The sequence below is a fragment of the Schistocerca piceifrons genome, chromosome 2 (assembly GCF_021461385.2).
Source record: "Schistocerca piceifrons isolate TAMUIC-IGC-003096 chromosome 2, iqSchPice1.1, whole genome shotgun sequence".
NCBI lineage: Eukaryota > Metazoa > Arthropoda > Insecta > Orthoptera > Acrididae > Schistocerca > Schistocerca piceifrons.
Genome location: NC_060139.1, coordinates 1,055,804,053 through 1,055,876,141, shown reverse-complemented (window position 1 = coordinate 1,055,876,141; position 72,089 = coordinate 1,055,804,053).

Sequence of the window (72,089 nt, the reverse complement as noted above, 5' to 3'; positions counted from 1 at the left end):
ACAGATGCTACCAATCTCCGTTGATCTGTAGACGGCACTTGGTGATGGTGGATGCCGTGGCTTCCCAACTCTTTTCGTGGGTATTTTGTGGAGTCCGTCACTCGACCTGGACCAGAAAGAGTGTGCTTAAATGCTAATTGGTTGGTGTATCTAATTCAAGTGATCATGGACGTGGATTTTGTTTTCAGTTCAATTGTTGTCCAATTTTGAATGGATCTGTCTTCTATTCTTTTAACAACAGCGCTTCGTAGAAGCTATGCCGTCAGAGTTGCCACTTAATTCACCTAAGTATAATTAAAAACTAAAAACAAATTCTTAGTATTTAACAGTTTTACTGTGAGCACATAATAGACGATAAACCTAGGCAAAGTGCAATTTTCTTTGAGTTTTGCTACTCAGAGAAGTCTGGATCCTTTTCAATCATCTGTAGCTGCCTGACATGGGCAAGACTGACTGTAACTTCGTTATCGAACATGTTTCTCATATACGGCATTTCTTACTTCTATTTTAGTTTTGTTTATTTACTTATCCATTTCGAAGGGAGATGGTGGGCTGACGGAAGATATAGCCATTTTCAGCCAGTAGTTGAAATTTGTTCTGTGATGGCACATTGTATTTAGGAGAATTTGGGTGCATATTTAATTTCTATGGGTTTTTTTGCAGTTTCATTCTGAATCCCGTCTTTCATCTTGCGGCTGAGGGACAAACCTCCCAGTCGACAAAACGTCAGCAGCCATTGGCTGCCTGATGTTCTGGATTTTGTTTCATCTTGCTATTATTGTAATAGTGGAAATTTAGTCCATGTACAATTTTCGACCCATTCTGTAGACATTGTCTGAAATACGATTGTTTAATCAGTTATTTCACTATATAACACTGCTAAATTAGCCCAAACCCTTGTGTGTAGCTTTAGCCTATGACCGATCTCACTGACTTTTTCAGTATCTAGAGGAATTTGATGGAGTGAGTCTGAGATACCTTATAGAATGATGTGTTGGGGGAACATCAACTTGAATTTTGGAACGTTGAACGTTGTAGGATCATGTTGTAGAAGAAATTTTTTGAGTCTGTCGTGAAATAACCTGTTAAATTCGAATATGGGTATCGTTGTTTCATTCTTCCCAGTATGTTCTTGTTATTGAGAGTTCTGTGTAGAGAATTTGTAGGGAAATCATGATGAAGCTTTCCAGCATGTGCAGCATTCCTCCGTCAGTAGATAGAATTCTTTTTGCTCGGTTTGTTTACATGATCCATGCTTGAGATCCAGCTTCGAGATTGGTGGGGGGGAAGACATAGATTTTATATGTAAGAAGAGCCACTAGTTGATCAACTCCACATGTTCCGTATTTCATGAGCCGTGTTTTTCTGTCAGTTTAAAAGTTCGTCTTGGTAGATCTCAAGATATTTTACATTAGACAACAAACTGTTTGAAAGAGCTGCTCACGTTGTCTCCTTAAGCGTTGATACGTATTAAGCATAAAAGGGGGCCTGTTGGGGATTGTCAGATTTTACTTGTGTTTCATTCGATGACTTCCCGTCAGTTACCGCAATCTGGGGTATTTTTGATAGAAACCACGAACTCAGTTGCACAACTACGAGGATCACCATAAGCACGCATTTCACTCGATATTTTTCTCAGCTGTAATCTTCTTTGATAATACAGCTAAGGTCAAAAACGTATATATTCTACAAAAATACATACTAAGAATTGTATAAAGTTATTAATCGAACATCTCGCAGGGACCTCGGAATTATTATACTAATGTGCCAATACATATCATCCATAAAGGAATTAGTGGTTAACAACAAGAGCGAAATTAGGATCAACTCCGAAATTCACAATGTCAGCAAAAGTAAAAGTAACTTCAACGTAGATTATGCATCTCTTTGCAGATTTTATAAGGAGTATTTATATTCTTGCGTAAATATTTACAACAATCTGTTGGCAAACATAAGATAGGAAATTTAAAATCCTCAAATGTTCAAAATCAAAGTAAAAGAATACATCACAAGCCTGTCCTACAGAACATTTTGTTGAGGTTGGGATGATTTGGGCGAAGAGGACAAACAGCGAGGTCATCGGTCTCATCGGATTAGTAAAGGATGGAGAAGGAAGTCGACCGTGCCCTGTAAAAGGCACCATCTCGGCATTTGCCTGAAGCGATTTAGGGAGATCTTGGAAACCCTAGATCTGGATGGCCGGACGCGGGATTAAACCGTCGTCCTCCCGAATGCGAGTCCAGTATGATAACCACTGGGCCACCTCACTCGGCGAACATTTTGTCTGACATACTCCAATTCCGTTTCACCGTTTGTATGAAACAGACTTTGTTTCTATCAGTACATTGGTAACTGATAGTGCTCTGTATAAAGTCACGTAATTACTTTGTTTGAAGTGTCAGATAAGAGCACCTTCTGAGTGACAGAAGTGGACCACTGGCTTCTTCCAAAGTGGCTGTTTTTCCCCATGACCCACATAACGCTCTTTCGAGAAAACCAGAAGAAATTCCCACAATTATCAGTGTGAGCACATGAGTACTAATAACTGTTCGTAGCATACGTTATACAAGTAATCTGCAGTAGCTGCTTCTGCCTGTTAATCTATAACTTCATTTGCTCTACGTCCGTGAAGACTTTACTTCTTGATGGAATTTGGGCAACACGATGAGTAAATGAATGACTTACTGAATGAACGAAGGAATGGATGTGTTCCACAGAACGTCCGATAGTTTTATTTTCCGCCGACACAGAGATCATTTTTTCTACTGCATCGAAACCTGCCACTCACTCTTCCTCCTTCGGAACTTGTCGGTGTTCATCATAGAAGCAGTGGTCAACAAATGAGATGCACAGTCTTTATGACAATTTGAACTGTTGAACAGAAAAGAAAAAGCTTAATTTTTCAGTTGGTATAATCTGGAAAAGGATGAATTAATACGCCATAAAATTTGGGAACGTGCTCGACAAGAGAGTACCAGAAAGCATAAGTTGGTCGACAAAATAAGTTGCTGAAATCCTGTATCAAAGACAGTATATTTTGATTGAGTTATGTTTGGTATAACAATGTACATGCCTATAGAAAAATAGTGAAGACGTTAGATGCAGTAAGTCGTTCGAACTTCTCGAGTATCTAATGTCGAGGAATCCCGATCATTACCGGAACTTAATTTCGTGAGAAACGGATGTATAACCTGTGTAAACGGCCGAAATGACGTAACGCTACGCTTGTGACTACTGTTTAAATTTTATTATGTGCTGTTGCAATTTCGGTACTTATGACATTTCCCACCATAGTCAAATTGTGACGTTGAACGTTATAAAATCAAACTCTAAGCGACGGAAATGGAAATGAGTGTATGGGATCTTTGGCCGGGAGGCCCTTATCCGGGTAAGTTCGGCCGGCAGGTGCAAGCCTTATTTCATTCGACGCCACTTTGAGCGACTTGCGCGCCGGCAATGGAGATGAAATGACGATGAGGACAACACAACACCCAGTTCCAGTCATACCGAAAACGCTAACATAATCTTGGTCGTTCGTATGCATAGTAAAGTCCATCAGATTCGCTTGCATTTCCTTCAGTGCATCATTTAGTTATAATGGTGTACTGTTTTTAGCAAAACATCCTTTAATCTGGCGCCAAATATGCTCTGTACGCTTCGTTTTTCAATAATCAAGCGGTAACCTGGTGGCAGTGGGATGAGTAGCCTTTGCCGTTTAAAACGTAAACATGGAACTGTTCAAGTAATACGAGGGCATTTCAGTATGACCAGCACTAGTTTTTATCAGCTGTTTGATAATGTCTAATGTTTTCTCCGAGTTTTCATGACCAATGTTCAGCCTTAACGTCACGATACGAAGGATTATCAATAATTATAACAGTTAAGGGCTCTAATGGTCGTAGAACGTTACTTATTCAAATGAATAAGAGACTGTTCGGACTAACTAGCGTCTGATTGAAATTGAAACACTAACCCAAAAAATTTTGCCGGCTTCTTTTCGGATGTTGGCAACATATTTGTTGGATACAGCAACTCGTATCGGGATTCACGTTGTTCACTGTGTATCGCGTCCAAACCAAACTCAGTGTTGGATATAAAATGGAAGAGACCGTAGCTGCTTTTATCGCTAACAGCTGCCCATGCCCAAAAACGAAAAAGAAGGTAGTGGCAGAGAGAAATTAAAAAAATATTTTGGCGGCCTGTGGCGATAACATAATGTGTAATTTGCTACCGAACGTTCCAAAATTTTGTGACATTAACAAAATCTGATTCCCAAAAACTTCTCTATTTGGTAGCCCCTAAAATCTCAAAAAAGAATACAAACTACAGTGCTGCTCTTCCAACATTAGCGGATAATCTGCGATATTTAGCAACAGGAGAATCGTTTGGTAGTCCAATGTACTCATGTTTGTTGAAATTATCGAAGCAATGAGATTTCTGAATTGTAACTGAAATGTGCGAAGCCGTCAGTGGAGTTCTTAAAGAGTACTGTCTAGTAATTGTATGATAAAGACTCAGATTATTTGTTACCAAACATTGTACAAAGATTTGTTGAATTTAAGAGGTTGGATTATTCCTAGGCTGTTTTTGAAATTGAGAATTCTCTTGAGGAACGTTGTATTCGTAAATGTCTGTCTGCTATACACTGTGGTACAAAAGTTATGGGATAGCGATATGCACATATACAGATGGTGGCAGTATGGCATATACAAGCTGTAAGAGGTCAGTGTATTGGTGGAGCTGTCGTTTAGACTCGTGATACGTTTCAGAAGGTTTCCGACGTGATTATGGCCCCAAGACAAAAATTAAAAGACTTTGAACGCAGAATGGTAGCTGGAGCAAGACGCATGGGACTTTCCATTTCGGAAATTGTTACTGAATTAAATATTCAGAGATCCACAGTGTGAAGAGCGTACCAGGAATACCAAATTTCAGGCATTATCTACAGTATCAAGTGAAGTGTGTGGCAAGAGTACCAAAGTTGAGGCATTACCTCTCACTACTGATAACGCAGTTACAGAGAGCAGCCACGGTTGTGTAGAGTCGTTACTGGTAACAGGCAAGCAATACCAGAAGATATAAACGAAGAATTCAATGTGGGACGTACTACGAACGTACCCATTAGATTGAATTAGATTAATTATTCATTCCATAGACCCATAATAGAGGGAATCCTCCTGGGTATGGAACATGTCAGATAAGCACATTACAAAAATGTAATTAGAAAAACTTGAGTTTCACTAATTTTAATGATCCTCAGTCAATAAACAGTAAAATTATGTACATGAATTAAATTTAAATTTCTAATATTTACAGGTTTAATACTTACATCTGCTTTCATTAAATCCATCGTTCAGACATTTGCTAGTTTCTTGGCTATTACAACGAAGTATTGTCAAAAATTAAAGTACATTATTCATTTCAGTGATCCTCAGTTAAGAACAGTCAGATTATGCACAAGATTTAAGATTAAACTTCCACTATTTACAGACTTAAGACTTACATCAGCTTTCCATACATCCATCACTCACACAGTAGGTAGTTACTTGGCTGTTACAACCAAGTATTGTCAAAAATTAAAGTATAATAAATTTTCGTTAAAATGGTCTACTGCACTTGTTGAGAAATTCGTGGATGGAATAGGAGTTGGCCACCAAAAATTCTTTTTAATTATGTTTAAATTGGGCCTTGTCTGAAACTAAACTCTTAATGGTTGCTGGTAACTTATTGAAAATATGCGTTCCTGAATATTGGACTCCTTTCTGGGCAAGAGTAAGTTGATTTTAAATCTTTATGTGTATTGTTCCTATTCCTAGTATTGATACTGTGCAGTAAGCAGTTAGTTGGAAAAAAAGATGTGTTATTTACAACAAATTTCATTAAGGATTAAATATACTGAGAAGCTGTGGTTGATATGCCCAATTCTTTGAATAGGTTTCGACATGATGCTCTTGGATTTACACTACTCATTACTCTTATTATACGCTTCTGTACTCTAAAAATTTTTTCTCTGTTTGTGGAGTTACCCCAAAATATGATACCATATGACATAACTGCGAATTTTGCCGTTAATGCGCTATGGCATCAGACGACGGACGCTAGTCCCTTTGCTAACATCACAACGTCGCGTGCAGCGCGTCTCCTGGGCTCGTCACCATGTTGGCTGGATCCCAGACGACTGGAAAACCGTGGCCTGTTCACATGAGTCGCATCTTTAGTTGGTAAGTGCTGTTGGGAGGGCTCGAGTGTGGCGCAGACCCCACGAATCCATGGACCCAAATTGTCAACAGGACACTGTGCAACCTGGTGGTGGCTCCATAAAGGTGTGGGCTGTGTTTACAAGGAATGGACTGGCTTGTCTGATTCAACCCAACCGATCATTGACTGGAAATCGTTACTTCCGGCTGCTTGGAGACCGTTCGCATTCTTGAACTTCCATGTTCCCAAATGATGTCACCAGGCAAAAATTGTTCGTGTTTGGTTTGAAGATCATTCTGCACAGTTCGAGCGAATGATTTGACCGCCCAGATCGCCCGACATGAATCGCATCGAACATTTATGTGACGTCATCGAGAGGTCAGTTCGTGCACAAAATCCTACACCGGCACCACTTTCGCAGCTAGGGACGGCTATAGAGGCAGCATGGCTCAATATTTCTGCAGGGGATTTCCAACGACTTGTTGATATCTCACCACGTCGAGTTGCTGCACTACCCCCGGCAAAAGGAGGACCGATACGATATTAGGAGGTACCCCATGACTTTTGTCAGCTCACTGTAGTTAAGCGAGACCCTGGTGTATGTCGTTGTTCCAGAGATATATTCTGTGGCTGAGGCAACTGAGTTTCAAGAGTGTTTACATTTTCTTGTGGCATAAACGTTTGCGATTGAGACTGTTGAGTTTATGGTGTGTTATAATATGAATGTGGTTGCCAAGGCATTTCTGCCTGAGATTCTGTATTAGATGAGTGTGGAATTGACGGGTATTGTGACTGAAAAATTTGAAAAGAACGCTTTGACTGAATTGGCGTCGACGACAGTGACGGGTAGGGTGTTGAAGTTGTTGTTATAGACACTGGTAGTGAAGCTGAAGGCGTTGTAGATGACGCTGCAGGATAGTACTAACCTACTGCATTGTCTATTTGATCAGTTGGAAATCGATAGATGGATGGTCTTTGTGGATCTGGCGTTACCGCTTCTTGCGATGAAAATTCACTCACTTCCAACTGGAAGAGAATATTATTTATGCATTTTTTGATATTGCCCGACGTTCTGGCTTGCGCCGCACGTTCTGCTGGCTACATGTTCCCGATAAACGAACAAAGCATCTTTCGAAATCACATTTCATTGAACAATTCGCATAACGTTTTAGGCTACATCCATCCTGGGATTGTAATTTATTCTTACTTAGGGTATTTTGCCTGTAGAAGCTTCCGACAAAGCTAACCTTGTACGTTGACACGTTGTAGGTTGAGATGTTACAGACATGGACTGTTTATTTTCAATGAAACCATAACTGTCATGCTGTACGCACCTTCGCCGTCGACATCGTGGTTTGCATCTTCTGCTGAGTCTTCTTAAAAGTATTATTATTATTATTTATTAATTTAATACGCAATGTTCAGAGATTACGTTCAAAAAAGTTTTGTCAGCAAAGAAGAGGGCATACCTAAATCGTACCTATTTATGTTGTACTGCTTGCAGATATCACGTTCAGAGGAGGAATGACGAGAAGTTGCAAATGCATGTAACTTAAAATGGAATATTCCCGACTATACTGGCGCAATTGATAGGAAACGTGTACTGACTGAATCAACAGAAAACAGTGAAAATGTATAACACAACTGTCATAGAACATACAGTGCCGTGTTGATAGCTATTGCGTATGCACAGTGCGGAATTCGGTACGCCGATGTAGGACGCCGCACGAGAATCTCAGACGGTGGTGTCTTTGCAAATATAATATTTTATAAGAAGGATATTGAAAATGAACAGAAATTTCCACAACCGATATTTGACTCAGAGAAAAGCACACCGGTTACTCCGCGTTGGTAGCAGATGCATTTGCACAAAACCCAAACCTCGTGAAGCCCTTCCCAGGTACATACCCGAAGGGCTCCCAACAAATACTGTTTAGTTATCGACTGAGCAGATCTCAGCGTATTACTGAGTATGTATCTGGTTTGCTGGCTTTTGTTTTAGTGAGTTGACTTGTGAACTGTTTCACTATATCCAAAAATTTGAAAGTGTAGTACTTGATTGCGTTTCTCTGTAGAACTTTCTTAGATGAAATGCAAAGTTAATACTAACTTAGACAAGGTCTGATAAATTTGACAGTGAAGATTTAGACACTGGTACAATGAGTTAGGGCTCGTGGACGTCAGGAGATGAGAGAGATTTATTGGAATTACAGCGCATGCCGAGAAAAGCACAGGAAGAAGTCGTACTGGCTACTTACGGAGCTAGTTAAAACGAAACTTCAGTTTCCCTCAGATCTGTTGATAATCTTGGAAGTAGTGGAAAAGGACATTTGTTCGTCGAATTCCTGTTAAAAGTAGTCATTAAATTATTGTGTGTTTTTCGATCGTTGATTCCTTTTGTTTGTTTAGAAATTAGTTTGATAAGCAAAGAGACCGAGGTTTCTTGGCTACTCTGCTTACTGAAGAGTTTTCTTTAACGTCACTGAAATTAATGTTTTAAATTACACATCCATCTGTGAAAAACATAGATTGATGCTTTCAATGGAAAGGCAGTCGTGCAAGTTTTAACTGACTTTTATGGTGTACTAAGGGGCCTGCAAATAAATTACTAAAACTTTATTGAAACATTCTAATATTTATGTCCTCATGATATCAGGGATATTTTTCTTCTTGCGGTTCTAAAATCAATTCGGCACTTTCCACATAATCTGAATTGCCAACTTCCCTTTTCACCCACTGGATTTTATGTCTGCATCCGACCTGATGCATGAACTTGTCTCTTGTTGGCAGGTTCTGTATCACATGCCCTGCGTTGACTTAACTCTCAACAAGTTAATGAAGTACGATAAGGACGCCGTTTCTCACGTCTATAAGCTACACCTTCACAAGGTACCCATTCTTCATAATTCTGAGACCGTACGGAATCTCTACGCCCATCATTCATTTTCCAGAAATGACTTAAACGCGTAGCTATGAATTTTTTTCATTGTTCTTTATTGCCATTTCATCTAATTTAATGTAATCGTTCAGATACAATGGCAATGCCGAGTCACAGAGTGCACTATCTACCTATATGTCTGAATCGACTGATTAACCACCTTAACTTTTGACACATGTTTGTATCAGATAATTGGCACCATTCTTCCAGTGGATGCAATTCACATCTTTCAGTATTTTGTGATATAATCACGTGAGCCACACAAATCTATGTGTTCTGCTCCGAGCTGTCTGTTATTGTGCATCAGTCACTGTTTTCATTGAATTTGCCTATTCGTGTCGAAAGCACACTGCTAATATGAAGCGTCTACAGATTACAGTTATCGGTCTCTGTGCGACAGTGAAGGGTACTAATATGTTCCACATAGCCGCGCCCGAAAATGTTACTTTTCGTGCAGTCGTATATCGTGGTCTGTTGATCACAAAGACAAGAAGTGTTTTGCATAGCACTTGGCCTAGCGACCATTTGCATATCTATAGAAAAAAAGTGCATACTGTGGTTATCCTACAGTACACGATGAAAATTTAACCATTTTACATCTCCTCCAGCCCCGGCGAATAGTGCAAATCAGTTGATTCTCTTGCATTAGGTGTATTCTAGGCCGGCCCTAGGGCGTGTTATGAAAGCACCAGTTACTCACAGGTAGTTCCTGAGAAAACCCCGAAAAACCATGGTTTATTGGGGACCAAAAGTACCAACTGTGGGGATCGCCACTTCTATAATTTCTGTTCACGGCAAATTGCAGAAATTTTCACCATATGTTCTTAATATGATGAAACTTCCTGGCAGATTAAAACTGTGTGCCCGACCGAGACTCGAACTCGGGACCTTTGCCTTTCGCGGGCAAGTGCTCGCAGGAGAGCTTCTCTAAAGTTTGGAAGGTAGGAGACGAGGTACTGGCAGAAGTAAAGCTGTGAGGACCGGGCGTGAGTGGTGCTTCGGTAGCTCAGATGGTAGAGCACTTGCCCGCGAAAGGCAAAGGCCCCGTGTTCGAGTCTCGGTCGGGCACACAGCACACAGTTTTAATCTGCCAGGAAGTTTCATATCAGCGCACACTCGCTGCGGGGTGAAAATCTCATTCTTAATATGATGTTCTCAACCTTACTACTTTTTTTGGTGTCAGTATCCGTTATTGAGATCTAGAGGCTCATAATTACTGTACCTATGCAAGTAAAATAGACTCGTAATATCGAATCTACGGCGTAAATGTGGTTTTAACTGACGTAGTGTCCGCCCCGGTAGCTGAGTGGTCAGTGCGACAGAATGTCAATCCTAAGGGCCTGGGTTCGATTCCCGGCTGGGTCGGAGATTTTCTCCACTCAGGGACTGGGTGTTGTGTTGTCATCATCATCATTTCATCCCCATCGACGGGCAAGTCGCCGAACTGGCGTCAAATCGAAGGACTTGCACCCGGCGAACGGTCTACCCGACTGGAGGCCCAAGTCACACGACATTTACATTTACTGACGTAGTGAAAACATGGAAAGCGTTCTGGTGTCATTGCAAAGGTACTGATGTCACCAAAATATGTTTTAGCTGCCATTTTTTCAACAATAAAACTTCTTGAACCACCGTCACACTTTCAGAGGCTCTCTTGATCTGGGAATTATTCGACGGTGTCATCCGGCGGCGTAAGCATCTTACAAAAAATTATTTTGTAACACCAAATTCTTTGTACTTGCAAAACAAACACCGCATGTTTTAGTACACGGCAGGTGGACATTAAAAGTAATGCTTTTTGTATAAAATAATGTAAAATAAACTTGCTTTGGACGGGACAAGGTTTTGTTTCAACCTTATATTATGCGTACTTACAGTATTTGTTGTATATGTGTTGCAAATACGTAATGTGTCGAAGTATACAGGGTGGCCACAATTAAACTTCCAGTTCCGAAAGGCTGTAGAAGGAGAGCCACTGCTCATGTTTGAACAGCATTTTATTGACACAGGGGGAAACGTCATGGAACAATACAAAATTTAACGAAAATTTGACCAATAGATGTCGCTGTAAGCATCAGAATGTGCACATCAACAGACGCGCAGCACATGGCTGTTAGCCGGCCGGTGTGGCCGTGCGGTTCTAGGCGCTTCAGTCTGGAGCCTTGTGACCGCTACGGTTGCAGGTTCGAATCCTGCCTCGGGCATGGATTTGTGTGATGTCCTTAGGTTAGTTAGGTTTAAGTAGTTCTAAGTTCTAGGGGACTGATGACCACAGATATTAAGTCCCATAGTGCTCAGAGCCATTTGCACCATTTTTGAACACGGCTGTTCCTCAATTTGCGTCCGAGACTCCCAACATGACTGTCTCCATGAAGGATCGCGTGCTGCTGGTAAAGCTCTGTTACAAGAACGGTGACTGTCAGCCAGTAGCGCTGAAGGCTATGAAAAAAGGCATGTCTCTTAATGGTCTGGAGAAAATGATTACAAAATCCGAAAAGAAAGATTATCTTGCAGTGCAGTGTTGGAGAGAGGGAGGAAAGCTGTTGATCCGACGTCTGCCGAAGATGTGGCCACAACATTGCAAGAGGGATCGAGCGGTGACGTGCAAACATGTAGGGCACGGGAAATTGCCCGAACGTTGGACATGTCAGCGAGCACAGTGCATGAAATCCTACGAAACATGCTATATTACCATCACAATATTATCCATGTTTAAAAGTTGCTTCTTGCTGACCTGCCAGCGAGACAAACGTTCACTCTAGAATTTATTGCTCGCATGGAAGTGGACAATGAATGAAAATGGAACATTCTGTGGACAGACGAACCAAGGACATCTCAATAGGCAGTACTGCGGAATATGAGCAACTGAAAATTCGCACGCACATCAACCGGTACCACTTCGTTCCGCAAAAGTGACTGTGTGGTGGCGGCTGGTGGCATCGTTTATCGTAAGGCCGCATTTTTTAGAAGAGATGACTGCTGCGGGTCCTGTTACCTGTACCGCTACCGGTAAACGCTATGAATTTTGTGGATGTGTGGTCAGGATCATTTTTATGCAAGATGGCGCTTCTCCGCATATTACAGAGACAAGTGAAGCGGTTGCTGCAGAGGCATTTAGGAAATGTTAGAATTATCAGTTCCCTACAGCCTGGCCATCCTGACTACCAGATCCGTCCGTGTGATTTCGGCTGTTGGATTATCTTAAAGATGTGTTCAGTGCTCCACTGACGAACATAGCTGCTCTGCACGCGTTCTGAACATGACCCGCAAATCATTCCGATCTGTCGTGGAGATTTCTGTTTCTCGATTTCAACTTGTGGTACAAAACGGCAGACAGCATATTGAGCATGTCTTGCACCAACCTCAAGACAAGTAGAAACATGTAACTTTGCTTTTTACGCGTTTTTTGGCTCCAGGACAATTAAAAACCGATTTTTTCCATCCGATGTGGTACGAAATTGCTAACATAACTAAAAGTTCCACTGATGTTGACTACCGAACTTGTGCAGTCTTGCACATTGAACAGTACGGATGGTGTACCGTGAAACTCAAACCACAGCCGTGTTATCGTAATTTATCTGTCATTTGTAGTCGACCCCATTTATACTAAGACGCTTAATCGTCATCTATTGATAGAACTGTCGTTAACTGTTTTCTGTTCGACGATGTTTCCCCTTGCCTCAATAATATGCTGTTCAAATTTGACGTCATTCTGAACAGTGGTTCTCTTTATGCACATTTTGAAACTGGAACCTAAACCGTGGACACCTATTATATTGTGGGGACCGGAACGCAAAGGCGTTCCCGTGCCTGTTGACATTTGTTTGTCATTTATCAGCTCTTTTAGCAATTTATGGTGAAATGACGAGCCAAATACGGTCTAGGGCGCTGCACTGTCCGGCTGATCCCGGTGGAGGTTCGAGTCCTCCCTCGGGCATGGGTGTGTATGTTTGTCCTTAAGATAATTTAGGTTAAGTAGTGTGTAAGCTTAGGGACTGAGGACCTTATCAGTTAAGTTCCATAAGGTTTCACACACATTTGAACATTTTAACCAGCCAAATACCAGAAGAGATAATATCCGGTATCATAAACGTTTTGAGTTTCGCAAAGGTAGTAAGTAGTTTACGATCTTTATCCAAGCGCATTAGACGTTCTTAAATGCCAAAGACAGTTTTCCAAGTTCAAATCCAGTAATTTTGATGGTGCCGACTCGTACCGATCAGGAAGACCAAATACTTTAGACAATATGTTAAATGTGGAAGAGGAAGCAAATTCCAGTCAGATAATCGAGGACCTGTCAAACACTCTTATCCAACTTTGGTCGGCCATGTAAGAATACTTTCAGAAGACTGCTGAAAACAAACTGTTCCGGCGTAAAGTCAAGCCCCGGCACGCAGAGCATAGAGTGCTGTGAAGAAGGCGTCAGCCAACTCCACAGGGATCGACCCCTCTCTATGGCGACAACTCTACGGCGCGCCCTCGACACCGAGAGGACATTGTCGCCGCGCCACCTGGCCGCATCCCAGTTGAAAAGCAACTGTTCGACGACTTCCTCAGCAGCATCATGAACAGACACTTGTATAGCAGCGACTTAGAAACTGTATTGCTGGACTTGTATTGGAACTGTATATGCTGAAGGACATTAATTATTTGCAAGTCGCCCTTTGCTTGCAACACATCATTATAACTTCTCAAAGTTAAGTATTGTCATTTACTTTCTATAAATAAAAATTCAGTAATATGCTTTGCTTAAATTGTTGTCTAGCGATCCGAGAAGAAGGTTTCCTAGGCATCCCATATTCGACGAGTAAGAAGGACACAACACAAACGAAGCCACCCGTATACCACATGCAACTAATTGCTTCATCGGCAATATACAGAAGCGTCTTTTGATCGTTGATCACTTCAGATGACACATGGACCCTCCTAATCCAAAACGCAAAAGGCAATGGCTCTCTCCCAACGAATCGTCATGAAGTACAGCTATGCCGGATTTACACCCCAAAAAGGCGGTTTTGTCCGCTTGGTGCAGTATTCGCGGATACTTCATTTTGAATTGCCGAAATCTGGACAAACTTTGAATGCAGACCTTTACTATGAACAACTGGATCGAGTAAATCAACCTTTAACTCAACAGTGCCCATCGACTGCCAACAGAAAAGGCGTTATTCTGCAACACAATAACAAAAGACAGCATTGTGCAAGACGAACCTGGAAAAAATTAATAAATTGGGGTGGGAGCCATTGCCTCACCAACCATACTTGCCCTATAATGTGCCATCGAATTTCCATTTATTCCGATCGCTATAACATTTTGTAAGCGGCAAAAAACTTGAAAATGTCAGTGATTTCCAAAATGGCATCCCCAGATATTTCACTTAAAAACCAATCGATTTTTATCATTCTAGCATTGATAATTTGCGCACCAGATGCCAAAAGGATGTTGATAAGAAGGGTGATTACATCATTCACTAAAAATATGAACTTATTAACAATGTTATCTATTTGAATTTAATATAAAAAACATTACTTTCAGGGTCCCTCCAATAAATAAGCTGTCAACACTTGACTAACCTACAGCAGTCGTTTTATACAAGCAGTGCACCCTGCTGTATCAGGGAAAAGAAGGGAACAGGTTGAAAAATGGCGGATATACCCCTCCTTGAAAGACTTTCAGAAAAATGAAGAACCAGTTGCCTCAATCTTCATTTTGCCTTCCTCGTACAAAAATTTTGCCATGAGAACACATATTTCCACAAGGTAAATGGCCTATTTCTTCTAGTGAGTACAGTTCACATCTTCCAGTATTCTTGCGACGCATTCTCGTGAATTACAGAAATCTGTCTTTCACGCTGAAGTCTGCTTATTATGGGACATGTACTGTTTTAGTTTAATTGCACTGTTTATTTCGGAGGTATGATTGTACCAATACGAATCTTCACATAACTATGTTTCTAAAGGATTTTTAGGTACACACCTTTTACACATTCATAGCTATATTCCATAAACGGCCACGCAGTGCACTTTTAGACCTACAATTATTAAAATTATTGGGAGTATGATTACACTTAGATCTACAACTGGTAAAAAAGGAAAATAATGTATTCATATACATCTTGGTCGTTTTAAGTGCGCAATAAAAGAAACATGCCAACTGGAATTTTCTTAGATTCTTTCCGAAGCATTTTCATACGTTTAATTCGTTGTTATAGAGTCAAAACTATGCAGATGTGGTCTTTCTAACGAGATCCCACCGTGCAGTCAGTGATTTAGAAGACTCTCATCTGTAAATACACTACTTATGAAAGTATTTCCAGATCGTAAATCTGCTTTACAACCATTAAGAACTGCCGAAGGCGTTAGTCGTTATTCGGGAGTTCCACACGTTACCTTGTTATGCGACCGACACTGTCCTTAATAGATAAGTTCCATTTCAGTAGTATCCATACATCAACCCAAAAGGGTGTGATGAGCCGTTGTAATAATTGTTTACAACCTACTTTCGTGCTCAGTTCGAAGGTTGGTCGGCAGCACATTTCGAGTCGTTATGTCTTGCCGCCATCATCTTCGTTTCTCTGTAGGAGTTTACAACCAACATATTTTATGACCTGATATACAGGGTGAGTCACCTAACATTACCGCTGGATATATTTCGTAAACCACATCAAATACTGACGAATCGATTCCACAGACCGAACGTGAGGAGAGGGGCTAGTGTAATTGGTTAATACAAACCATGAAAAATGCACGGAAGTATGTTTTTTAACACAAACCTACGTTTTTTTAAATGGAACCCCGTTAGTTTTGTTAGCACATCTGAACATATAAACAAATACGTAATCAGTGCCGTTTGTTGCATTGTAAAATGTTAATTACATCCGGAGATATTGTAACCTACAGTTGACGCTTGAGTACCACTCCTCCGCTATCCGATCTTGTGTATCGGAGAGCACCGAATTACGTAGGGATCCAAAGGGAACGGTGATGGACCTTAGATACAGAAGAGACTGGAACAACACATTACGTCCACATGCAAACACCTTTTTATTGGTCTTTTTCACTGACGCGCATGTACATTACCATGAGGGGTGAGGTACACGTATACACGTGGTTTCCGTTTTCAATTACGGAATGGAATAGTGTGTGTCCCGACATGTCAGGCCAATAGATGTTCAATGTGGTGGCCATCATTTGCTGCACAGAATCGCAATCTCTGGCGTAATGAATGTCGTACACGCCGCAGTACATCTGGTGTAATGTCGCCGCAGGCTGCCACAATACATTGTTTCATATCCTCTGGGGTTGTAGGCACATCACGGTACACATTCTCCTTTAACGTACCCCACAGAAAGAAGTCCAGAGGTGTAAGATCAGGAGAACGGGCTGGTCAATTTATGCGTCCTCCACGTCATGGTAATGTACATGTACGCCACTGAAAAAGACCAATAAAAAGGTGTTAGCATGTGGACGTAATGTGCTGTTCCAGTCTCTTCTGTACCTAAGGTCCATCACCGTTCCCTTTGGATCCCTACGTAATTCGGTGCTCTCCGATACACACGATCGAACAGCGGAGGAGTGGTACTCAAGCGTCAACTTTAGGTTACAATATCTCCGGATGTAATTAACATTTTACAATGCAACAAACGGCACTGATTACGTATTTGTTTATATGTTCAGATGTGATAACAAAACTAACGGGGTTCCATTTAAAAAAACGTAGGTTTGTGTTAAAAAACATACTTCCGTGCATTTTTTTATGGTTTGTATTAACCAGTTACACTAGCCCCTCTCCTCACGTTCGGTCTGTGGAATCGGTTCGTCAGTATTTGATGTGGTTTACGAAATATATCCAGCGGTAACGTTAGGTGACTCACCCTGTATATACTTAATCCCTGGCCTTCCCTGATTTTGTTTTCTATTGGTAACCCCCTATTACTGTTTTTACAAAACTCTCATGACTTCTTTTTCCTTTTCTTCCTTATTGAGTCATCAGTCTTTTGGCCAGTATGATGCGGCCCGCGACAAATTCCTCTCCTGTGCCAACCTCTTCATCTCAGAGTAACACTTGCAACCTACTGTACGTCCCCAACTATTTGCTGGATCTATTCCAATCTCTGTGGTACTCTACAGTTTTTACCTCTGCAGCTCCCTCTACTAACGTGGAAGTTATTCTGTGATGTCTAAACGTACGTCCTATCATTCTCACCCGTCTTCTTGTCTGTGTTTTCCATATTTTTCTTTCTTCGCTCAATCTGAAGAAAACCTCTCCTTTCATTACCTTCTCAACATACCTAATGTCCAACATTCTTCATAGTACCTACACTTGCCTTTCCAACATCTATGAATGCTCTTTTGACAGATGTACACACCTCTTCAACACAATACCTGCTATAGTACTCCTTATCACCGTATCCACATTCTTAGCGAACTCCAGCCGCAACTCATCATTCCTCAGTACTTTAGTATCCCACTTTCATCCACACTGATCCTTCCGTACGATTCTTTAACTCCAGTCTTTAACGTTACTAAATTGTGATCTGCGTTATATATGCTATTGGGTACGCCGTACAATCCAATATCTGATTTCGGAACCTTTGCCCGATCACGATGTAATCCAACTGGAATCTTCCCGTGTCTCCAAGCTTTTTCCAAGTGTATCTCCTCTTATTGTAATTTTTGACCAGAATATATGCTATTAATAATTGAACTTTATTATTGTAGAACTAAGTCTTTCTTCTCCCTCATTCTTACTGTAAGTAGGCTGTTTTTATTGGTAACGCCACGTAGCGCTCTGTGTGAAAATCACTGACTGTGCTGTGTGCAGTCTGTGGCTGGTTTGAATTGTTGGATTATCTGCTATTGTAGTGTTGGGCAGTTGTATGTGAACAGCGCGTAGCGTTGCGCAGTTGGTGAGCCGTCAGCAGTGGTGGATGTGGGGAGTGAGATGGCGGAGTTTTGAGAGCGGATGATCTGGATGTGTGTCCATGAGAGACAGTAAGTTTGTAAGACTGGATGTCATGAACTGATATATATATATATATATATATATATATATATATATATATATATATATATATATATATATATATATGACTTTGGAACACTATTAAGGTAAATACATTGTTTGTTCTCTATCAAAATCTTTCATTTGCTAAGTATGCCTATCAGTAGTTAGTACCTTCAGTAGTTAGTACCTTCAGTAGTTAAAATATTTTATTTAGCTGGAAGTATTGGCGTTCGCTGTATTGCAGTAGTTCGAGTGACTAAGATTTTTGAGAGGTAAGTGATCCATGAAAGGTATAGGTTATTGTTAGTCAGGGCCATTCTTTTGTAGGGATTATGGAAAGTCAGACTGCGTTCCGCTAAAAATATTGTGTTAGTTTGGTGATGATCAAAATAAGTAAAGAGAGAAATGTCTGAGTACGTTCAGTTTTGCTCAGCTGTTTAAAAATCAAATAACGTAAGGGGTTTACCAGCACAGTAATTCATTAATTTTTTAAAGGGGAGGTTACATATGTCGACCCTTGGCCGAAGATACCTCACTGGAATCTTCTGATTTTGTCTTGTAGTTTGTGTAATTAATGCACGTAGATTTGCACCAAGTATTTCGCAGCTGTGATTGCAATTAATTAGATATTATTTTCAGTGCTATGTTAATGTGTTTTTTTATTTTGCTCTTCAAATTGTGCGTTTCTGTGTTATCGTGTGAAATATTGTGACAATTTTGGCGTGTGAAAAACGTAATACTAGGCTCCAAAGTAAAGTGAGAAATGACAGTGAAGACGAAAGCAGTGTGTTAGCGCCACCGTGTAATGAATTAACTAATGTTCAACATAGTAATTTCGTAATTGTGCATAGGGGCATGGATCAGGCAATAAATAATCGTGTAGACAGTGAAACAGCTAGTGAAGAAGGTGATATTGTCGATCGGTCGGTCGGCAACGGCTTGCCACAGGCATCCGAAATGACAGGACACAATTTTGCAAATACCGTAGATTCAGGTTTTGCGTCATAACCCGTTTCTCAATCAAGTCAAGACACATTTTCTACTTTTCAAAATGCGAATATTGGCTTTTCAAATGCACTGCCGAATAGCACTGATGAACATGTTTCGAACACCAGTGCATTGTTATTACAATTAATTCAACAAATGGGACAAAAGCTTCAAAAATTAGACACAATGGAACAAAATCTTCAAAAGTTAGACATAATGGAACAAAATCAGAGACAAACACAGCAACAGCTTCAAAATTTAGACTCATTGGAACAAACGCTTGAACAAACACGTGAAGGTTTAACTGCTGAGTTACTTAAAATCGAATTGAAATGTCAAAAAGTCTGTAATGACGTAAAAACACAAATTTGTGAGCATTTCCAACCTATTTTTTCGCGCCATTAAAATGCATTACAGAATTACGAAGCAGCCACAAAAGAACTGCAAACTATTGTTCATGAAAATCACGACACCTTGCAAGCTGAAATTGACTCAGTTGCATCTACCGATTCGGTTACGCAACATGCAAAAACTCAGGAAATCTTAAAGGACACAGTAGATACGATTTCAACACAAATGGACACTCTGAAACTTCGTTCAGAAAAACACACTGAGGAAATCAGTTCACTATTGGAGAAAGTAGCTAAACTTTCGGATCAGTTCACTAACTTATCTACAAAGGTAGATGATGACCGGAATGACACAAAACCCGTAGCATTTGATGACACAGAAGAGTATGAACAAATTAGAAAATTCAAACAAAATCAAAATCAAATCAATACACAGTACAAAAGAGAAATCCGGGAAGTACAAGATCAGTTGACACAGGTAATACAAGAATTACATATTTCAGAGGACACTCGCGCTCCAATACGGGAAGAGGGACATGGAAATACGGAACAGCCACAAAACAATAACACAGGGCACTTCGGAAATTATGAAAGAAATTGGCAAGGTACACGGAATTTTGAGATGGAACCGCCGAAACGAAGTAACAATGATAGATATGTGGCTCGCCGACATGATGATTTTGACTATAAGCTGTTCATTACTACACATAAATTCAAAACATTTAAAAATTCTGGCAACGGCATTATCAATTCTCTCATTGTTTCCTTTCAACTGGTCATTGGAGCACAGATTAGAATTTGTGTGTGGCTACTTAGAGAATGAACCAGATGTAAGAATGCGATCGGTCATTCACTACTGCCATAGTGAAGGAGAATTTTGCCATGCGTTCCTCTCAGCATATTAGTCTCAAGCTACTAAAGATCGCGTAAAACATAGCATCATGATAATGAAACACTTTGAAAAATCTGAATTTTCCAGTCTTGTCAAATATTTTGAAGACATGTTGCATAAGAATCAATATCTTTCAAACCCATACAGCCCCTCAGAACTCATCCGCATTTGCTTAATCAAATTGCCTGAACATTTACGACATATTATTTTGGCAGGACGTTGCAAAGACGACACTGAAGCTTTTCAGGGACTGTTACAAGAATTGGAAATTGACACTGACAATCGCGGAACGCGAAAACAGGAACACAACAATTACAGGTCACATCCGTCACAATTCCGCGATGACAGAAATAATAACTGAACACGACAAGGCTATGCTTACAACGCAAATCGTGACCAAAACAGACACCACCCGTATGACAACCGTTGGCAGAGAAGTAATAATTACAGAGAAAGATCACCTCTCCCCGATAATGACTATGACAGAGACAATCAGAGAAACAGACAATATGGGAACCAAAATAATTATTATCAAGGGAGACAGAATAACCTCAGACGCAACGGTCCACCGCGCAGTTACGATTAAGGGAGAAATTCTCCACCACGTGATCGACAAACAAGAAACTATGGAAACTACCGACATAACGACAGACCTGAATTTCATCAGAACTGGCGGGGTTCAAACAGAGCAGGACCCTCTCGGCAAGGTGTATTTGTAGAAGTTAGGTCTCCTAATCCCAATGACGATGCGCGCCAACAAAGAGACAGTAGGCAATGACTCACACCGCTGGCAGCCACAATACGTACTTATGAAGCTGACGAAGTAGCTGCCGTGGCTAGTAATTACGTAAAAATGGAAGACATTGGGGACATCTTTCTCCAGGAATATGACGTAGAACAGAACAACATTTCATATCCTGTAATTCACATTACAGTAAATGACGTATAATTTACGGCAGTACTTGACTCTGGCAGTAATTAATGAAACAGCTTATAGCAAATGCAACAAATCGAAGGATTGCCCCACACTTCCATTGGTAAGATTAAATTACGAGGTGCAATTTTTGGAAAAAGTGTAGATGTACGCCAAAAAACCAACTTAGAATTCTTTTATCAAAGCCACAGTTTCTCTATGAACTTTCTCATTGTTCCATTATTGTAAACAGAAATTATATTGGGAGTAGACTTTTTGAATGAATACAAAGCAATCTTAAACTTTCACGATGCTGAAATAAGTTTAGAGAAAGAAAGTAAGTCAATAGCTTTGAAATTTGAAGATTGGCTCTCAAACCATGACGAGGAAATTAATCGATTTTACCTCCTGTTAGACAACCGTTCGGAATTTTCGACGGAAGTTGACACTAACAATCACTCTGCAAGTACTGACAGGGGTGATATCGACGGCGTATTTGATGCTAATGAGTTAATTCAGAATAAAATTCTAACAATTGAGAATTGTAATGACACTGATAGGCAGGACCTTTTTGAGATTTTACAAGTACATTCCACAGTTTTTACTCACAAAACAGGAACAATTAAGGGATTTCAATACCAATTTGGTGTTCGTGAGCATACTAAATTTTGTGTTAGACCATACGTAATTCCGGCACATTATAGGGACCGTGTTAGAACAGAAATACAATCTATGCTTGACGAGGGCATTATTGAGCCTGCAGTAAGCTCATACAACAATTCATTACATGTTGTTGAGAAGAAAAATAGATCGATCAAGCTTGTCTTAGATTCGAGACAAATCAGTACTATCACCATTCCTGAAACAGACAGGCCGCAAACGTTGGAAAAACTTCTTCAAAATTTTAATGGTGTAAAAGTGTTGTCTTCTATTGATCTCAGATCCAGCTTTTATCAGATCGAACATCATCCAGAATGTAGAAAATACACAACTTTTCTTTGTTTCGGCGTTTGTTATCAATTTCGGAAACTTCCTTTTGGTTTGAACATTTCTTCCGCAGCATTGATTCGTGGGCTAAATTCTATATTACCTTAGTTCTTAAAACGTCACATCACCTTATATGTGGACGATATTCTGATATCAGAAGCCTCATGGGAACAACATAATCGCATCCTCAACAGTGTATTACGTATTTATGCAGAATCTGGAATTACAGTTAACTTGGAAAAGTTTGAATTCGGTAGGACAAAGGTGAAGTTTTTGGGACACATTATTTCTTCTGAAGGCATTCAGCCGGATCCTGAAAAGTTAGAAGCAATCAGAACCATTCCAGTTCCATCCACAAAAAAACAATCCACAGTTTTCTAGGTCTCGTAAATTTTTACCGTCTTTTTCTGAATATGCAAATTCTAGTTACACCAAAACTTTGTTCTCTCACTGGCAAAAATACTATTTGGAACTGGGACGAACAGGCACAGTTGGAATTCAATTCTCTGAAAGAAACGCTACCAACCACGCCAATACTAGCTCATCCAAATCTGTCACAAGAATTCTGCCTTAGCACGGATTCTTCTAAAGTCGGTAACGTAAGGGGTTTACCAGCACAGTAATTCATAATTTTCCAAAGGGTACGTTTCATTACTATCACGCCTTTTATAATCTCCTGTAACACTTTCTTCTGTTCATTCTCCTACAACGGCATTCCAGTTCCGCTTGATTGTTAGATTTTCATCTACATTTACACATTGAATTACCTCGTATACTTTCTCTGTCTTTTCATCTTCTGTTGCGACGTCATCATGAATACTTGACCTGTTGTTGGCGGCGTTTGTTTGCTATCGAATCTAAGAAGAACAACCGTATTACTGAGCTGTTCACAGTACATCACTGTCTGCTCTATCTCCTATTCATAAAGAATCCTACTCCCGTTGTACCTTTTCTGCTGCTGTTGATATTACCCTGTATTTGTTTGCCCAGAATCCCTATCTTCTTTTCATTTCATCTCACTGATCCCCACTGTATCTAGAATGAGCTTCTGAATTTACCTTTTCTGATTTTCGAGTTTACCTACACGTTCAAGCTTCTTACAGTTCACGTCCTTTCGTTGGGTATTCCTTCTTTTTCTCATGGTCTCCTGTCTCTTGGCCTTCCGTTCACAGAAATCCGAATGGGCACTAATCCGAGATCTTTTGCCAATGGAGAGATCATCATAACACTTTTGCAACTACAAGCCACGTGTCCTGTGGCTACCCCTCATGTGTCTATAATTCAGCGATTTCCATTGCCTTCTGCATCCTCACGTCGTTGATTATTGCTGATTCATCCGCCTTTCAGAAGTAGGTTCCCAACACAATAGGAAGAGAGAGCCCTGAGCATCTGCCTGCTCCTCTGCCCTCTTTGACAAGGCCACTGGCTGAGTGAGGGTGACTTCTCCGTGAGCGACAGAAGCGAGCGACAGCTTCAGGCGACAAACCACTACTGCAGCTGTAGTTACGGAAGTGTCCTACGTGAGCGACATCTGTGTCGCTGCCTGTCTCCCGCTGCAGCTGGCGACGTTTGAATTCAAACGGGTTTGAATCTTGCCTCTACAGCACGCGCGACACAGAGCGACAGCCACGTGTCTTCTTGGGAAAGCAGTGGAGCGGACGCGACGGCAGCTATGAATTACTTAACATCCTATTTTAAGAAAACTATTAGGAGAAAAAATTGGATTCTTCCGCAACCAATGGCTTGATATCCTTAAATGATAAAGGTCAGAATTTATTTACGTTATTCGTGCTGCGCGAAATTGAGTACATGGCTGCACGAAACTTTTAAGAATCGGGAGAGGTAAAATCACATTGTGTAGACTTTCAGTATAGTTCATTTAAGGCCATACATTATTGCGTATGAAATGTAACCAATATATCTAAATTGTATATAAAGTTGAGACCGGAATGATATCTCTTTTCATTCTTGAGATATTGGTTGTTATATCCTCGGACAGGTCGCTCGCGGCGCGTCCGAACCTTTCCTGCGCTTCGGGAATCAAGTGGTCGTAAAGATCGTCGTGTCTCATAAAAGATTCAAGATATCGAAACAACGAATTTTGGAAATGACAGCACTCAGAAATGACTATTTTATTATGTGATTGACACTCGATACGTTATTGTAAACGCGTGAGCAGAGCGTAAACAAGACTCCCTATAACTTACACCATGAGGTTTTGTCCAAATTTTCATAGCCAAACAAAGGGAGAGAAACAGGTAAACGGGGTATCAAAGTAACCAGCATAAGGTCTAGTTTAGCATGAAAATATTTAACTACTTGAAAGTAATCAGGGTAATGAATGAAAACTTAATTAATAAGCTGAGGAAAAATTGAAATGTTTCACGAAAAGCTGCTATAAATGAAGTGTCATAAATGTCATCTGTTCAAGACCTAGCTATTTTCCACATAAAAAGATACATTGGTGCGGTATTAAAATGTCAAAAAGGCTTCCTTCGAATCAAGTACGTTAGGAATGCAAACGTGGAGTCAGTAATATCATGCTTTCTGAATAAAACTTGAAATTCAAAAGTGGAAGAAATCAGTCAAATATTTTATGAAATGATTTGTCTAAAAGAAATAACTAAACCAGAGAAACGTTCTACGTGCCTTTGAATGATGCTCGAAATTATGAACAGAAAATGAGGTGTACCAAACGTTTCCCTAATATTTTTTATTTCATACTTTTAGACAAATCATTACACCAAACATTTGACTTTTTTTCAAAAATTTTGTAAGTTTTACTTTTGCAGAGTATTTAGAGTAATTCAAACGCTTGGCCTTAACATTGACTGCTGATGAATTGCGTTCGCAACATCAAATATCTGTAAAATTTCATTGTTCATTGTAATTTATTAGGATTGAAATGTGTGTGATATACTGGGATAGGTGTGAAAATCAAGTTCTTTGCCAAGATCTTAAAAATATACTTCATTATGCAGTGTAAACTGTATACATAAAACTTAGTATACAGAATCGTAACTGAGTCAGTAAAAATGTAAGAACAGGGGGGAATCGAAACCAGAACCTTTACTGCAGATGTAAATTAAGATCTTCCTAGACTACCCCTACAGCACAGCTAGCTATTACTCGTTGATGTCTATTTTCGTACTTATGTTTGTATTTAGCGTAGTTGGTCATGTAATAGTCATTCCTCTGCATTTATTGGCTGTTAAAAGTTCTTGATCATGTAAAAAAACGTTCGTATTTAATTTATTGATGAGATAGTCGATTGCTCCTCAGCTCCTTCACGTGTATTCGAAGAACTTGCCTGGTGATCTTCGTCGTTGACGATACTTATGAAATACTCCATGGAGATTCCTCCCTTTGTAAATTTCATGCACAGCATTCTGTAGCCATACTCTCCAATTGCAGTATTCTGCAGGTTAAGGACGCCGTTTTATAGAAACAGCTGGTCAGCTGTTAAGCAGCCACCTTAGAGCGCGACATGCTCGCTCGCACGCAGGACACACAAGGTTTTCGCCCATTGTTGCTGCTTGTCGCTGGAGTGCCGCGTGTCCAGAAGTGGCTCGTTTCTGTCGCTCACGTAGAACACGGCCTAAGTCTTCGACCGCCTTTGCTGATAATATATGTCAAAAGTTAAGCTGCAGCTAGGTTCGAACCGAAACCCAGGGCGTTTTGATTACTAGTCAAGAATGTTACTGCTAGACATTGGTAGACTGCACATTCCTTAAAAATTAGTTACCAAAACTGAAATATGACTTCGTGGCTGCTCGGCGAGCAGTTTAGTAGCAAAACTTACAGTAACACTCATGTGTCAATGACCAATAATCTGAAAACTTCTTTTTGCAATAGTGTTCCATAAAATTATCCCTTCACCCACTCTTTTGAGGACTTTGCCGTTCGTGGTCTCATAACTCCTTTCGATATTCAGGATTTGTCTGCAGCACCTCGCCTCAAAAGTATCCAGATTTTTATTTTTCTGTGTACAGAGTCCAGGTCTCGCACTCGTTCAATGCCACAATCCAAACATATGTTTTCAGAAAACTTGACTTACTTTGTAGTGTAACGCTCATATTTCACCCGCTTTGATGATTACGCAACAGCCTCCCCCTCCAATTTAATGTCCCATAGGAACATACTGCAAAATACTATACATATTTTTTCTTTCTTTTTTTTAATCTATTCTTTTACTTTGTCAATGTGCAGATATATAAAGAAAAAAAGTTATTTGAGCCTAAAATTATTTTAATGTACCCTCTGTGTAGTAATAGAAGTTTCGGTCCAGTAGGAAATATTTTATCTGAGTAACAAAGAACTGTGAGCAAGGAAGTGACAGTTGAGTGAGGAGTCTAATGGTAGGGTCGGCAGTGTTAAGATGGACAGATGAGGCGCGTGTAGTCGTTGAACAAAATCAGTAGGTTTTGTGAGGAAACGTTGTTTCATAATATTAACGAGTTGAAGATGGAAACTAGAGAAGAAAAGATGCAGATTGGAAGTTTTTCTTAAGTTTAGTTGTTCGTGGCGGTACTCGGGTACGTTGACACAGCTGGGGGCGAGCGCGGTATACATTTGTGAAACGTAATTATTTTATGGAACGAAGAATACTTTCAGTAGTGATGGAAGGAAGAGAAGACTGGAAGATCTCAGGGTCAGTGTTTTGAGACTAATAACGCTGTAATTTTACGTGGGTAGACGTGTAGAAGCCAGAACCTTCTGGAAAAAGATTGCTTCAGTATTGTTGCTACAATTTACTAATACTCCAAAAGGAAGCTTTTATTTCTAAGATCGAGAGGGAACCACAAATGGTAAGACCTTGAAGAGGAACCAAGAACCACAGGAGAAAAGATATTTCCATATCATCGCAGAAGACTAATAGAAGAAGAAGCTGAAATGTGTCTAACAGCCAATAAACTGAAGCAATCACATTAAGAGAGCGCTAATACACCGTGATTTATTCGTGAGGCAAATCGAACCTTTTTCACCGACATTTAAGAGAAAACAGGGAATTTTACTGTTATGTGGACTTACTAGTGGAAACTGACCGATATTGTTTTGTCTAGCAAAAAGTGAATTGCGTCTAAAGTTAAAAGTAAACAGTGTTAGGGCTCGAAATTTAGATTATTTAGTTTTGGACGAAGTAATAAAAGGACTATCTGCCATTAAAAATAATGTAACGTTGAGATCATTTTCGAAAGCGCAAATACTGTACTACTAAATTTACTATGCTGGGGTATCCAGTCTTGCATCCCACTTGGAAACAGATAGGCCTATATGTTTTATTTGCAGTGTGTTTTGGTACTAAACGGCACGTCGAGTAGCCACGAAGTTTTATTTCAGTTTTGGTAGCTAATTTTCTAATTAATGATTCAGTGACCACCATCTCACTGAGTGTCAGTGGTCTTCAAAGAACAACAACATCGCATCGGTAGTAAAGAGACTACCACGCTGCAGTCCATCGTAAGGTGAGGAACATGGAGGTACTAGAAGAGAGGAGGTGGCATTGCGGCACAAACCTAAACCCGATGTCCACCATCTTAACTAGCGCGAAACATCAGGTTCACCACATTCATACCCCCATATTTCACCGCGGTGACACTTCCCCGTGACGTTACTGTGTGTTGTATTACTAAAGCAAATACGCACTTAAGAACAGAAAAACGTTCGAAATTGTGTTCCTGGCAGTGTGATATTCATTTAAGCTTTACAATTTTTAGTATTTAAAACAGTTCTGCGCGCACACGACAGAAACAATGAACAAGTAGTACTCGTAAACAGTACTCTTGCTAATGTTTTGGGCTACTTAAAATGGCGTCCACTCTGGATTCAAAACTACGTACAGCGTAAGTCCGTAGCGCCACCTCACTTCTTTTTTAGCTCGATGGCGAGCAGTATCAGCAATTCAGAGGTTGTCGTAGAGCCACCATCTTTGTTGCTGCATCGTGAAATTTAGATGTGATACAGAAGTGACAATATCATTTATTAACTCTGGTTAAACTTTCCTCTCACGGGACGTGAAAACGCACGTGATCATTGAGCTGTGACATCACATCGGAGAATTCCAACGTTCCACGACAATGTGGAGCGTGAAATAATCTGGCGTGGCAGGTTTTTGTCACGTGGCATGTGCCAATGAGACGTGACATCGTTTTATGGTATCAACGGAACATAGAAGCTGCCATACCTATGGCGTTAAATATCGTATTTGATGTGTTTTCTTTCTAACTGTGTTCATGGTATGAATATAAGCTGTTTTAATGGAGTAGCAAATTGAGGTTCTCTCGAAAACGCGTAGTTCTATCTTCGATTTGTTATAATAAAACGACAGGAAGCTACATTTAGCTAAGTAAAGACTTGCTGTGGTTGGTTTTTTAGTGTTATGCCTTGTGTGCTACGAAAGTATACGGTCTCAATGCTAAGGTACAATGATAATCCATCAAAAGCGCGTCTTTTTGATACAACATGCACATTAAATATCAAATAATGACGTTTGCAGATACTCTTTACACAATGTATACCATATACAGAGACTCGTTTCCTTTTTCGAAGATGTAGTGCAGTTGATAACGTCCTGAGCTTTGGAGTTGCGAAGGGTTCACTCTGCTTTTAGCAGCGGCAAGCGGGGCCGCACATGACTAGTTTGTTTTTACTTCCTCATCGCTTGTGGCTTAGTTTTGTTTTTAGGTTCCTACATGCAGGACGCGATAAAGATCACTTTTCAACCGTACCACACCCAACCACGTGCTTGCGAAGTTGAGCAGTACCTCCGAGACCAGCTGAGACTAGACCCATCGCTCACTGTGGGCATACATTTTTGGACTGCGGCCAGTATCCTTTGTGTAAACTTGACATGCATTGATGTGGTCAATAAGAATGCCGACGCCCTAATTTCCATCACACTGATACTCGAATCGGAGCTGTCACTGTGGACCACGCGGTACTTGACCCACGAAAGGTGCGAGTATTTAAGCTTCCTTTTGAGGTGCCAGAAGGCGATGTCAAGGCAAATTTTCGACTGTATGACAATGTGTTCAGCCATATGGCGGAAAAATGGGTTACTGTAGAAATGTACAAAGTCTACAGTGAAGTGCGTCAGGTGAAATCGACGTTTCAAAAGATGTCTCATCACACCTGAACATAGTTGGATGCCATGCCATCATGCACGACGGCCAGGCTCGAACGCGTTCCAGCTACGGACGAGAAACCCACATTGTATCAGTGTGCCTTCAGCGTAGTGTTAAGAGCTCTCCAACAAATGATGTTGTTGTACCTATAGAGGCCATTATTCTCCTTCTACATTATGTCAAGCCTTCCATACGGCCCTCGGTGGGTGACGAAAGGAGCGATGTGCTGAAGGAAACGGTAGCCGCAGGAGGCCACGGCACCACAACGTTGGAACTTTCGACGATTCCGACGACGTCTACTGCGACCACAGACCACCAGCCGTCTGAGGCTGTATCTCAGGAGAAGTGGACGTTAGGTCGTGCCAACGTCGGCCTTCCTTATGGACAATGAGGTTTAACAGAATGTCCATGGCTCACCAACACAGTCGTCCATGTCAGTAAACAACAATCACCTCTGCGCCACAAGAAACGGCGGTGGTCTGCTTGCAGCGAACGCCTCCATCATCCGTCTGGCTTGGAAGAGGACGACGATGATGGTGATGTGGAAGGAACGCCGAACGGTGATACTAGAGATCCAGTCCCCACCTCGGTCATGACACTGGCGCTACATCACTCCCCAGCCAGACGCCGGCGTCAGGCGGCCAGGACAGTAATTCTGCAGCGTCGACCAACGACACAGCAGCTCGCTATGAAGGGAATGGCAGGTTACCCCTCAGACCAACATCAGCCCTTTTGCTGAGGGCTGATGATGTTGAGGCTGCTGCTGATGTGGCTATGTGGGAGGTGGAGGACCGTAGCATTTCTCCTGCCACCTCCGACCACCAGCCCCCTTAGCTGGGGTTGTAGCACATGAAGTTCAGGGATTTCCTCTCATCATCTAGTCTGCTGTGATTATACCTTCAGCCAGCAGGCCTAGACAACAGACCTTCTGTCTGGCCACTATTAACATCAATACAATCCTGTCCTTGCTCCAACAAATGCTCATTGCAATTGTGGCTGCCTCCCTACTAGAAGTCCATGTAGCAAGCTTCCCCGACTCTTTGGATATATGGCTTGTGTCTCACATGTGCCCTCGCAGACAGCAGGGTTCCCAACCTTATCCTTTAGGGTTTGATGGCCACCAACATGTGATACATACCGAATGTAAGGGGCATGGGCGTTACACTGAACCCCATGCAGCTCGTTAACATCCACACTTCTTTTGGCTCATGTCAATAGGGAGAACACTTGCGTTTCTTAGTGGAGGATGTAGTGCAACTCCGTCAGCGTCGACTGGATGACATTGTGATAGATGGCGACTTCAGTTGTACACAGACGGCTACCTACCAACTGCTGAGCCATTTACCTTGCCCAGGACTCTAGATCCATTTATGGGGCCTTCATCTGGTCAAGACCAGGCGACATACAATTGGTGATGCCCCTAGATTCATCCACCTTACCAGTAGCTCTTTGTGAAGAAAGAATCGATTTTACACCACACACGCCCTAAAGGCGGCGATAAGTGGTGTGGAAGTATGGCCTACTCCCTTCACAGACCACATGGCATATATCTGTGCTATTGCCTACTGTCCCCTCTGCATATGGAGAATTCAGTTCCCTGGAGGATGAACAACAACCATCTCGCCTCAAAGCTACGCAGGGATACAGTGGAGACCACATGGTACCAGTCCGTCGGCCGCCGCACTCACTTCGGACCGGTATTAACTTGGTGGATAAAATGTGCCAAGCCTGCTCTCCGCTGGACGCTGATCGTGTATGGTTGGGACATAGTAACAGAGACGACACATGGTAGACCATCCTATGAGAACGTTCCACTGTGTCACCCGCACCAGATCGCCAGAAACTGATCAGCTGGAATCGTCATCCTGGTGAGCCTTGAGCTACAAAGTTCCACTATAAAGGCGCGAGCTCATTACAGGGCCCATCAGGAAGAACCTTCGATGCACGACGGTAACCTGGAGTGTAAAAAGCGCATGAGAACGCTTTGCTAACAGTACTCAAATTGTAAAGGTGCAATGGGAAATTGTAGGGGCCATCCACGTGCATTACGCGTGTCCCTACACGGCAGAGGGCGCAGATCCTATGACAGTAGCCACAGCTTCCAGATTACTCCATGGCACGGTTTCACCAGACTTGGCAACGGAATCATTGCAGAACTATCTATAAAGGAACTGCTAACAAATCGCCATTATCCGGTGGGCTCCCATTGGAGTTTTATAGGACATTCCAATGTTATATGTTCTTTTAATTTGTACTGCTACCATAAATTGTTTTGTGTATCGTTCATGTTATACCTTCTTTATGGGTCATTTGTCTTGTTTACGAGTGGAGTCACAAGAGTCTTATTTGAGTTATCGTTAAGAGGTTTGTGAATAAAGCCGTATTTGTGTTACATGGGTCGGTTCTGTGTATTACTAGGTTACTGCGCGAGTGTTCTAATTAACTCTACACCTCAGTGTCGAAGAAGTCTGACACAAGAAGTAAATTGAGCAGAGGATGCAGCTCGCCACTAGCTCATTGCGGCACATTGTGTAATTAAATCTCTCTTGCAGATGTGCCATTTTTCTGTTCGTGTGTGTTGTTATATTGAGTGTTCTCGATGTCTCTTTCGAATATCTCTTTAATGCAAGCTATACAATTGCTGGAAAAAAATTGAACAATTATTACAAGCACTGCATGGAATTGTGGCAGCACCACAACCACCACCCCAGCTTGTTCGATTGGAAACAACTCAACAAGCGGTTCAAGGGCCTAAACTCAGAGAGTTTCTGGGGCAAGGTGAAGACTGGGCTGATTATGTTGCGCAGATGACGATGCATTTCTACGCCTACGGCGTGACAAGTAACCAGTTTATTTACCATTTTCTCTCGACCACTGGCTCAGATGTATTCTGGTTGGTTGTAAAACTGTTTCTAGATCGCCAACTCATGAGGTCTCCTATGATGAGTTAGTTGACAAACTGTCAAATCTTGTAACTCACAAGTGCACGTAGCAGCTGCTCGTTGGTTTTTTAGATTAAAATAGCAGCCAAGCAGCCCTGTAGACAGTGGGTAAGAGAACTTCGTGGCCTTACAAGACAACATCACCTCTAGTGTTCATGTGGGTTAAGTTACTATGGCAATATGATGAGAGATACAATTACTCAGAACGTGTCTGATTCCTGTATCCGTGCTGCCATGCTAAAGCATTCAAACCCTGACCTCAGTACAGTGTAGTCAATTAATGAGTCACAGAACGCTGTCGATGTAACTCAGCTTGTTTTCAGGCACCTGCAACATCCACATCAGATTTCTCCCGACGTCTTTGTGTAATGAGCGAACCAGTCGCACCGTCAGACCACGGCACAGCCCGAACAATCGCAGAAGTCCTACCCGCCTCGCTTGCAAACACATGATAGGCCAAAGCCAAATGTTTCACATGCGGCAAACAAGGCTACATGAAGTCGTTATTTTTAAGTATGGGTGGTGATAGGCAGCTCTCACATTCGATGTCAGACAGTGATTCTGAAGAACTGCATGTTGTGTCTGCTGCATAGCGGTCCGCCGATCCTGTTGTTTCTTCAGATTGCCTGGACATAAACTCTGAACTTATAAATCGGCAGTCCAATACATTGTATGTTCAGTTGCATGTGTTCAGCAAGTATGTTAATTTCCAGCTACATACTAGTGCTACTGTTACGCTGCTCATCCGTGCTACGTATGAATGGTCAAGTAGCCAACAGCTTCAGCAGCCACATAACTCGTTGTCAGCATACAGTGGACAGCCTATTCCAATGCTTGGAGTGCGCAGTTTAACACTATCCTTGGTACTACTGAAACACTGTTATTTCATGTTTTGTGGTCTTGTGAATCTACTAACATTTTTGGCATGGATAGCTTTGACCTCTTTGGATCGTCCATTCACGGGAAGGTGTTACAAATTAATTCATTTGAGTTTCTGACCAATATTAATGCATTATGTGACAAGCACAGTTCGCGGTTCCATCGCAGTTAAGGCAAGACCCAATGGTCCAAAGCTCATGACACTGAAAGACAATGCACAGCTCAAACTTTTTCATTCTTGCCCTGTCCTTTGTGCATTGCGGGACCACGTTGCCGCAGAGTTGCAAGAGTTTTAGGACAGTACCGTCATCAATCCAGTGTCGTACAGCCAATGGGCGTCACCTCTCGTGGTCATTACTAACCGTTTGGTGGCCCGTGCAGAAGTTAGGTCAACCATCAAACCACAAACTGTTGTTGCTTCTTTTCCGTTGCCCCGTTCCTCGAGCAACTGACGTCGCAGGTACATTCTTGCTCTAACTATTTACATGACACAGTTATCTCTGGTCGTATGCCAGAAGAGCACTTACAGAATTAACAGGCATTGTTTGAAGAGTTGTCCAAAGTGCAACCATTCTAGGACTTCCTTCTTTCTCACTGAAACTATCTTGGCCACGTGATTAATTCACACGGCTTCCATCCCTCACAGCCGCACGAGTGGCCATTTGTGACTTGCCTGCGGCAACCAATGTATCTGATTTACAAGCTGTAATGAGGAAGCTAACCTATTGTATCCATTTTATCCTGAATTCTGCTCAGTTTACGGCGTCTCTACATCTGTTGCGCCGCAAGGGAATTCCATTCATATGATAGGCCGAATGTCAGTCCGCTTTCTAGCGGCTGAAAGATGTGAGTGGTGTTTGGAGCGCTTCGACCTCAGCAAGCCTGTCATTCTTGCAGTCGATGCCTCATCTTACGGCATTGCTGCGGTGTTGTCAAATCAAGTGAGGTGTAATGACAAGCCAACTGCATTTGCGTCAAAGACATTGTCTAAGGCAGAACGCAACTACAGCCAACTTGAAAAGGAGGGTTTGGCTATCATTTATGGGGTCATGCACTTCCGTCAATATCTGTGTGGGCACTTCTCTAGTTACAGATCACAGACCATTGACATCTTTGTGCGGGTCCTACTAGCTTTTTCTAGCATGTACAGGACAGAAGTTGCAAAGATGGGCCCTTCTCGTGTCTAATTACCACTACAAACTGGCATATTGGGCCATACCAAACTCTCCAAACCGACTTATTGTCGATGCTGCGTATTAGATCGAATGCTACATTCGATTGCTCCGAACACTCCTGTAATCGCATTGATTCAGAAGAAATGTGGCTTTTGGAAGGCTTTCCGGTCACATCCCACTGTGTGTCACAGGAAGCGGCATGACACTCATTGTTGCAGATGGCGCTCGAGTTTGTTTGTCTTAGCTGGCCGCAGAATCTGATCCACCACCTCGTGGTTCATCGCAACTTTGCGCATCGGAGTGCCATTTTTGTACAGATGGGCATCCTCCTGAGACACACCAAAAGTGGTGATGCAAGAGTCTTGGTCCCTCAGTCCCTCGAGTGGGCAGTTCTTTGGTTGTCGCACCAGTGACATTGGAGTCTTGTCTGCACCAAGCAGTTGACAAGGCGCTGTTGTACATGCTTAGGAATGGATGCACAAACAGAGGTCACGACTTCACAGTGTGCAATGGAAGTAGAGTATCAGTCCACTCACTCACTACTACTTTGCGTAGCCATGTTCTGACAGACCTTGGCTGTGCCTGCACATGGATCTGTCTGAGCCATACTGGAACATAAGATGTCCATTGGTTGTTGATTCTTACACTAAGTTTCCTTTTGTTGTTCCAATGAACTCTAGCACGTCAGTCAGCACGGTATCAGCTCTTACGTCGATTTTCTGCACTGAAGGCTCGCATTGTATAAGGGGCCCCAGTTTGAATCGCTTTGTACAGCAGTGGTATTCACCATGTCCTCACAGAGCCCTTTCACCTGCAGCCGAACGCTTCTTAAAAACCTTCAAATCACAGATGGATAATTTGGAAGCCACTGTCCTTACAGCGCCCTTTCATCCACAATCGAATGGTGAAGCCGAACACTTCTTAAAGACCTTCAAATCACAGAGTGACAAGTTGCGAGGCACCCACCCACGGGACGAGACTGGAAGTTTTTCTGTCGTCGTATCGCTCCCTGCCCAAAGATTGGAAGTCGCCCATGGAGCTCCTACGTAGTCGACGCCATAGGACTCTGTTCGATTTGCTTCATCAGTTGCAGAGACCAGAGACCTTATGTTGCTCCTTCCGAGTCACAGTTTTGGCCTCAGCAACCATTGGTCTTTTATGTGTTTGGCAGAAGTTGCAGATGGAACACACCACTCAGAGACTGACTGGGTTGCACAGGAAGATTCAGAACCACCTTTCACCAATCATAATTTTTAATTATTAGTCCTCATTTGATTAGTATTTTTCTAGGCTGGGATGTTTTGGGTTTGGTTTCTTATTGTTTAGTTATTTATTACCAATACTGCGTGAAGAGTTTGACAGAGCTCTGAAAGACATGAGTCGAAACAAGGCCCCGGGACTAGACAACATTCCATTGGAACTACTGACGGCCTTGGGAGAGCCAGTCCTGACAAAACTCTACCATCTGGTGAGCAAGATGTATGAAACAGGCGAAATACCCTCAGACTTCAAGAAGAATATAATAATTCCAATCCCAAAGAAAGAAGGTGTTGACAGATGTGAAAATTACCGAACAATCAATTTAATAAGCCACAGCTGCAAAATACTAACACGAATTCTTTACAGACGAATGGAAAAACTAGTAGAAGCCGACCTCGGGGAAGATCAGTTTGGATTCCGTAGAAACACTGGAACACGTGAGGCAATACTGACCTTACGACTTATCTTAGAAGAAAGATTAAGGAAAGGCAAACCTACGTTTCTAGCATTTGTAGACTTAGAGAAAGCTTTTGACAATGTTGACTGGAATACTCTCTTTCAAACTCTAAAGGTGGCAGGGACAAAATACAGGGAGCGGCAGGCTATTTACAATTTGTACAGAAACCAGATGGCAGTTATAAGAGTCGAGGGACATGAAAGGGAAGCAGTGGTTGGGAAGGGAGTGAGACAGGGTTGTAGCCTCTACCCGATGTTGATCAATCTGTATATTGAGCAAGCAGTAAAGGAAACAAAAGAAAAATTCGGAGTAGGTGTTAAAATAGATGGAGAAGAAATAAAAACTTTGAGGTTCGCCGATGACATTGTGATTCTGTCAGAGACAGCAAAGGACTTGGAAGAGCAGTTGAATGGAATGGACAGTGTCTTGAGAGAAGTATATAAGATGAACATCAACAAAAGCAAAACGAGGATAATGGAATGCAGTCGAATTAAGTTGGGTGATGCTGAGGGAATTAGATTAGGAAATGAGACACTTAAAGTAGTAAAGGAGTTTTGCTATTTGGAGAGCAAAATAACTGATCATGGTCGAAGTAGAGAGGATATAAAATGTAGACTGGCAATGGCAAGGAAAGCGTTTCTGAAGAAGAGAAATTTGTTAACATCGAGTATAGATATAAGTGTCAGGAAGTCATTTCTGAAAGTATTTGTATGGAGTGTAGCCATGTATGGAAGTGAAACATGGACGATAAACAGTTTGGACAAGAAGAGAATAGAAGCATTCGAAATGTGGTGCTACAGAAGAATGCTGAAGATTAGATGGGTAGACCACATAACTAATGAGGAAGTATTGAATAGGATTGGGGAGAAGAGAAGTTTGTGGCACAACTTGACCAGAAGAAGGGATCGGTTGGTAGGACATGTTCTGAGGCATCAAGGGATCACCAATTTAGTATTGGAGGGGAGCGTGGAGGGTAAAAATCGTAGAGGGAGACCAAGAGATGAATACACTAAGCAGATTCAGAAGGATGTAGGTTGCAGTAGGTACTGGGAGATGAAGAGGCTTGCACAGGATAGAGTAGCATGGAGAGCTGCATCAAACCAGTCTCAGGACTGAAGACCACAACAACAACAACATTTATTACCAAAATGTAAAATCTTATAGTGTTGGTATATAAACTGCTCTTTCTGATCTACTGGTGATGTTGCTATTTTAATTTATATTGCTTGAAAAATTTTGGTGGTTGAAATTATATTTATTATTATGATTTTATTTCTAGTTCTTTTGAAATAAAGCTTATTACTATATTAATTGTTTTAGCAGCTATAACCAAAAGATGTCAGATTCCTTTTTCTTCTTGACTTTCTGCCGCTATGGCTGCTCCTACTCCTGTTTCTGCTTTAGTCCACTCTTCTACTCTTGTTGCTGCAGGAGTTTATTTGTTAATTTGTTTTAGACCATATTAGAGACTCAGGAGAGGCTGCCGCGCCCTTTCTTTTTGTCACGGATCCAGCACACAGCTAGGGCACGTAGCAGCCTTCGTCGCAGCTGCAGACGTAGCCTCCGGCAGAACGGTCGACTCCGCAGTGGAAGACTACCGTTCGACCCGGAGCTGCCGCCAGCGTCGCGGTTCTACTCAGCCCGCCCGAACGCCCGGAGGGCCCAGACGTCATCTCCAGCTGCCCGCCTCTCCCATCGTCTGCCTGAGCCTACGGCTGGCGACGCGCACCCTGTACTTGGTTTCCCGGTCGGTGTCTCCAGCCAGGAGCAAAGTGGATACATGGTTGCTGCTGAGTGCTCGGCACCAACGATTTGCGTCAGCGTTCCGTCCTACCCCTCCCCGTCTCCCTGCTGTCGTGTCCCACCTCCATACCTGGTGCCAGGGCGGATTTCCTGTTGGAGAACACCACTTTGCGGTGTCGTCGTGTAACGAAAGCACGCAAGAAGCATTGACGGCTACAGAGATACTGCACAGGAAAGCGGTATCACGAGGCGCCAGTGAGATGCGACGATGGAGCTCTGCCTCCCGTGTTTCCGAGGCGCCACCGTCGCGCCTCTGACCTTAAACAGCGCCGCCAGAGGCCAGGAGAGCAGGTCTTGTCGAAGTCGGTTCCTGCCCACTTCCAGGAAGTTGCTAAGGGAGTAAAGTTTATGTGGCGCCTACTCGCCGTGGCACAACCCGTGTGAACTGTCGGGAGTGAAGAGACTCCCATCTCCTGTGAACTGTATATCCGCACCAACGCTAGCAGAACTGTGTCAACAAGTGTCTACGAACTTGTGTTTTCTAGTAGCAGTAGTGAAGACACAGTATGACCATTCTGACCTTGTATCAATTCGCCACAAGTGATCGCGCCTCATTTAATGTGTCTGAACCGGCTACGGAGGCGTTCGGCAATAATGAAAATAGTACGCAAATAAAGGTTCATCAGGATCTTAGTGCTACTAAAAGTTGGTGTCTGCCTCGGTGCATATACCATGCGTGATGGCGTCAAAGGAACAACCTCGCGGCCCGCCGGTGTGGCCGAGCGGTTCTAGGCGCTTCAATCTGGAACCGCGCGACCGCTACGGTCACAGGTTCTAATCATGCCTCGGGCATGGATGTGGGTGATGTCCTTAGGTTAGGCTTAAGTAGTTCTAAGTTCTGGGGGACTGATGACGCAGATGTTAAGTCCCATAGTGCTCAGAGTCATTTGAACCATTTGAACAACCTCACCTTAACTTTTGAAATGTCGCTCGCAATTTCGGGTGATTATTCACCAAGAGAACGTCTACCACTGTTTTTAGACTTACGATTTAGGTTTTATTCTAGTTGCTTTCGGAAATATCCCTAAAATATCCTTATCATCTTAAAAATACCTATATTTATGCCGTACGATTATACTAAAGAACAACATGTAATTTTACTTATTTAATAACGTAAAATATCTATAGTACACTATAAAAACATTCACGGATTTACAGGATAAGAAACTAAAGCACTAATTTTACTCGTTTTCGATGCATTTAGCGTGACACTGTTGGGTTCTAAAACTGAACAAAATGGTTCAAATGGCTCTGAGCACTATGGGACTTAACTTCTAAGGTCATCAGTCCCCTAGAACTTAGAACTACTTAAACCTAACTAAGGACATCACACACACCCATGCCCGAAGCAGGATTCGAACCTGCGACCGTAGCGGTCGCGCGGTACCGGACTGTGCCGCCTAGAACCGCTCGGCCACTCCAGCCGGCTAAAACTGAACAAGCCAGAAACTTCCCAGTTTCGTGAGAAGCAACCCTTTAAGGGTTTCATTGTTAAATCCATTTTTTGCCTGTTTTTTCATTTTTGAGCACAATGAACAATCTTTCTGCCTCGCTGCTTGAAGATGTAACTGTAGTGAAATTGAAACGACCATTTTAGCGTTTTCGAAAAATGAAATTGGCATGATGATCTTTCAAGTTTAGTAGCTTGCGCCAGTAAATTTCAGATGGCGGTTCTTTAATTCCTTCCTTACCTTCATCCCCACAATGAGTCTTTGATGTCTCCACTCATTGTCTGCTTTTTGCATGTTGCTTTTTGTCATCAAAAAATTAAAATAACTAAACACATATTTCACAGACGGTTTCTCCAGATTTCACGTTGCTTGGATATCTACATATTTCAATAAATCGTAAAATTTCTCATTCAATTCGAAGAACAGTTGTGTCTGTAGTGTTATTTCCACACGAAATTATCGACAACTTTCACAAAATTTGTACATTTCTTCTACTGGGGCTTTTATCTTATACATTTCAGTATCGCATCTGCTTCTAGTCCAGTATAAATGCGAACGTCATTTAGGTGAATTTCTTTTTTTGTGACATCGAATTTCATGAAGCTGCTCAAATCATATCTAGGAATCAGGTAATCCATTTATGTATATTTTGACAAAGTTGCACAGGAAAGTTTGTAACATCTTCCGAACCATCTCCGGCAGTATGAACAATTGTGGTGATTTTTATTAAAAATGTATTGAAATCATTCGTTATAGAGAGGCTCTGAGCACTATGGGACTTAACAGCTATGGTCATCAGTCCCCTAGAACTTAGAACTACTTAAACCTAACTAACCTAAGGACAGCACACAACACACAGTCATCCCTGACCCCGTTATAGAGAGGATGTAACACATGAATTATAGTAATACATTATCAAATGGGTTATTAACACTGTACAAGCCATAATCATTAGTAGTAGTTGGGTCCTCAAAAACTGATTCTATAACAAGTGGTCGTAAGATACAACAATAAGGAGTAGCTCAGTAGGCAGTACAGCTGAAGAGAAGTGGACATCTCTAAAAAGGGCCATCACAGGAGCTGGAAAGAAAAACATAGGTACAAAGAAGGTAACCGCGAAGGAACCATGGGTAACAGAAGAAATACTTAATTTGATCGATGGGAGGAGAAAGTGCAAAAATGTTCCACGAAACTCAGGAATACAGATATACAAGCTCCTGAGGAATGAAATAAATAGGAAGTGCAGAGAAGCTAAGACGAAATGGTTGTATGAAAAAGAAACGACTGTCGGAAGGACAGACTCAGCATACAGGAAAGTCAAAACAACCTTCGGTGAAATTAAAAGCAAGAGTGCTAACATTAAGAGTACAAAGGGAATTCCACTGTTAAATGCAGAGGATAGGGCGGATAGGTGGAAAGAATACATTGAATGCCTCTATGAGGGGAAGATTCGTCTGATGTGATGAAGAAGAAACAGGAGTCGATTTATTAGAGATAGAGGATCCAGTATTAGAATCAGAATTTAAGAGAGCTTGGGAGGACTTGAGATCAAATAAGGCAGAAGGGATAGATAACATTTCATCAGAGTTTCTAAAATCATTGCGGGAAGTGGCAACAAAATGACTATTCACGTTGGTGTGTAGAATGTATGAGTCTGGTGACATACCGTCTGACGTTCGGAAAAATATCATCCACACAATTCCGAAGACTGCAACAGCTAACAAGTGCGGCAATTAACGCACAATGAATTTAACAGCTCATGCGTCCAAGTTGCTGAGAAGAATAATATACAGAAGAATCGAAAAGAAAATTGAGGATGAGCTAGAAGACGAACAATTTGGCTTTAGAAAAGGTAAAGGCACCAGAGAGGCAATTCTGACATTGCAGTTGAGAATAGAACCAAGACTAAATGAAAATCAAAACACGTTCACAGTATTTGACGACCTAGAAAAAGCGTTAGACAATATAAAATGGTGCTAGATGTCCGAATTTTGTGAGAAAAATAGGGGTAAGCTATCGGGAGAGACGAGTAATATACAGTACGTACAAGAGCCAAGAGGGACGAGCAAGAAAGAAGTGCTCGTATTAAGAAGGGAAGAAGGGTGTAAGACAGGGTTGTAGTCTTTCGTCGCTACTGTTCAACCTGTACATCGAAGAAGCAATGAAGGTAATAAAAGAAAGGTTTCGGAGTGGAATTAAAATTCAAGGTGAAAGGCTGTCAATAATTCGCTGATGACATTGTTATCCTGAGTGAAAGTGAAGAACAATTATGAAATCTGCTGAATGGAATGACAAACTAATGAGTAAAGAATATGGACTGAGAGTAAATCGAAGAAAGACGAAGGCAGTGAGAAGTAGTAGAAATGAGAACAGCGAGAAACTTAACATTTGGATTGATGGTCACGAAGTAGATAAAGTTAAGAAATTCTGTTACCAAAACAATGATGGGCGCAACAAGGAGGAATCAAAAGCAGGCTAGCAATGACAAAAAGGACATTCCTGGCCAAGAGAAGTCTACTAGTATCAAACATAGGCTTTAATTTGAGAAAGAGATTTATGAGAATGTACGTCTAGAATACAGCATTGTATGGTAGTGAAATATGGACTGTGGGAAAAACTGAATAGAAGGCAATCAAAGCATCTGAGATGTGGTGCTACAGACGAATGTTGAAAATTAGGTGGACTGATAAGATAAGAAATGAGGAGCTTTTCCGAAGAATCTGAGATGGAAGGAATATGTGGAAAACACTGATAAGGAGAAGGGACAGGATGATAGAACATCTGTTAAGACATGAGGGAATGAATTCCATGGTACTAGAGGGAGCTGCAGAGGGCAAAAACTGTAGAGGGAGACAGAGACTGGAATACAGCCAGCAAACAATAGAGCTCGTAGGTTGCAAGTGCTACTCTGAGACGAAGAGGTTGGCACAGGAGAGGAATTCATGGTGTGTCGTATCAAACCATTCAGAAGACTGATGACCCAGAAAAAATTCCCAACAACATACTCGTGTGAAACGGGATTCTCGGAATATATATCTATAATGACAAAATGCCGTATAAGACTGGATGCTGAACCTGACAAACATGTTCAACTTTTGTTCTGTCAAGCCTGAAGCGTAAATACAAATAAAAACTTCACTCTATAAATTTTTGCCGTAGTTACGAAAATAAATTTAATGCACAATTAGTGCTAGGATATCTCTACTTCTGTTACTATACGAACTATGTTGTTGACACTTTATTTTTATAGATCCTCGAAAAATGTGCTCCAAAGAATTCAAGAACTTATTACTAGTGAAACATCCCCTTGGAAAAATTAATGAATTACTGTGCTGGTAAATCCCCTTACGTTATTTGATTTTCAAACAGCTGAGCAAAACTGAACATACTGAGACATTTCTCTCTTTACTTATTCTGATCATCACTAAACTGACACACAATATTTTTAGCGCAACGCAATCTGACTTTCAATTATCCCTACAAAAGAATGGCCCTGATTAACAATAACCTATACCTTTCATGAATCACTTACCTCACAAAAATCTTCATTACTCGAACTACTGCAATACAGCGAGCGCCAATACTGCCAGCTTAATAAAAGATTCTAACTACTGAAGTCACTAACTACTGATAGTCATAGTTAGCAAATGAAAGATTTTGATGACGAACAAACAATGTATTTACCTTAATAGTGTTCAAAAGTCATTATATATATATATATCAGTTCATGACATCCAGTCTTACAAATTTACTGTCTCTGATGGACACACGTCCTGATCATCCGCTCTCAAAACTCCGCCATCTCACTCCCCACATCCACCACTGCTAGCGGCTCACCTCCAACTGCGCAACGCTACTTGCTGTTAACATCCAACTGCCCAACAGTACAAGGGCGAATATTCCAACAATGCCAACCAGCCACAGACTGCACACAGCACAGCCAGTGATTTTCATACAGAGCGCTAGGTGACGTTACCAACGTAAAAACCTAAACAGCCTGCTTACACTAGATCTACACCTTAGCTCCCGCCGTTTTCTCTCGCAGTTCGGGGCTTTATTGAGAAAAACTTACAAAAAAATTATGATTCGTAGTATTATCCGTCGCTGGCCACTACATTCTCCCATCTTTCAGATGGCATACAAATCTCTTGGCGGAAGAACTGGGCGTCTTTTGTGGGGATCCATGAATCGATTCAGTTTTGCGCTTGTTCAAATGATCGGAAGTGCTGGTCAGCCAGACTGTATGCCACTGACAGAGAAAGGTGGTAATCAGAGAGAGCAACGTATTGAGAATACGGCGGGAGGGAGAGGACTTCTTATCTCAACGTTTCCATGTACATTTTGACGGGTTTTGCGACATGGGGTCGAACACTGACCTGCTGCAAAATTACCTACACGTGTCTGTCGCTCTATTGTGGCCGTCTGTGTTTCAACGCTGGGCTCGAACGCATCAATTGCTTTCGATAATGATGTCCTGTGACTGTCTCCGTCTGTTTCAGTTGCACGTTCTTCCACTAATAGTTCCGTCACCATTGGTCTTACCCGGTATTTTAAGAGCCACAGCCGCAGATTTCTTCATGTTAAAGCAGAAAATTAAAACTTCCCGCAAATGGAGAGAAATGAGTACTTAAGTTGACGTACTTAATCCAGAACAGCCTTATGATGCAATCACAAATTGACTAATATTTTTATGGAATTACGTTTACAGATGCCTAAGCTTATTGTATTACACCTATGACCAACCACCTAAATCCCACTTGCCGCTACCGCCGCCTATTGCAAAAGGGCGGAAGCAAAGTTGTAGACCTAATACTTTCACCAAAAATGGGGACTGGACTACCTCTTTACCACCGTGAAAGAAAACTCTTTCTGCTTAATATGTAGCATATCCGTGGCAAAATCGAAAAAAAGAAATTTAGACCGACATTTTAACACAATTCGTAGTAAACATCAGACGGACTTTCCACCTAACAGCGAATTAAGAAAGAGTAAATTGCAAGCATTTAAATCGCAGTTAACACTCCAAGAAAATGTATTTTCTAGGCCTACTGAGCAAAGTAAGGCTGCAACTCACGCTTTTTTTTTCCAAGGAAGTTACAAAATTACACTAAAGTGTAAACCTTTTCCCGATGGAAAATACATCAAGGAAGTGTCAGATTCGCTACTCCTGAATTTTAAAAATAAAAATGAAATTGAAAAGCTCTTCATGGTTTACAGCTATCTCGAAATACTGTGATGCACTGTATAGAAACGATGAATTTTCATAAACGAACAACTACAGAGAGATATCGTCCGCCGCGCTGCTTTTTTCGCTACAACTTGACGGATCAAGAAATATCACTGATGCCGCACAATTACTTATTTTTGCTCGGAAGGTCTCTGAAGATTTGTCAGCGAAAGAAGAACTGCTAAGTATGATTTCCTTAAAAAGAAAACACTCGTGACCTTGATTTATGCACGGAATTCAAAGCATATATTAGCAAGATTATGCTACCTTTGTACAAACTCGTATCACTGACAACTGACGGGGCTCCTGCAAGGACAAGTATTCATAATGGTTTTATTGCTCTTTCTCAGAAACACGAAGACTTTCCAGACTTCATTAGCTACCACTGCATAATTCATTAACAAGTATTGGCTGGTAACAGACAACACAGAACACGTAATGCATTTTTGTTTCAAGATTGTAAATTCCATAAAAAGAAAATCTCTCCAAACGCGGCTCTTTAGGCAGCAATTAGATGAAAAGGAGCCAGATTTGGCTGATGTGAGATGGCTGAGTCCAAGCAAGTTTTTGCAAAGATTCCGAAATCTATTGGGCGAAATAATATAATTTCTTGAAGAGAGAGGTGATGATTATCAGAAACTGCGTGATTTCGACTGGCAATGCGATTTAGCATTTTTAGCAGATTTTAACGGAAAACTGAGCACATTAAATCTAGAATTACAAGGCAAGAATAAAACAGTAGCAGAAATGATGAGCTCTACTGCAGCGTTACAAAATCAAACAGCGCCTATGATATTTGACTTCGAGAAGAAAAATTTCGTTTGTAAATATCAAGGATCACATGGAAAAACATCCTATCTACAATTTCATTCCTGACAAGTACGCGGCGGAAATTAAGGCAGTGGTGTCAGACTTCGAAATTCGCTTTAGTAATTTGGAAACAAAATTGACGAGTTGGTGGAATTCATCAGCTATCCGTTTAATGATTCCATTGATCATAGTGACATCTATGAAATGGCTAAAAATCTTGCAGATACATTTCAAATGGACTGCATGATTCTGCAAAACGAAATTATTAATGTGTGCTGTGATATATTTCTAAAAGAAAGGTCATCCCTTGGTCTAGATTTCTGAACATTGTTTTCCTACGAGAAATATCCAAATTTTAAGAAATGTGTTGAACAACTGCATTCGTGTTTTCTTTAAAAGTATTTATCTGAATCAGCATTTTTCTACTTGAAACAAAAATAAACACCGTTCTCGCTTGGCAGACGCTCATTCACTGGATTCTTTAAACTTTGGCAGTTTCCAACTACAAACCTGACTTCGCTAATCTAGAGGAAGATGCTCACACTAATATGAGTAAGTAGTTAGTGAGAATAATTTTCAGTTTTATGTTTTCCCTCTCAATAAAATAAAAAATATTACATAACGGTTTACGGAACTATAACGTTTCATTTAAAAATTCTAGAAGTATGTAAGTGGTAGATTGCGCAGAGTTTCGTCAACAAACTATAGATCATGGATATAACTAAGTTGGCTACCTCTGCTATATGTCAAGCAAAGTATTTAACAGGGGGTTCTAAGTGTATGTTTTTGACAAGGAACTACAAAACACAATTTTTTCCATTGCTATATAAATTATAGAAATAAAAGTGCCATCATTACAGTCATCGTATGCCACAACATCAAGGGATTAAAGAGAGTTTACCGATGACTACACGAAATATTTGACGCAATATGTATTTTTTCCGGGAGACATTTCAATACAAATGATCGACATTGGGGAGATACGGAGCGGAAAGCTTTTATCAGAAATGTCTGTCGGTATATCTCCCGCAGCTATAACTAATTACTCTTAATGGTAAACTGACGTGCGCAACGAGATAATCGAAAATAATGGTGTTGTTTCACATTTTACACATGGATATCATTCTCATTCGTCACTAATTTAAACTAATTTAAACTGTTTCGTCTGTTATGGAAATATGTGAGGTGGCATTGTCATACATCGCACGATGAGCCAGTCAACTCGTTTCCCTTCAGAGACAATTTGTGATATTGTTTGAATTCGTAACACGGCGTTACCCATACATAAGCGTTGGTGATGCTACGTCGTTATGTTAGGATTCCTTACCCTCTGTCGGGAACTCACCATGTTTGGTGGAATCTATGAGACGCCTAGAAACCGTGAACTTGGGCTTCAACCCTCCGCAAAACCCCCAACAGCATTGAAATTGTGATCGGTTGGAACTTTTCGAAGTCTCTAGTACAGGCTTTGTGCGAAACTCACCAGACTGTCGACGAAACCTGTGTCACACCATAGGCTGCCACAGCGGACCAAACACTAGAAGAACATCGCCTTAAACGACAGAATGAGATTTTTTACGAACAACGCAGTGAAAAATCAAGCTGCTTGGAGCTAATAGATGACTGAAGAATTATTACTAGCGATATCTTATCCAACAACCAAAACCCCATAGCGACCAGTGGTAGACCCGTAGCAAATATTGATACTGCACAAGAAGTACCAATAAACAGTCAGGGACATGGGGTCTTCGTATACACGTGACGTTATTTTGACGTCACACACTGATTCGGAGAGTTATAAAAAACACGTCGTTTGATGCAGTTTATTAAAATTAGTACTATATTTAGACGTCACATAACGACTTCTCGTCGGTTACAGCTTTGGAGTGAGGTCTAAGTTACAGCACAGTGTCTAATGTGTAGCTATGTCGTAATGGTGTAGTGGTTATGAGTTATGGAACTGCGAAGTGGAAGTCTACTAGTTGTCAGTTCATGTCCTCTTACTTCCAGTTTTTTCCGCTTTCTAAAAAATTCCGTGACTTCCGTATTAATTTTAAAAATGTATGCTCTGTAATATTCCATGTTATCTACAATAAGAGTGCTTTATCAGGAGTGAGAAGTCATTGTTAGTAATTTACCAATTGTGAATGAAATACGCGAATGCGAATAAACATTCAGAATACAATGTTCATCTGGTGAAACAAACTACTATTGACAGTAAAAACCATACGAAAGACTGACACATTTGCAAAAGAATTAAAAGGTAACTTCGTCTCGGCCACCTATTTTTTTTTAAACAAATCATACCAATACCGAAACGTTTGTGAGGGATCCTCAGAGAGCTGGTGTTTCGAAACAGATTTTATTCGTAGAACAAGAGTTAAGTAAGCTGCCGCTCTAATTCATCTGCTAGAATGGCTGTCCTCCCTTTTGAGGAATATATTTTTAGAAACTTATGTTGTTGACGTACCTTAATGAACACTGTTGAGTATAAACGTTAATTGGATTCGGCTTCAGCTTGTTTTTTTGCTTGTCAATCGGCTAGTTGCCGCACGTTCGGGATTGATGAAGACGTATTAAGAAAAACAAGTAGTTCAACTTTTTCAGTAAGTTTCGGAATTAATTCGTGCAAACACTTCAATCTCTCCTTTATCCATAGCCAAGTTCACATGAATGAAGAAATTTACACAATTATAAGCAACTTAACTTCGAGGTTAACGTACAATGCAGTAAAAAAAAAAAAAAAAACGTAACATCCACTGCTCTCTAACTGAGACGAATGTTACTGTTTTGAACGGCATGTTCGCCTCTCGCGCTGTGAACCGTTCGATCACGAAAGTCGATAGACAGCTCTTTCCGTTTTCGATACTGCGTTTGCCATCGAAACATTGAACTTATACAAAATATTAAAAATAAAAAACATTGATATGTTGCTTTTCGTCATACATTAACCTACACAGCGCCAAACTGGAATTTATTGTTAAACTTTGTACTCAAATCAAGATATTGATCGGGATTTTAAGTAGCGCGCTAATGTTTCTCTTAGAAGAAAATATAGCGATGTCGATTTTGCAGTTTTGTGGAAGTGTGTGGTAGTTTGGACGTGGTCGAGTGCTTTTATTGAATGGTTGCGACGGATGCTGTTGTTATTCGGACTTGATTTTAATTAGATACATCCTTGCTAAAGCATTAGAGCAATTCACAGGAGTGACAGTTTATTTACTCGGTAGCACTGAGATTACTTTTTGAATTTGGCGAATTTTTCACGCACTGCCATAGTTACGCATTTTTCCCGTCGACTTCTTCTGGTTAGTAGGACCCCAGTCTCACAAGTCAGGGCTTCTTAAATATTAGTAGAACTGTAATAACTACGGGGATTTCTACTAAAGCCCCGTTTTGTATAGCTTTTCTCTGAGTCGGTAACAGCACCTGGAAGCACTCAGATTTCCTTAGGTCGGTCGGTTAATCGAACATCTGCAACGGAGGAAGAAAAGCCTACAGGGTAGGAGAATCGCCACACACATGACATACAGCTCTAGTTACACTTCTCTGAAACATCTGCGTGCAGTTGTTCTACAGGATTACCTGTACTGCCTGCTTCCAATTTTTATGCTTGTCCCGTAATAGTCTCTAGTATAGTTCTCGCGGGTAAACCTGTTTCTTCTAGTAGTGAACAATAAAGATTCTATGTGATATGGCCGGCCGGAGTGGCCGTGCGGTTCTAGGTGCTACAGTCTGGAGCCGAGCGACCGCTCCGGTCGCGGGTTCGAATCCTGCCTCGGACATGGATGTGTGTGATGTCCTTAGGTTAGTTAGGTTTAATTAGTTCTAAGTTCTAGGCGACTGACGACCTCAGAAGTTAAGTCGCATAGTGCTCAGAGCCATTTGAACCATTTTCTATTTGATATGGTTTAGAACTGACCACATTACTCCCCAAAAAGCTGGTGGTGAGATTTCGAGTGCCAATGTCTGAGACTGACTCAATGTCATTCCACTGTCTCTTGCACTTCTTTCGTGTAGTGATGACAATGAGATTTTAAAATGAAATTCTACCCAATAATGGCTTAAACATCGGCTTGCCGACTGTGGGTGTTACTGCTTCTTTAGTCCGTTATCGCCTACGCATATGCACTGAGGTGACAAAACACATCGGATACCTCCTAATCTCGTGTCGGAACCCCTTTTGTCTGGCATAGTGCAGTAACTCGACTTGGCATGGACTCGACAAGTCGCTGGAAGTCCCTTCCAGAAATACTGAGCTATGCTGCCTCTATAGTTGTCCATAACTGCGAACGTGTTGCCCTCGCAGGATTTTGTGAACGAACTGACCTCTCCATTATGTTCCATACATGTTCGAAGGGACTGATGTCGAACGACCTGGGTAGACAAATCAAGCGCTCGAAACTGTCCAGGATGTTCTTCAAACCACTCGCAAACAGTTGTGTCACAGTGATATGGCGCATTGTCATCCATAAAAATTACGTCGTTTTTTTGGCAACATGAAATCCATGAATTGCTCCAAATGGTCTCCGATTAGCTGAACATGACCATTTCCAGTGATCAGTTCAGATGGACCAGAGGACACAGTCGATTCCACGAAAACATAGGTCACACCATTATGGAGCCAACACCAGCCTGCAGGGTGCCTTGTTGACAACTTGGATCGATGGCTTCGTGGGTTCTGCGTCGTACTCGAACCCTACAATCAACTCTTACCAACCGAAATCGGAACTCATCTGACCAGGCCACTGTTTTCCAGTGCTCTAGGTTCCAACCGATATGGTCACAAGCCTAAGAGTGCCTCTGAGGCGATGTCGTGCTGTTAGCAAAGGCATTCACGTCGGTCGTCTGCTGCCATAGCCCATTAAGAACAAACTTCGCCGCATTGTCCTAATTGATACGTTCGTCGTAGTCCCACACTGATTTCTGATGTTATTTCGTGCAGTGTTGCTTGTCTTTTAGCACTAACAACTCTATGTAAACACTGCTGGTTTCAGTCGTTAAAGGCCGTCGGTCACTGCACTGTGCATGGTGAGAGCTAATGCCTGAAATTTGGTATTCTCGGCACACTCTTGACACTGTGAGTTTCGGAATACTGAATTCCGTAACCACTTTCAAAATGGAATTTCCCGTCCAGCTAGCTACCATTCCGCGTTCAAAGTCAGTTAATTCCGTCGTACAGCTATAAACACTCAAAAACCTTTTCACGTGAATCACCTGACTACAGATGACAGCTCCGCCAATGCACTGTCCTCTTATACCTTGTGCACGCGGTACTACCGCCATCTGTGAATGTGCACATCGCTATGCCATGACATTTGTCACTTCAGTGAGCATGAATGGAGGCCACTTCTCACAGTTGGTGCGTTAATAAGCGAGTATAATACGGTTTAATTTCACGGGAATTCTACTCGTTTCACAAACAGCCCGTTTTAGTAACTGTACAAGTCGAGCTTGAGGCCTAGCTGTAAAGCTGGTGCTAGCAGGATCGAATCCCATTCGTACCACTGGTTTCTCAGTCTGCCTTTCAACCTATCATTCATCTCTCAATGACGTAGAGATTCGCCTGGAGCGACACGTGTTTCGGATTCCATGTTAAACTGTAGGTACTACAAGGGTGAGTCAAATGAAAACCTTAAATATTTCTTTTTAATTATTTATTGGGCAGAAGTGGTACAAAGCTGTATGACTTTTCAAAATAATCTCCCCCACGCTCAATGCAAGTCCTCCAGCGCTTACGAAGTGCATAAATTCCTTAAGAAAAAAATTCTTTTGGTAGTCCGTGCAACCACTCATGTACCGCGTGGCGTACCTCTTCATCATAACGGAAATTCTTTCCTCCCATTGCGTTTTTGAGTGGTCCAAACATATGGAAATCACTTGGGGCAAGGTCTGGTGAGTATGTTGGATGAGGAAGACACTCAAAATGCAGGTCTGTGATTGTTGCAACTGTTGTACGGGCAGTGTGGGGCCTTGCATTGTCATCTTGCAAAAGGACACCTGCTGACAGCAATCCACGTCGCTCTGATTTGATTGCAGGCCGCAGATAATTTTTTAGGAGATCTGCGTACGATGCACTGTTCTGTGGAGTCACAACTCGTTGTGCCTGACCTGGACGAGGAGCATCCTTCACTGAAGTCACACCATTTGTGAACTTCCTACTCCATTCGTAGACTTGCTGCTATGACAAACATGCATCGCCGTACTGAACCTTCATTCGTAGATGAATTTCAATAGGTTTCACACCTTCACTACGCAAAAACCGAATAACAACGCTTTTCTTCCCCGGTGCAAGTCGCGAGTGGGTGGCCATCTTTATACTGATAGTGCGACGGTATGTGTGCATCTGCACTTTGCTGCCACGTAAAGGCCATTCTGCAAGCTGTTTGTAGCACGCTTACCTTACAGGATAGCGGCGCGAAATTTCGATTTGTTATTACAAATTTAAGGTTTTCATTTGACTCACCATTGTATTTTACCGGTTGGATAGCTGCGATAAGTTAGGGATACGCAAGTCGCCGAGATGGCTTCCAATTGAAAGATTTGTAGCGGGCTGTTGAGCCCCACGAAATTATTATTTAGTAACTGTCTTGCTGCGTAAAAATAAAATGCTCCCATAAACCTCATCAACAGCCAGAGAGAGAGAGAGAGAGAGAGAGAGAGAGAGAGAGAGAGAGAGAGAAAAATCTATAGTCGGAGGATGCTGACCCGGGATTTGGTGTGAACCCACGACATCCAACAACTTCAAAAGTAATACCTGCGCACCATTCCCCGGCTAAAAGCCGCTTAATAGTAATAGTGGATTAATTATTTTGAGAGGGCTGCCCAGCTGACGCAGAGAGGATAAAGACTACCGCCCTGATTTCCAGACAAGCGATGCATCTTCCATCCTACCGTTAGCGGTTATTAAGGTCGCAGATGGCGCCAGTCAAGCATCCGCCCCGGAAAAGAGGGTTAATCGAGTACTTGCCGGCTGTTCTTTCTCCTCGCCGATGGAGGTATCGCGGAAGTTCACCAATTTTTCTGGTTTTCCCTGTTATTGTTAGCGTAACTGTGACACACAAGGCAATTTAGTATTGCAGTCGTCTTTAACGCTAAATGTCCGTTTATTAATTAATGAGATCGTTCAAGACTTATGAGAACCTTCGTATCGCTTTTCTACAACGCATTCCCATAGCCTTACACCTATACACTCTCCACATCCCGTCCCAAAGAAGTATTAACCGCATTCCACTTACCTAACCACAAATTCCCCGCCTCTTTCCCCCAGAGATCTACTTATCCTTTCTGCTTTAACTCTTCTAGTTCCGTTAGAACTCGACTTCGACCATCCGTCCTCCCCCGCCCCCTCTCTTTTCCTTACTCCCTTTCGAAACGCTTGTTTCTTGGACCCCTGCCCCACTGCAAAATACTCTCTCTCCAATAAACTCCCTCCACTACCGCCCTTTTCTTGTAAACCCAGTAACGTGAAATGCTCCGGTTTTATAAAGACTTCTGTCAATTGATCGGCAACAATATGTTAGCTAAAATTTTCAGTGCATAACCACCTGGTTTACGAATTAAAATATATATATATATATATATATATATATATATATATATATATATATATATATATATATACGTACAATTTGCACTTTCTATTCGAACCTCGATCATTCTAATTTAGCGGTAAACGGAAATAGTAGTCCAGAACTTTGGGGAAATCTCGATAGAAGATATCCTATGTGTTTTGATATACTGGCGAAATCGAAGCGATTTTCATGATAGACCGGCATAAAACACTGTGTAATTCTAAGTTAGATGCTCTCGAACGTTCGGCAGTTCGAACTGTTTCGTCAACTAAATGTTTCATCATTCAACTCTTTGTTTCACTCCACTTGTTTTCCCATCAATGTATTACATGCTACGGAAAGTCAATAAGTTGCAAAAATGACTTCAAAGAAGTACAAGTGTGTGACTCTCGCAAAACTTTCTGCGTGTCCTCATCCATGTTGCTGATAGTCCTGGATCAGGAAGCTTAAACTAGTAATTACGTTATCGTATGGAGGGCAGAAGGACGCCAGCAAGGTAAGTTGCTGAGTCTTGAAGGAAGTTTATTGAAAGGTTTAATCAGTGTAGTGGACAAAACGTACCTGTCGGAAGTTGCATGCTTAAAGAAGAGGATAAGCCATTAATCTGGGCTTAGAAAGGTTCGTCGCTGGAAAGGGTGGCTCACGAGAAAAAGATACAATATCGTTTTTTAATGATCTGTGGTGAATGTGCCAACGTAGATACAGTTTGTTCGGCTCGGAAAAATAAACTGGGAACCTGCTGACAAATTCCCGACGAAAGGAAGTTCTTTCCTTCATCTTCGCAAAAAAAATATTGATTATTATAGACGAAAAATATAATTGGGAGGGGAGGGGGCGGCAGCAAAGAACGATTAACGCTTCTGTTTGCAGTGAACATGGACTGTTCTCAGTAACTAAAACCTCTTTTTATACTATAGCGAAAGCTGCTAAGCCTAGATGTTTCAACGATATCACAAAACTTCCTGTGCTTTACCGCTCCAGTAAAAATGTCAGCAGAATTACAGAATTGAATGGGTTTTTGAGCGTAGACATTAAATACCAGAAGCGAAAAACCTTTTTTCTGGACAACTGCACAGTTCACAATGACCCATCACCTCTAGATAATATAGAACTTCATGTTTTTGCCACGAACACTATTTCGACATTACAACCGGTTGGTCACGGAATAATTCAGTATTTTACATTTTTTATCACATATTGGTTGTCACGATGATTTTTTATAGTGAAATGCTCAACATGAAAGTTTTGGCACCGATCCCTATGACTGATAAAGCATCGTAGAACGTCACCCCGACGATGATTTCGAATTGTTTCAAGAACCGCGAATTTATGAACTTGAACAACGCCACAGCGGAGAAATGGACTCCCGTTTCCACGGTACCTGGGGCCTTCTTAGGACTTAGCAGAAAATTTGACGTTTGATTATATCGTATGTTTTGTTAACCACGTGGAAGTCTGTGGTGCTCTGACTGATGCTGAAAGTTTGGCTATTCCAGGTGACACTAATGAAGACAATGACGAAGCAGCAGCAACAACAGAAGAAGAAATGAATAAGATCTGAATCCACGTGTGACTCGAAAAGATGCAAAACTGTCATTGGGAATACTGCGCATGTATAACACTAGAACGACAGTAGACGGTGTATTTTCGGTATTGTCGAAATAAAAATGCGCCTCACCAGGCATGCTGGAGGTCATTGAATGAGAAAAATATCGCTTATTTCCACGCACGTATAATAGAATTTATCTTGCGTATTCTCGAAAATTTGTGTGTAGCTTTAGTTTGAACGATTGAAATGAAAGCTACAATAATATTTTTTAGCTTTGCTTTTGTAGGGAATACTTAGAATTTTTCTTGATACTATCTTCGGCAGTAACACATTCTTTAAATAGAATTATCTATCATCCGCACTTTTTCTGAGGCCCCTTAAAATTCATTACAGACAACTGCATAAAATACGAAAAGTCTGAGCTTACAGTTCATGCTGTCTACAAGGTCATTAATATAAAAACACGAACAGGAAGAGTCTCAATGTACTTCTCTGGGGCACACTTGAACTTACTTCTACATCTACCGATTATTCTCCATCCAAAATAACTTCCTGGGTCCTCTCTACAAAAAAATCTTCAATTCAATTTTCGCTTGATACCGCATACGATCGAACTTTTGGTAGTAATCGTAGATGTGGTACTGAGTGAAATACATTTCGGAAATTGAGAAATACATCATTTAGTCTCACACGGTATTTTAAAGGTACGAATCTATAAAGCCTCACCAAGCAACAGAAAAGAATTATGTGCAACTTAACACAAAACGAAGTACTTCTTAAAAGACACTTAAATGCCCATAGTAAGTAATCAAAAAGTCCATAACCCCCCTCCCCTCTCCCTTCCCCTAATGAAACAAGCTGTTAATGCTTTGTGTGTAAACCTATTCCGTCCGCTATTCTTCTAATAGCATCAACGAGGAACGCTTGGGAGTCCTTTTTGCTTGTGAATCAATTATCCAGGGTGCCCAAAATGAAACTGAAGCGGAAGTTTCTTTCCAAGTTCACACCATATAAGAGGGGCGTTCGATAAGTAAAGCAATTCTTTTTTTTTTTTTCTCGGCCAATTTCGGTTGAAAAAATGAGGAATTTGTCGTGGGACATTGTGGAATATTCCCCCTTAAGCCCCTATAGTTTCATGAAACTGCGATGGGTGGCGGCACCAATATGTAGCCTACAAAATGGCGTCTGCAACTGAGGTGAGTTCCAAGCAGAGTTGTGTCACTGAGGTCCTTTTGGCGGCAAATCAAAGCATCGCATCTGTTCATTGGGCCTGCAGAATGTCTACGGTGATCTGGCAGAGAGCAAAAGCACGGTGAGTCGTCGGGCGAAGCGTCTGTCATCAACGCAATGACATCGCGCGCTAACCTGTCCGATCTCCTGTGTGCCGGCCGGCCGCACACAGCTGTGAAGAAACGCCTTCAGCGTGTTCGTCGCCTCAAAAATCAGGACGAGCTTCGATGACAACGCAAGGCCTCACAAGACTGCGCACCCGAGAGGAGCTTACAGAACTTCACTGGACTGTTCTTGCTCATCCACCCTACAGCTCGGATGTCGCACCATCCTATTTCCATCTGTTTAGCCCGATTAAGGATGCACTCCAAGGGAGGTGTATGAGGGTTTTGGAGAGGTTACTGATGCAGGAAGACGTTGCTTCCGACGTCGATTAGTGGAGTGGTACCATGCGAGCATACTGGCCCTTCTGTTAAGGTGGCGTAATGCCGTCGTACTGAACGGAGAGTATGTTGAAAAATTTAGTTTTGTAGCCACAAGAGTGGGGAACCCTATGGTGTACTGGAATCCTGGATAAAACCTATCTGCTTTCAGAAGAAAAATGTGTTGCATTACTTATTGAACTCCCCTCGTAAGTGATCCTAGTCAATAAGGAGAGACACTGCTCTTCATACAGTATTCCGAAACTTACTTTCCCTCTCATGATTGCTCGTGATGTCTTAACTGTTTGTGCACGGTGTATCACTCGAAAGAAGCTCCACAAACAAATATTTACTCAAATTACACTTAGAAACTTTGCTTAAAAATCAGGAAATGAAATGAACATGTCATACCCTGATCATGGGGAAGATAATGTCAATCACAAAAGCTGCTGGAAGTGACCACTCTCGACTTTTTAACACTCATGAACACGACGTTTCAGATTCTCAAATGTTGCTACCAGGACCTCTATATTTCACGGATTATGTTCTCTCGTAAATCTTCCAAGTTGTGTGGTTTTTTCCTGTAGATCTTGCCTTTTAGGCCACCCAGAGGAAAAAGTCGGATGCTGTTAAAACAGGTGATTCAACCTCAGCCATGGGCACTCGACATGTGTGGCATGTGGCGCCATCCTGTTGGTACCAGCTGTGGGTAAGTTCTTCATCGTCCAACTGGTTCACAAATTACTGAAACATTTCGATATAAACTGCAATTGTCACGGTAAACTGGTCCTGATGCGACGCTGTGGTATTTCACAGAACACGCTAATCTTTTGTGAATGCAGGGGTTGCTCGATCAGTGCATGTGGATTTTCATTCACCACAAACGCGTATTCTGAGAGTTTACTTGGCCAGAGAGGTGAAACCACTCTTCATCACTGCACCATGTGTACTGAAATATTCCCGGCCTCTGAGGAATAAACTGCTGAAACCAGCGGCAGAATGTAATGCCTTCGTGTTTGTCATAGACATTCAGCCCCTGAACAACTGTGAACCTATATGGATGCATGCTGGCTTGCCCCGCAGCTCTGAGAAATGTGCTCCTTGACATTCCTGAGATAAACGTGGAACACACTTTGCAGGGGAGGTCTACAATCGTTGTTTCACGTCAGTCACTCTTTCTTTCGATATTGGCGGCCGTCCCCCACCGTGAAGATCCAACACTATTCCACTGCTCTCCATCTTGTTCACTAACTTCGTATGTGGCATATAGTCGTTATATGCTGGCCACAAGACCATTCAACAAACATTCGCTGACATTTCTTAATGGAACCAGTAATCCAACATTGTTTCACAAGAAACACGAGCTCTTCGACAGAATAGCGATGCATTGTCACGAAACACTGAACACTGAGCGCGGAAACATACTTCTGCTCAAACTATATTGCAGAGTGCAGTGTTGCCACGTCAGACATCACAAATTACACGGTGCAATTTCAGCGGAATTACTATACATGCTCGTGGGGCCTGAGTGGAACACCCTGTATAAGTCTATCATGGAACGCCTAAAGCAGGTGTCAGAACTAGTTTTCTTTTGACCACATTGTAAGAAAGTGCTGTGCCAACACGCTTGTTGCCAGTCCAACAACGGCAATAAGGATGACATTACGCTATATGCTCACGGCTGTCAAACGTAATTTACGTATATCGCAGTTCCAACTCGAGCTAACTGGTGCATGATACTGCAAGCTGAAATGAAAGAATTCGTTTTTCGTCAAAGTACAAGCCATATACTTTTCAGCAGCGTAACGGTTGATTTCTTGGCAGTTACTTTGAGTTTGCTGTCCACGCATCAATGCGACATCATCCATATACTTACTTTTGTCAGACCTGTTAGTCTTCGCCCAAATGGAGTGTCCGTGTTACAAGTGAATCGATCGCTACGGATCACCAACTCACTGTCACATACGTTGTTGCCTAGAGCCACAAAATGTTTTGTTACAGTTCCTGTTTGAAAAATAATTGCAGCTGCATGACTAGCAAATACTATAATTGCAACAGCATGACCGGCGAATATCTGTCACCCGATCTGTGTGTGTGAACAGTTCCACACCGCTTGACACCTTGATCCTCTTGAGACAACGTTACGTGATTACATGCTATTACATAACTTAATAATCTGTCTGCTATAAATCTGATATCAGTTTTACGTCGTAATTGTGTTAGTGGACTATGGTTCGCTTAAAGACGTGGCAACATCTTCCCACAGAACGAGTTTAACTTTTTATGGTATCTGCCAATATCTGGTACGGTAACTACCTAATTTATTTACTTAGTGCTTATTTAGCCTGATCTGATTAGGGCTTAAGGCGTTCTGTTACATATGGCAGGAACAACAGATACAAAAAAATATTACGTAGCATTCACAATAGTAATAATTTACATTATTCATAAAAAATAATAATTGGCTATAATAATAACAGTGATACTAATAATAATGGTAAGAGAATGGAATCATTAAGAATGATATTCATTATCAACGTAACAATCTCAATAATAATAATTAGCATTATTCATTATAAATAATAATTGTAATAATAATAAGACTTATAATACTAGATCGATCCCGTGGCTGTCTGCCACGCCCACTAAAGAACCATCCAGGATGTCTAAGTCCGACGCGGTGCGAACATTGATTCGGACCACTGCCTTACACCAATCAAAGTAAAATTTTCCCCGAAGAGAGTTCACCACAAAAAAAACCGACATCTACAAGTTTGATGTATCTAAAAATCAGGAAACAAAAATCCCAGAAGAATGGCAGAAAGAACCAGTGAATAATTGGACTGACTTCCGCAACAAAATAATCAGAAAAGCCAAAGAAGTAATCCCACTGCAAAAGAAGGTAAGGCACGCCGGGTGAAAATCTGGCTGTGATCAAGCCATCATTAACCGCCGAATCATCTTCCAAAGATACAACAGCCACAAATCACCAGAAACCCAACAGCACTTCCTCAACATCTGCAAGCAGACAAGTAGAACCATCAGAAAAACAACACACGAATACATCACTGAACAACTCAAATCAATAGGGGATAACTTCAGGAACTTCAACAGTAGAAATTTCCATAAGACCTTCGACAGCAAGATTAAAGTCTACTTACCGCAAAATCTGACTTTCAGGAAACGAGATAGAAAACTTGCACTCACCAACCAAGAGAACTCCGAGGAACTGGCACGGTACTTTTCTGACCTCCTCAAGAGCCCCGAACCGCCCCAACGTTCCCAACACCTAGTCCCAGAGCACGCAAAACCCGATGACGAACCACCAACACAAGCAAAAATCCATCGCCACGTCAAGAAACTCAAGAACGGAAAGCCATCAAGAGAAGATGGAACCGTCGCATAATCACTGAAAAATCTGGGGCCACGATCGTTCAGGAAATCAAACGGATCATCCAAGAAGTTTGAGAATGTGGAAAACTCCCAGACGACTGGAAATGTGCACTCATCCACCCAATCCACAAAAAAGGAAACAAATCCGACGTAAATAGCTACAGAGGAATCTCCCTCCTCCCTGTCGCTTACAAAATACTCTCCGCCTGCCTCCTACAACGCGCTCAACAGCTCGAGCCCCTGACTGGTGAATGCCAAACAGGGTTTAGACAACACAGATCACGCACTGAACAAATTTTCAACCTGAAATCTACATTTAAACGTCGAGCCACACGAAATCTCCCAACCATCTGCACATTCGTCGACTTCAAGAAAGCCTGCAACTACATCGATCGACAATCCCTCTTTAATATACTCGAAGAGAGTAATCTTGACCCGAAAACACGACGACTCAGGCAACAAACCCTAACCGACACAACTTCCAAAGTCATGATCAGCGGAGAAACCTTCCAACCTTTCCTCATCAAAACCGACATCCGACAGGATCACAGACTCTCCCCACTACTCTCCAACATCGTTCTCGATATGGTCATCAAAGAATGGGAAAAGGAACTGAAAAAACAAAACAGCTGGACACCCATCATGCTAGGGGAAAAAAAAAACAAAAAAAACGGGATAACATCAGTGCCACACGTTTAGCCTTCGCTGACGATCTCGCAATCGTCTCGGAGAATGAACAAACAGCAATTCATCAGATCGAAGTACACAAAGAGTGCGCCGAAAAAGTCGGGCTCCAAATCTCTTTCATAAAAACTGAGTTTATGGCCACAAAACACGCCAAAACAGAAAATTTGATCACAGAATACGGCACAATAAACAGAGTCAGTCACTTGGGTGAAATCAGCGAGTCCATAGGATCAGAACTATTAACCCAAGAGGTACGTGAAGTCAAAATGCGAAAAACATACGGGAAAACTGCGAACATCTACAATAAAAAGTGCATGAATACCAGAACAAAAATTCGACACCAACCGACTGTTATCAAACCCGAAACACTATATGCAAGAGAGAACAAAGGGGATCTCAACAACAACAGATAAGTGGGGAGGAAAATCATTCGCAAAATCCTGGATCCAAAAGTCACAGACGAAGGATATCGGCTACAATAAAACACGACAACGGAAAAATACTCCAGCATTGAAACAGACTTCCGCAAACGACGGCGGAAACTAAAAACGACAGCAGTCTGGTTCAAACAAGTTCCAATTCATCTCAAAAATGCCAACATAAAAAAAAAATGGTTCAAATGGCTCTGAGCAGTATGGGACTTAACATCTGAGGTCATCTGTCCCCTAGACTTAGAACTAGAACCTAAGGACATCACACACATCCATGCCCGAGGCAGGATTCGAAGCTGCGACCGTAGCGGCCGCTCGGCTCCAGACTGTAGCGCCCAGAACCGCGCGGCCTCTCCGACCGGCCGCCAACATCACACCAGCAGACATCGCAGATCGAAAAACCTTCAGACAAAAGATCCACTGCTGGGAAGTTGCACCAGAAGAAAAACCCAAAAGAGGTATGGGAAAATAGACGGAAGAATGTCGAGCTAAACATAGCGATAGCTTGAAAGAATTCTGGAAGGACAAGAAAAATAGCAACCACAGATCGTAGTTCGCTATGTGTGATCCTCTATGTGTATAAACAATTTAAATAAATAAATGAATCACCCTTATAAATATAAATGTAAATGTTCGTTTGGTCAAAGTCTTAAATCTTTGAAAGTTACTCACCGATTGCTTTGAAATTTTGACACAACGTTGCATTCGAATGCGGACTTTTTTGATATACTTACTGGTATGACATAACTAATATGTAAGTATATACTGTATGTACAGTAATGTATAAAGGGAAACGTTGCTAAAACTATAAATATTTGTTTGTTCAAAATATCCAGTCTCCGGAAGTTCTCCACCGATTAGTTTGAAATTTTGAAACGGCGTTGCATACGAATATGTCCGTGTTTTTATATACCCACTGAAGAGCCATATATAATTTATAAATATATATGTAATATACGAAGGGAAACGTGGTTACCAAAATTCTCTAAATTTCTTCTCCGATTTACTTCAAATTTTTACACGATTCACTAATAAAAATTCAGATGGACATATGCTACATATTTTTTAAACGACAGTTTTATTTTTTCTTATTGACTAATGACTATAATAATAGTACAGAGTCTGAATCGTCCGAATCTTTATAACGCTACCAATTTGTTGATTAAAAAGATGCGGTATACCGTAACTGAAACTACAATCCTCCCAGTTTCAGCAGCTGGAGAGATCTCTCTCATACCTCGTACATCAATGATCCCAACCGATTTACTCATTCATTTTAAGCGACTTCAGTTCTTAGATTCCCAATTAAGGTTTCGTTCGAAATAACAGAAAACAAGGCCCTAGGCCAGAGACAGGTTAAGATGAAAGAGGAGTGGTACAGGGATCAAATAGATATAGAGAGGGGGACGCAGAGATGGACTGAGAGACGACGGACGATGATGATGATGATGATGGTTTCTGGGACGCTCAACATCGTGGTCATCAGCGCCCGTACAAGTTCCCAGTCTTCCCAGTTCCAATCTCGCCACTTCCCCAATGATATTATGATGATGAGGATGACACAAACACCCAGTCCTCGGGCGGAGAAAATCCTCGATCCGGTCGGTTCAAAAATGTTCATATGTGTGTGAAATCTTATGGGACTTAACTGCTAAGGTCATCAGTCCCTAACCGTACACACTACTTAACCTAAATTATCCTAAGGACAAACACACACACCCATGCCCGAGGGAGGACTCGAACCTCCGCCGGGACCAGCCGCACAGTCCATGACTGCAGCGCCTTAGAACGCTCGGCTAATCCCGCGCGGCGATCCGGTCGGTAATCGAACCCGGGAGAGAAGGAGAAGGACAAAGCGAGGAACGAGGGGGAGTTAGGCAGAGAGTGAGGACGAGGAGTTACGATGTATGTTTCAGAAATTCACTCCAACATCTGCTGCTGATGTTCCAGCGCATCTGTTGCCATTGTGACATTTGACAAATTAGAAGCGTGTGCTTTCACTTTTCTTTCTTTTCCATTTAACCAGACTGAGGCCAATGAACACGCGACTGGATACAACCAGCAATAATAAAATAATGGAGGTATGAAGAATGATATTGATTAGTTTAGCACACTGGAAATTTTGTTTGGTATTGTAAGAAGTGGGAGGCTCTGAGCATTAAGGGACTTAACATCTATGGTCATCAGTCCTCTAGAACTTACAACTACTTAAACCTAACTAACCTAAGGACAGCACACAACACCCAGTCATCACGAGGCAGAGAAAATCCCTGACCCCGCCGGGAATCGAACCCGAGAACCCAGGGGTGGGAAGCGAGAACGCTACCGCACGACCACGAGCTGCGGACTAGGAAGTGGAAGAGACAATGACAGAGGAGAAGATTAACATGGAAGTGACACTGGCTGTTAGGAAGCAGAGAATTTTAGTAGAGAACTCTGTTGACAAGAGGAAGGGGAAAATGACGGAGGACGGAGGTTTGCCACGAATTCCTTTCCTGCGCTAACCTCTTCATCTCAGAGTAGCACTTGCAACCTACGTCCTCAACTATTTGCTTGACGTATTCCAATCTCTGTCTTCCTCTACAGTTTTTGCCCTCTACAGCTCCCTCTAGTACCATGGAAGTCATTCCGTCATGTCTTAGCAGATGTCCTATCATCCTGTCCCTTCTCCTTATCAGTGTTTTCCACATGTTCCTTTCCTCTACATTCGTCTATAGCACCACATCTCAAATGCTTCGATTCTCTTCTGTTCCGGTTTTCCCACAGTCCATGTTTCACTACCATACAATGCTGTACTCCAGACGTACATTCTCAGAAATTTCTTCCTCAAATTAAGGCCGGTATTTGATATTAGTAGACTTCTCTTGGCCAGAAATGCCTTTTTTGCCATCATAGCGAGTCTGCTTTTGATGTCCTCCTTGCTCCGTCCGTCATTGGTTATTTTACTGCCTAGGTAGCAGAATTCCTTAACTTCATTGTCTTCGTGACCATCAATCCTGATGTTAAGTTTCTCGCTGTTCTCATTTCTACTACTTCTCATTACCTTCGTCTTTCTCCGATTTACTCTCAAACCATATTGTGTACTCATTAGACTGTTCATTCCGTTCAGCAGATCATTTAATTCTTCTTCACTTTCACTCAGGATAGCAATGTCATCAGTGAATCGTAATATTGATATCCTTTCACCTTGTATTTTAATTACACTCCTGAACCTTTCTTTAATTTCCATCATTGCTTCCTCGATGTACAGATTGAAGAGTAGGGGCGAAAGGCTACAGCCTTGTCTTACACCCTTCTTAATACGAGCACTTCGTTCTTGATCGTCCACTCTTATTATTCCCTCTTGGTTGTTGTACATATTGTATATGACCCGTCTCTCCCTATAGCTTACCCCTACTTTTTTCAGAATCTCGAACAGCTTGCACCATTTTATATTGTCGAACGCTTTTACCAGGTCGACAAATCCTATGAAAGTGTCTTGTATTTTTTTTTCTTTAGTCTTGCTTCCATTATTAGCCGTAACGTTAGAATTGCCTCTCTCGTCTCTTCACTTTTCCTAAAGCCAAACTGATCGTCACCTAGCGCATTCTCAATTTCCTTTTCCATTCCTCTGTATATTATTCTTGTAAGCAGCTTCGATGCATGAGCTGTTAAGCTGATTGTGCGATAATTCTCGCACTTGTCAGCTCTTGCCGTCTTCGGAATTGTGTGGATGATGCTTTTCCGAAAGTCAGATGGTATGTCGCCAGACTCATATATTCTACACACCAACGTGAATAGTCGTTTTGTTGCCACTTCCCCCAATGATTTTAGAAATTCTAATGGAATGTTATCTACCCCTTCTGCCTTATTTGACCATAAGTCCTCCAAAGCTCTTTTAAATTCCGATTCTAATACTGGATCCCCTATGTCTTCTAAATCGACTCCTGTTTCTTCTTCTATCACATCAGACAAATCTTCACCCTCGTAGAGGCTTTCAATGTATTCTTTCCACCTATCTGCTCTCTCCTCTGCATTTAACAGTGGAATTCCCGTTGCACTCTTAATGTTACCACCGTTGCTTTTAATGTCACCAAAGGTTGTTTTGACTTTCCTGTATGCTGAGTCTGTCCTTCCGATAATCATATCTTTTTCGATGTCTTCACATTTTGCCTGCAGCCGTTTCGTCTTACCTTCCCTGCACTTCCTATTTATTTCATTCCTCAGCGACTTGTATTTCTGTATTCCTGATTTTCCCGGAACATGTTTGTACTTCCCCCTTTCATCAATCAACCGAAGTATTTCTTCTGTTACCCATGGTTTCTTCGCAGCTACCTTCTTTGTACCTATGTTTTCCTTCCCAACTTCTGTGATGGCCCTTTTTAGAGATGTCCATTCCTCTTCAACTGTACTGCCTACTGCGCTATTCCTTATTGCTGTATCTATAGCGTTAGAGAACTTCAAACGTATCTCGTCGTTCCTTAGTACTTCCGTATCCCACTTCTTTGCGTATTGATTCTTCCTGACTAATGTCTTGAACTTCAGCCTACTCTTCATCACTACTATGTTGAGTCTATATCTGCTCCTGGGTACGCCTTACAATCCAGTATCTGATTTCGGAATCTCTGTCTGACCATGATGTAATGTAATTGAAATCTTCCCGTATCTCCCGGCCTTTTCCAAGTATACCTCCTCCTCTTGTGATTCTTGAACAGGGTATTCGCTATTACTAGCTGAAACTTGTTACAGAACTCAATTAGTCTTTCTCCTCTTTCATTCCTTGTCCCAAGCCCATATTCTCCTGCAACCTTTTCTTTTACTCCTTCCCCTACAACTGCATTCCAGTCGCCAATGACTATTAGATTTTCGTCCCCCTTTACAACTGCGTTACCCTTTCAATATCCTCATACATTTTCTCTATCTGTTCATCTTCAACTTGCGACGTCGGCATGTATACCTGAACCATCGTTGTCGGTGTTGGTCTGCTGTCGATTCTGATTAGAACAACCCGGTCACTGAACTGTTCACAGTAACACACCCTCTGCCCTACCTTCCTATTCATAACGAATCCTACACCTGTTATACGATTTTCTGCTGCTGTTGATATTACCCGATACTCATCTGACCCGAAATCCTTGTCGTCCTTCCACTTCACTTCACTGACCCCTACTGTATCTAGATTGAGCCTTTGCATTTCCCTTTCCAGATTTTATAGTTTCTCTACCACGTTCAAGCTTCTGACATTCCACGCCCCGACTCGTAGAACGTTATCCTTTCGTTGATTATTCAATCTTTTTCTCATGGTAACCTCCCCCTTGGCAGTCCCCTCCCGGAGATCCGAATGGCGGCATATTCCGGAATCTTTTGCCAGTGGAGAGATCATCATGACACTTCTTCAATTACAGGCCACATGTCCTGTGGATACACGTTACGTGTCTTTAATGCAGTGGTTTCCATTGCCTTCTGCATCCTCATGTCGTTGATCATTGCTGATTCTTCCGCCTTTAGGGGCAATTTCCCACCCCTAGGACAAGAGAGTGCCCTGAACCTCTATCCGCTCCTCCGCCCTCTTTGACAAGGCCGTTGGCAGAATGAGGCTGACTTCTTATGTCGGAAGTCTTCGGCCGCCAATGCTGATTATTTATCAAAATTTAGGCAGTGGCGGGGTTCGAACCCAGGACCGAAGACGTTTTGATTATGAATCAAACACACTACCCCCAGACCACGGGTACTGTTCGACGGTGGTTAATGAGATAGAACTGCAGACAAGTATGTGGAAGAGATAACTATTGTGATAGAAGATGGGCCTTCAGTTCTCCTTCGACGTTTGAACAGAATTTAATTTCTCTAATATTCGAAGGAAGATTGTTCGGAACTTGGTTACGGTTCAGAAAATGATTCAGAGGATAAGGCAGCGCTGTAGAGGATTTTGGTTAGTCGAGAAAGAGTATTTCTTCTGTGTTGTTCATATAGTAATGTAAGGATTGAAAATAAATAAGTACAGTGACTGAGAAGTACAATGACTGAGAAGACAATAGAGCAAACTGGCGTATGATAATTTCTACGCTTATCGGCACGTAGCCGTAATATCCGTAATTGGTCGTAGGCAGGGAGTGATACGGTTGAAAGGGCATACACCACAAAAGTATCGCACACAAGCATTTGTCACCAGTTCCAGCCGTGAGTTCTCACACGAAAGTCTTTGGAGAGCAAGATCACAGCAATCCAGCATAGGGAGTATTAGTGGCCGTCCGCTGTGGCCGCTACGGTCGCAGATTCGAGTCGTGCCTAGTGCATGGATGTGTGTGATGTCCTGAAATAGGTTTAAGTAGTTCTAAGTCTAGAGGACTGATGACCTCAGATGTAAAGTCCCATAGTGCTTGGAGCCATTTGAACCATTTGAGTATTAGTGACTCTACGAGTTCCTTTTTATGCTAGAAAGAAAATACTGTTTTACATTTCTGTAGTGAATGAAGTGGTGCTGTCACCTTCTAACAGACCGTAGCTGCTTGCTCACTCCAGTCTAACTGGTTGTACAGAATTATCCCCAAGTTCTTCGCAGAGGAAGAAAGGGTTGTATCTGTGCTGTTAGGATTAAATAGAAGAGACTCTCTGATGGGGGAGGGGGGTTGGGATTGGGTTGTTTGAGGGAGGAGACCAGACAGCGAGGTCATCGGTCTCATCGGATTAGGGAAGGACGGGGAAGGAAGTCGGCCGTGCCCTTTCAAAGGAACCATCCCGGCAGACTCTCTGAACTGACGAGTAGTAAATATTTTATGAGCGACTAAGCCTGTTTGCGTTTTACTTAGGTTATTGTTCAAGCCTACGTTCTGCGTCCACCCTGATAGAGCAAATAAATGTGGGGTGACAGTGCGCATGTGTGTTTGGCTTCCACTCAGGTATAAATGAAGATCGTCAGCGCATAGATGATATTTTCGGTGGGAGATAATACTCGACAAATCATTAACATATAACGAGAAAAATAATGGATCCAATACTAGTCCTTGTGGGACCTCTGATACTACAGTCCTCCACTGTGACTTCTCTGTTCCGATCATTACACAATATTGGTGGGATGTAAGATATAAGTGGAACCACCCTATAACACTTGAAGAAAAATTTTTGACTTTTGAGTTTAGCAAGTAAAATATCAAAGTCGGCAGTGTCGAAAACGTTGCTGAAATCCAAAAAAGCACACGATAGTCGCCTCTGGTTTGTCCGTAGCAGTCAATTTGATAAGAACAGTTGTCGTTCTGGAGACTGGTATTCATCTACAAGGTTATTTGATGTTGAGTAAATTGTAACATGATCGTGAAGTATGTATTCTAAAGCTTTACATACAGCTGGTAGAATGCAAATGGCCTGTAGTGAGAGGGTCATTTCACAAAGTACTTTTTATGTAGAGGTTTCTTAAATCCCTGCTTCCGAGCTATTGGGAAGATGCTGGAGGCCAGGACGGTTAAAATTGTCCTTTAATATGGGAAGTAGTGGATCGACGAGGAAACTGATCACTTCCATTCTAATACTGTCGTGTCCTGCAGTTGCCGTTTGAATTCGTACAGCTGACTTTCTGAGCGTGTTAAGGCTTACCGGCAACAGAAAAAAGTTTTCTTTTTACCAGCCACTGGTATAGTCTGCGTCATTGTGCGTTGGTCAAATAGACACATAGGTGTGGCGAAATACTCGTTTGGATGTTTAATAGGGGCTAGGTGCAGGCTTGGGTTAGCTTGTTCCTTCTCCTCGTGGATTTTTTCCAAACGGAGGGTCTGCGAAAGTTCTCTTTTAACGAGTAGTCGCACCTGACTTTTGCGTTCCTCACAGACCGATTAACTCGGTTGCGTACTCGCTTGTAGGCGAGGCGATTCTCAGATGTATCCTGCGTCTCTGGGCTTGTAAGGTGTTTTAGTTGATCGGTAAGCCATGGTGCAGGTTTTCTACTGACTTATAGTTTTCATGTGAGAGTGTTTATCGCAAAAATTATTGAGTCTTTCAGTAAAATTAGACACTTCGCAATTTATGTCAAACCTATTTCTTGTCATTGCCTGCCAAGAAATGTCATAGGCATCAGCTGTGGGCTCAAGACATGTTGCAAGCGTTTAAAATCTTTTACAGCCGCTAGTTGCTGTTTGTTCTTTGGAGATTGCAACGAGTAAATTGTGAATATTACACCATGTGTAGACTAGCCATATGCAGAGATCTGATCATTTAAAGTTCTCTCACAATTTTTACCACTCTTACATTATCTATTTCTTAAGCTTCTTGTCTAGCAACAGCTTATGTATTAATTACATACTACAGTCTTAGCTCAGAATTTATATCATTCTTCCTTTATCCAGATTTTAAACTATGTCTTCGTGTACATGCGACAGCCTTACGTAATATGAGAATAATCAAAGTCTATTTATCTACAAGAGTGTCCCTCGCGTTGTAAGTCCCGGTGCCATACTCTTGTTTAGGTTCCCTTTAAATCACAAGAGAACGCTTTTCAAGTGAGTAGTCCTTTGGACGTAGTGCTGCAATTATCGTCTCATTAGTCGACGTATGCAATTTCTGTTATACAGAGTATAACGCGTATAAGTACAATTATTTTATATTTGGTGCCTTAATACGTACACACATCAGTGTTTTGGCTCTTATTTTTCTGCATGGAACAGTCTTCCACAAACATGTCACAAACATTACGACCTGATGTTTTCTGCATGGCTGTAACTGCACCACTAAGTGGACTACGTCTGTCAATATAGACTACCCATTTTGCGACCACGAGTCCGCACTTCAGCACCTGACGTGCTGCCCAGGAGAAAATAAGCATTAATGGCTGGGCCTTGCCACATATTATTGGACGTACTGCTAAACCTAACAACATACTACTCCTAATAACTATAATTATTAGTCTGCAAAAGAAGTAAATACTGATGTAATGTTGTTCAGAACACTGTTCTCAATCACCAATAAAAATAACTGCACTTACACCTGTGACACCCTATACGTACGAACGTATTGTTGTTCTGAGGCGTTTCTGAAACAATACTCCCAGACAGTCTACTGTATGAAACTTCTTTTATTACGAAGGAATGAAGATTAGACTTAAATGCCCCGTCTACCAATACGTGACTATAAACGGAGTACAAACTGGAATAGAAACACTGAGAAAGGAGATCAGCTATGGGCTTTATTTTTAATGAATTGTACAGGTTGTGATTAAACGTGATTGAGGGAAACTACGAAGAAAATAAACTAGGATGAGCTGCTGCGTATTCGAACCACGATTCTCAACAACAGGAGTCATGTCACTGCGCTGTTTCGTTCTATGTCTTTTTTATATGTACTTTCCTTTGATGTCTTTGTTTCTAAAATTATTATCTTTTGATTCATACGTAATCTGTTTCACTTTCGTAAAACTTTGCTTAGTCAGGTACACTGTTCTTGTAAACTTCCGCTGTGTCTCCTTGTGACGTGTCTGTCACGTCTATTCCCATGATGAATTGAAGCACCGATGAATTAGTGCAGAAAATTAACACATTTCTGTACGTTGTGGCTCGGTGTCTGGATAAGTGCCAGAATGCCTGAAAGCGGAATTACTGATTACTATAAAATCCAACGTCTCCCTCTCTTCTGGCATCGAGATTTTTTATGCACAAAGGTTGCACTGTGATTCGGAACTCACGTAAAACTGCAGGTCCTCCTGTAACCGGTTGGGTTATTCGGTTCAAATATCGTAGGAAGGTAAGGACATACCACGTCCAACAGGACTATGAATACTAAGGGACTGTGCTGTTCAAACCAACAAAAAGTTGAGTAGAGTTCTGTATTTTAATATGACTATTCGCCTGCATCCGTCATGGACTTACTTGTAAAAAAAAGTTTTTCGCAAATACTTTAATAATGCTAGGTAACAATTCAGCACATGTTTATAAAGTGTCTAGAGCGATTAAAACTAAGCTCCGCTATCAGGTCCTAAAGACCAGGCGACATTGACCGGCGCTGTTTCCTCCTCTCCCATATGGCGTCATATGATTGCCGTGTGGAAAGGCATTGGATAAGCACACTACTCTTCCGGCCTTTCCGCCTTTTCAGATCTTCTCACTCAACGAGTTCCTCACTCGACATCAAGAGGCTGAGTGCACCCCGTTCTAGTTCTTCCACCCACACATCCGTGGATGTCCTGGGAATTAAACCCGGGTCCTCCACTTAAGAGTCAAACGCGCTGACCACTCGGCTATGGAGGCAGCTGTTTATACTGTTCTGGTTGGTGTTATTTTGTATACGAAGTCATAGAAAGGCAGTTGCAGAAACAGGAACCCACTGTTGTGCCCTTCAGTTCGAAGAGTGGGTGGGTGCAGTTCTCACACACAGTGTGTGTCGTAATATGCAAAAACTAAGTTAGGGTAAAAATATGTGAAGCAAAAACTTCCCAGTAAACATGGGCCCGTAAACAAACCACTCCTGAGTTGATTGCGGATCTGTGGTTGAGATTTACGAGATGATACCGGGATAGCTGAAAGTATTCGCGCACGTCACTGCGGAAATTGGTGCAGTATTGCATGTAATTGCGGGGACGACACGTGGAACGGTTCATTCAAATCGAGTGTACAGTAAACTGTGACATGGAAAGTGCTGTAGTGGCGTTATCTTGGATAAGATAAGCCACGGTTGAAATAATAAGGTCAGTTAATGGAAAAGTTTACATTTCAATTACATTTATGCTAACGAGGAAAATACTTCATACTAAATCAGAGGCAGCGTGCTGTCATACAGTTGCGGTTATCTCGCAAACACATCGTTTACGGACACATGCTTACTAGAATGTTAATATTTATATTAATGTATACTTTCGCCCATGTCTGCTTTTGCTATTATGAGAGGCGATCAATAAATAAAGCAACACATTTTATCTTTCGGCCAACTTCAGTTGAAAAATGCAGCATGTGTTGTGGAATAATTCCGCTTCAGTTCCTATAGTTCCATGAAGTTCTGATAGACGACTGCGGTATACGTAGCCTTCAAAATGGTGTCTGTAACGGAGACGTATTCAAAGCAGAGAGCTGTCAACGTGGTTCTTTTGGCGGAAAACCAGAGCAGAGCAGAAATTCATAGGCGCTTGCAGAATGTCTACGCCGTGCGGAGACCTGGCAGTGAACAAAAGCACAATGAGTCGTTGGGACGAGGCGTTTTTCATCATCGCAATAAGTTCTCGCCGGCCACACACAGCTGTGACTCCTGCAAGGCTGGAGCGTGCGGATACTCTCATTCGGGGTGGTCGAAGGATCCATCTGTGTTGGTACTGCTGAATAACACGTCCACCAATGGGAATACTCAAGGAGTGTGCACCGCATAACGCGAAAGAACTTGCCCCCTTCTAACAGCCGTGTACCGCAAGTCTCTAGAGGAACGGAAGGTTCCAAATGATTGGAAAAGAGCACA